The following is a 72,089-nucleotide window of genomic DNA, read 5'->3' as shown; positions in this document are numbered from 1 at the left end:
GTGATTCCTACCCTACTTGCAGGCTTGGAAACACAAGGATCAGCTCAAACCTACAGAAGACTAGGGAGACTTTTGTAGTAATGCCAAAAATGGTGCTATGATCCCCCCCATGATGAGCAGAAGACTCTGACGGAATTAGTGCTTTGCTCAGAAGCTCTTGCTGACTGCCAGTCTTGCCTCACCCTCACCCCACCCTGCCAGCACAGTGGTTAAGTGCTGGGCACAGGAGCCAGTCTGCCTCAGGCACATTAACAGCTTTGCCACTTACTAGCTGTACTTGGGGCAAGTTACTGAGCTTGTTTCTACCTGTCTTCTTGCCTGTAAAGTAGAGATAGTATCGGTACCAATCTCATTAGATTGTTGTGAGGATTACTTTGGATAATGCGAATAAAGATCAGGATTTGGCATATCGTAAGTGTTCAATAAATGTTAATTAGCTCTTTTGATTAGTTGCCTGCAGGCTACCCCACCTGCTTTCTCCTGGAACCAATAAAAATCCAGTTGGTTTGTATATCAAGATACCTCTCCCCTTCTTGCTAAGTGGCAAGAGCGTGTCCTGAATGGTCTGTCAATGCCAGCACATGCCAGGTCACTTCTCACAGAAGAACAAAGCCCAGACTCCCCTTTCTGACACCCAAGTGTCCCCAACACAATCTCTAGTGGCTTTCATCCCACATGCCTAACACCCCATCACATTTGGGCTCTTCCAAGTGACCCACCCAGCCCTGCCTTTCCCTCTTCCTGGGCCTTCGCTCACCCTGTTCCACCAGCCTGGCAGATCTTCCTCACCCCACTCTGCCCTTCTCAAATGCCACCTCTTCTATGAAGCCCCTTTTGATTTATCCAATGAGATGGAACTGCTCTCTCCTTTGTCTCTTCCCACTTTACTTTTAAATGTTTATCTCAACCCTACTTGCTACTCTAGCCACCCAACACTTACTGAGCTGCAAGCTGCCCGGGGGATAAGGTTTTATCTTATTCATTGCTATATCCCTGGCAGAGATCCTAGCACGTAGGTTTTAACACATGGCATTTCCCCCTTTATCATATAGCCATTAAGGAGAATTTATGAGCTCCCAAATTTCCACGCTTTGAGAAAGATCAAGTTGTAGGAGACGGAAACAACCACCTAGCTGATGGTGGGACTTAGGTGTTTGGTTTCTTCCCAAGCAGAGCAAAGATGGGGACTTAGTTTCAAGAGTTGTAAGGAGATGGTTCTGGTAAACAAGGATTGGGGAAACAGTCAATAGAATACATTATTGAGGTTGCCTCTTTGGGCATTAGGGGCCATATTCCACCGGCAGCTTTTTTTTAATGTTTATTTCTTTTTGAAAGATGGGGGGAAGGGGAAGAGAGAGATAGAGGGAGACACAGAATCTGAAGCAGGCTTCAAGCTCCAAGCTCTCAGCACAGAGACTGACCTGGAGCTCGAACTCATGGACCATGAGATCGTGACCTGAACCGAAGTCAGACACTTAACTGACTGAGCCACCCAGGTGACCCTCCACTGGAAGCTTCTGAATAGCATCCAGAACACCTCTCAGGATGATTCATCTGAAGGACAGGTGGCTGGGGAATTTACCTTCTGGCTCACATGTACCCTCAGTTAGGGTCTGCTCCCGTGAGGTCATGAGCTCCTCTGCACTTCCAGGCTCTGCATATGTAAAGGCCAACAGGCTTCTCATGTAGCTGGCAAGGGCCCTGGGGCAGAAAGTGAAAAGATGCACAGCACATGGTTGAGGAGGGACCTGGGTGGTTTGAGGAGAGTCTGAGTTTGCACTAAGTGTCCACTGAAGCTGGGACTCAAGTCTGAGGTGGTCTCAGAGGGTGTGATGTGGGGCACGGTCTTGGGTGGAGATTCCTAGAAACAGAGTGGAGGCGGAAATGGGAAGTATTCGGGACAACAATAACTCTAGAAGAGTAAGGGAGGTGGGATTAGGCAGAAGCAGAAGTGAATGCTAATCACTAAAGCACCAGGGGTCTTCTGCCAGTGCCAGAAGGGTCTCTGAAGCTAGGATGGCCCTTCAGAAATGTTTTGAATCAAGTCAGGGCACCTTGTCCTTGGTAGTGTCACATCAATCAGTTATTGAATGTGTGCTGCTCCAGAGAGAAGGCATAAACTGGGTTTCCCTCCAGTAGATGGCAACTCCAAGGGAGGGTCCCGGCAGAAGCCAATGGCAGGCAATGCTCTTAGCAGCTTGGGAAGGAGAACTTTGACCTTGGAGCAGGCATCCAGGTGGTGCCCCCCGCATCCACTATAAGCACCAAATGCATCTCCAGAGTCTACCCTTGGCACAGCTCAGATCAACTCAGATCAATGGGAGGTGGCTCCCATTACCTCCTCTGTCAACTGAGCCTTTAAAGTGTTTTTTAGCTTCACACTCTGAAAACGCTTAATATAGGAGGCTTGCCTAAATACACTCCAGTCACCACCGGCATTTTTAATTAACTTTTGCCATCTCCCTCCTCTCCCACCTATTCTAGATTCCCGTCTCCTGTAATAAGCATTGCAGCTACTCAGGGCTACATGTCCTTTGCAGTGATGTAGACTTTCCTCTTGAGGGCTGTGGAACTTCAGTAGCCTTGCTCACTGGATGTGCACTTGTTCACTTGCCATTTCCCCTGGGTACAGAAAACTGAAAGACACTCTTTGAATCCTCTGGTTTCTAGCCACATTCCTCCACATTCTTCATTGCTCCCATTTTGTAGCAGCAATACTTGTCCCTCCAAAGAACTCCTTTCTTTTTTTTAACATTTTTTTAAGTCTACTTATTTATTTTGAGAGAGTGAGAGAGAGGGAGAGAGAGAGACAGAGAGAGAGAGAGAGAGAGAGAGAGAGAGAGAGAGAGAGAGAGAGAGAGAGCACAAGCAGGGGAGGGGAAGAGAGAAGGAAAGACAGAAGCCCAAGCAGGTTTTGCATCATCAGCACAGAGCCTGATGTGAGTCTTGAACTCATGAACTGTGAGATCGTGCCCTGAACTGAGATCAAGAGTCACACTTAACTGACTGAGCCACCCAGGTGCCCCAAGAACTCCTTTCTTTACTGGCTGATCCACAAGCATGAGGAGCCCGAAGTGACAAGGTACAGGCGTATCTTCAGTGGCACCCTTATTGTGCTCCCTGTTGGAAATGCTCTTTCCCTTGGAACCAGATCCTCTGACCCAGAAGAACCTAAAGTGTGGAGACAGGAAGCACAAATTCTGCAGGTTGGTCACTGGAAGTAAGAGGATTCAATTCTACTTTTGCCTCCTGGACCCTTACTTTGTGGCCCTTGGAGACCACAGCAGGCTCAATAATGGCCTGCAATGATATCAAGTCCCAATTTCTGGAACCTGTAAATGCTACCTGATAAGGAAAAAGAATATTTACAGATGTAATTAAGTTAAGGGTCTTAGCCAGCTGGGCCCTAAGTGCCATCACATGTGCTCTTATAAGAGAAAGGTAGAGGGGAAGAGATACAGACAGAAGAGAGAGGCAGAGACTGGAAGATGGGGACACAAGCCAAGGACTGCTGGAGGCCACGAGAAGTTTGGAGAGGCAAGAAATAATGTACCCTAGAGTTTCTGTAGGAAGCACAACTCTGCCAATTTGGGCAGATTTGGGCCCATTGATATTGATATCAGACTTCTGGCCTCTAGATCTGTGAGAGAATTAAAATCTGTTATTTTAAGTCATCAACTATATTGGCAATTTGTTACAGCAGCCACAGGAAATAAATACAGGGACATGGTGCTATACGATGTTCTGGTTTATTCTTTTTTTAATGTTTATTTATTTATTTTGAGGGAAAGAGAGAGAAAGAGAGCACGTGCACGAGCAGGGGAGGGGTGGAAAGAGGAGAGTGAGAATCCTGAGCAGGTTCCACCCTTAGCATGGAGCCAGATGTGAGGCTCGATCCCACGATCGTGAGATCATGACCTGAGCCAAAATCAAGAGTTGGAAGCTTAACCAACTGAACCACCCAGGCGCCCCTGGTTTATTCTTATACCACATACTGGAAACAAATAGCTTAACCTCTCAGGGCTTCTCCCCAAAGTGGTACCTAGCTCGGTTTTGATGTACCATTCTATTGTTCCAATAGACATGCATTCTCTGATTCATCAACAATACTTGTCAGGAAATAGATCTTTATAGTAGTTTTGACGATAGCACTTCTGAGCTCAGTAGATCGTAAGTTATGAGAGTCGGTGTGAGTTTACATGAGAACCTCTTCCCCTGGGTGCAGAAGGCCCTCACTAGGCTACCGGTAGACAAAGGGCAAATGAGACATTAAGTCAGAATCGATCTCCTACTTCCTTCCCTTTCTCTGCAGAATGCTCAGATCAAGCAGATTTCTGATTTTTAGCTATAAAAACATGCCTGATGGTAGCAGCTTTAGTTATAGAAGTTTACGCTTTGCATATGTTCTATTTTCTACCCAGGTGTCATGCTGAATTTAGGAAGTATAAACATCTGAACCTCAGCAGGACCTTTTGTTTTCCCCTCTTCTTTCCTTCTTTTTCCCCCTTCAATGTGGAAGGATCATTATAGCTTAAATCTTCCTCTGCAAAGCAAAATAAGTTCATTTATTCTCGTAGCCGACAAGAGCCTGGGTCTGCCTTCCTTTCTGTAGCTCTGAGTGCATGTTCTCCTTGGCAAGGAGAGAAAGAAAGGCTATTGAGTACTTTTTTCCCCGTCTGTTTGATAAAAAAGCATGTTTGTTTTTGTTCATAGATTTAAAGCCCAAAATGGGCCAGTACTGTAAATAAAACATGCGCTCTCATTTGAAAAATTTATTACAAGGAATTTTGTTTATGATTTCATCTTCTCCAGTAATAATTAATTGGAGGTCTTCTGTGGTCCCCACAGACCAACAATCATTCAGACTGTATGAAAGGATCATCCAACACAGCCTCTCTCCTGTCTCTCATCCATAGCCAGAGGAGCAGTGTCTGGGTGTGCTACAACGTTAGCCTGCTTTGGAGAAGTTCAGTTTATGATGTGACTGGCCTGTTCCAGTGTTTGGGGCCTATTTACAAGTCTGTCTGTGACACTGAAGTCAGAGCACCTTTTCAAGGATGCCTCAGATAAGGAAACTCTTCCTTTACACTATCCCCGTAGTTTAGAACGACACCCCATTTTACTTCTCGAGTGCTCAGAATGAAATTACTCAACTGTTTGGTTTAACAAAGGAAACACACATGTATACCCCTATCCACACAATCATATAAATGATAATACCTGAAAATTGGTGAGTATATTCTATGTACTGGACACTCTGCTAAGAGCTTTTTACATGAATGATCTCAGTTTCATAAAACAACTGTTTCAGTCAGGACAGGCTAGGTTATGACATGGTAACAAACAACCCCAAGATTTCCATGGTTTACGATGACAAAGCTTATTTCTCTCTCTTGCTACATGTCCATTTATGTTTGTGGGAACCCTGTTCCACGTCACCCTCACTCTGGGTCCCAGCAGCTAAGCAGCCCATGTCTGGAACATTGGCAGAGGACAGAGAAGTTCCAGAAGATCTTACATCAGCAATTAAGTGACACTTATCACTTCTGCTCACGACTTGTTGACTAGGACTAATCTCATGACCTTTCCCACTAGGGAGTGAGGAGGTACAGTCTGAGTCTATGTCCCACAAGTCGCGATGTGGCAACTGGAAATGTTTACTGAAAATGGTAACCACACAACAACTTTGTAAGGTAGATACTCAAAGTTTTTTTTTTTTTTCCATTTTATAGATTTGCTGATTACAGATTAGGAAACTGAGGAATAGGGAGGATTTGTAACTTATTCTAGTTCTTGCATCTAATAACTGGGGGAGCCAAGATTCAGACTCAGGCAATTTGAAAGCATACTTCCCCCACCCCAACACATGCACTCATACGTGAGCATGCACATGCTTAAATACACACACACACACACACACACACACACACACACACACACACATCCCTAGGTGCTAGTAGTTAAGTGATCCAGGAGCTGTTAGGTCACAGTATCCTGAAAATGCATCCAGGAGTGGAAATACAGTGGTGAGTGTGAGCCAAAGTCCTTAGAAAGAATCGAAGGTCAAAGCAGGGAAACTATGCTTAGTCACTATGTCCAAGAGGCAGGATCAAGGCCAAGAAGGAAAAATAAAGAAACTAAAAGCCAAGGGTCAAGAGCAGGACACACTGAAATGGGAATATGGTTGGCAGCAGACAGGGGATGGTCTAGTGCTAGATGTTAACCACACAGAGGCCTTTGTATTTCTGTAGCGTGGGTGGGCTTGGCTGGGTTCAGGTCTAGGGAGGAAGCAGAGCATGACGAATACTGCCTCAAGGCTGATCCTCTCATCTAATTCCCACTCTCACTGGGGGAGTGTGTCCTCTCCAAATTGGGTGGGAAAGAACTCAAATATGGTGGATAGAATCTTCTTTGGAAGCCAGACTTGGCCATGTTACTGCTTTAGGAGTTTGTCTTAGGGATTAGCCTTTTACCTGGGACTGGTCTGATCCCTTGTCGTAGGGATTTATAGCAGAGACTCGGCTCTTCCATGATTCCCTTTCTCTCTGACTTTACATCCTTGCCTGCTTGCGTCTCATTCTTGTTGCCAGCCAAGGGTTCTTTGATATGTGTTTGGCAAGGTCCTTCCTGAAAAGAATGATTGAGAGTTTAATGAAGGGACTATTGACAAAGGACCAGACAAGGTTAAGGCAACTAACAAGGATGACGAGGTGCCCTGAGTCTAGCAACTGTGGGAGGTGTTACCTAGTAGAGGGAGCAGTTTATCAGACCCAGGGAGAGCTATGGCTGTAAGAGAGACCTCCTGATAGGGGTCAGATCTTAAGTAGAAAAACATGGTAAGAAGGGAGCTGGAGAAGTAAGTGCCCCAATTTCTCCCTTCTTCTACATTCTGATCTACTGATGAACCTGAATTCAACCAAAAACCAAAGGGCAAGGGAATCTAGGTAATGAGTCTGTCAATCTCATATTCCCAGGGTACAGAGGGTAAGGACAGAGAGAGCAAAAAATATCCAGCACATATGCTGGATATGGTTTCTGGTCTTGATGCTTCTGATGAGTCTCATCCCCTCAGCTCCACGACCACCATCCCCCACTGTGGTCACTCCAAGTGACAGCAGCTGTGTGTGGTCCTTTGGCTGCTACTCTTGGGTCTGCTGTTTGTTCATCCATTAAGTCAGCCATTTGAAAAACATTTTTTGAACAAGCTGTTATGAGCCACGTCCTGTTTAAGATTCTCAGAATCCAGTAGTGAGCAGAACCGAGTGCCTGCCTTCATGGAACTTACATTCTAGCAAGGAAAGCTGATGATAAAGAAACTTACACAAGGCTATGTTACAGATACACTAGCTGTGAAAATGAGGCAGGGCAAGAGAGAAAGAGTGATGTGAACCACTCTTTTAGGTAGGGTTATCAGGAAAGTACCCTCAGAAGAAACTGTCATCACACGCCATATGCATAGAAATGCAATGGAGTGTGGTTCGTACACCATCTTTATCGTTTAGGAAATTTCAGTGCCTTTAGGAACAATGCATTACATTAAAAAATTGAAAGGACGAAGCTAACAATTCAAAAGGGGTATTTCACAAAGTAAGAGAACGAGGCACTCTTTGAGAGCTTAGAGCTCATAGGAAGAAGTCCCTGCCCCAGAGAAATCAAGGGAGGCTTTGTGAAGGAGGCAATGCATTCAAGTTCCATTACGGATAGAGACATTGACTAGGCAGGAAGGAGCAGGGAGGACATTGTGGGTGGGGGAAGGGAAGCCAGTGTGAGCAAAGTTGCAGAGGTGACAATGAGTTATTGACAATGGGGGAAGATGGATGCAAGCTAATGAGTTTTGCAGGCTGCAGGCAAGGTTTCTACATATGCTTTGAATTACCCTGCAGCCAACTGGCATCAAAATTATGCTAGGGTAGTAGCTGGCGTAGTGGCAGAGTCAGGGATAGGTTGAAATTTTCTCTCTGCCCATAATGAGCTGTGTAACTCTATGCAAGTTTCTGAGCTTCCTTGAACGTCAGTTTGCTCATCACTAAAGTGGAGAGGAAGTCCTAATTGGGATGTCCATTGCTATGCTTGGATGTGAAATATTTGGCACAGTGGCACATAGTAGGCACTAAAGGACTATTCTTCTTCTTGGCCTGAGAAATGAACAATAAAATGTTCTACTTGTCTGGACAAAAAAGCAATTAAGGTTGAGATAGGAAGCCAGCTTTTATGGTCGTGGAAAGCACAGGCTCTGGAGTCAGATTGACTGGATTCTAAACTGGGCTTCTCCATTTTCCAACGAGTGAACTGGGGTAAAATGGTAAGTAACCTCTTTGGACCTCATTTTTTAATCTCTAAAATAGGATGCTTACAGTGACTATCATGCTTTGTTGTGAGGAGTCCATAGAATGCTAAAGAGCTTAGTGTGGTCCCTGGCACAGGGCAAGTACAGCTATCGTGTGTTTATTGTGATAACTGTCATTATTGACTCAGAACAATCCGTGCAGTGCTGGAATTCCCATCTGCACTGGATGAGAGCTTCCACCCGAGGCTGGGAGATGGTGGCTGTGGTGGGGATGGCAGATGTACCGCTCTCATTGGTGAGATGTGGAAGGATCCATTTCAATGCAGGAGAGAAGAGAGTGTGTGTACAAGAGTGGGGAAAGCCTGTGTCCCAGCCAGTGCACCAGCAGCCCCACTCCTGCCTTAGCTCTTACCAAGCCCATGAATTACAGAGTTGGATACACTCTGGGAAACCACTTATTCACACGATTTTACCACCCTATTTAGAGAGGGACAGCTAAAGTCCAAAGATGAGTAAAGACAGATGATCTCTGATTCCATCCACTGCTTTCTCTTTGCTGGCATTGCAAATGCATGACAAAGTCAGGATCAAAACCAGACCCACTGAAACTCGGGGCTGTTATTTTTTCCATCAGCATCTTCCCTTTGCTCCTTCAAAAACACCATGCCCTTTCAGAAGCATCCTTCCTGAAAGCAGCCACCTTAAATGTTATACTGCCTTCCCTCGCTCTCCATTCCAGTGGAGGGGACTTGACATACCAGGAGGGGTAGGGAGGAAATGGATCAAGGAGAAAGGAGGGACTGGAGTGTCCCCCAGTGGGAACCCCATTCCAAGGTCAGGCTCCAGAAAGGGCCTTGTATACTGTCACTTTGCCAACTCATTCATTCATTCTAGAGTACTAGGAGATCTTTTCTGGTGTATTCTCATGGATTTTTAACATAGATGATAATGTCAGCTGTGAATAAAGACAGCTTTATCTTTTTCTTTTCCAAAGTCTATGCCTCTTATTTACTTTTATTGCCTTATTTCACTGGCTAGGACTTCCAACGTGTTGGACAAGGGTTATGAGAGCAGACATCCTTCCTTTGTTCCTGATCTTAGGGGGAAAATATTCAGTCTTTCACCATTAAGCATGATGGTAACTGTAGGGTTTTTTTGTTTTTGTTTTTGTTTTGCTTTGTTTTGTTTCTGTAAATTCCTTTTATTAGGTTGAGAGAGTTTCCATCTATTTTCAGTTTGCTGAGAGATTGTTTTTTTTTTTCCCCTCTGGAGTTATTTTTTTAATCATGATTGAAAAATTTTGTCAGATTGATAAAACCATATAATCTTTCTTCTTTAGAATATTAATAAGGTGCTTATGTTGATTGATTTTTGAATATCAGACTGGTCCTACACTACCAGGATAAGCTCCATTGATCATGGCTTTACTATTTAATTGAGATTTGATTTGCTAATTATATGTTGAAGATCTGTGTGTCTATGTTCATGAGGGCTATTGGTTTCAAATTTCTCTTCTTGTAATGTCTTTGTCTGGTTTTGGTGCCAGGGTAATGTGTGCCTCATAAATGAACTGAAAGTCTTCCCTTCTGTTCTACTTTCTGGAAGACAGCATGTAGAATTGGTGCTATTTCTTCTTTAAATATTTGCTGGATTTGCAAAAATCATGTGTAACTGAAGATTTCTTTTTCCAACTCAAGCTTTCTAATGTTATAATAAAACTATTTATATGATGGATTTCATTTGTGGTGAATTTATGGTTTTCAAAGAATTGGTCCATTTCACCTAATGTGTCAAATTTATATGTGTAGGGTTGTTTTATAAATATTTACTAGCTTTGCCATGTTTGTGGGGTTTGTCATGATATCCTCCCATTCACTGTTGATATCATAAATTTGTAGGTTTTTTTTATCTTCCTGCCTTTGTTAGTATTGCTAGAGGTGTATTAACTTTATTGATACTTTCAAAGAGCAAGGTTTTTGTTTCACTGAAATTCTCTATTTTTTTCTGGTTTTAATTTTATTTATTTCTGCTCTTTATTTTTTGTTCTTCTGCTTGTTTGGGGTTTATTTTGCTCTTTTTCTAGCTGCTTCATGTGGAAGTTTAGCTTATTGATTTGAGATATTTCTTCCTTGCTTCTATAAGCATCTAGAGCTATAAATATTCCTCTAAGCAATGCCTTAGCTGCATCTCACAAATTTTCATTTGTTGTTTTTTTATTTTTCAGTCAGCTCAAAATATTTTCTCATTTTTCTTGAGAATTCCAATTTGATCCATAGGTGATTTAGAAGTATGTGGTTTAATTTCCAAGTATTTATATTTTCTCATTTTTCTTGAGAATTCCAATTTGATCCATAGGTGATTTAGAAATATGTGGTTTAATTTCCAAGTATTTAGAGACTTTCTTGTTATCTTTGCAGTACTGATTTCAAGTTTAATTCCATTTTAATAGAAAGGCACACTTTATATGATTCAATGCTTTCAAACTTGTGAAGGTTTGCTGTATGACCCAAGATATGGTCTATCTTGGTAACTGATCGTTGTAGATTTTGAAAATGTGGCCTCTGCTGTTGGGTGGAGTATTCTCTAAATGCCCGTTAGATCCGGGCATCCAGTGGTGCTATTTATTTAGTTCTTATACACCCCTGCTGGTTTTCTCTCTACATGTCCTGTCAATTACTGAAAGAGAAGTTTTGAAATTTCTAGCTATAATTGTGGATTTGCCTATATTTTCAGTTTGGACCATTTTTGTTTTGTATGTCTTGAGGTTCTGTTGGTAGATGTATCCACATTTAAAATCATTAAATCTTCCTGGTAAATTGACTCTTATCATAATATCCTTCTATATTGCCTATCATTTTCTTTGCGCTGAAATCAACTTTATCTGATATTTTACAGCTACTGCAGCTTTTCTTTTTGATGAGTATTTGCATGGTATATCTTTTCCCATCGTTTCACTTCTAACCTTCCCATACGGCCGTATATAAAGTGAGTTCTTTGTAGACAGTTTTAGTGAGTCTTTTATAAAAACAAAAAATCCATTCTGAGAATCTCTGACTTTTAATTGGTGTGTTAGGACCATTGGCGTTTAAATGTATTTATTGATATGTGTGGATTTAGGCCTCCCATATTATTATTTGTTTTCTCTTTGTTCCCTGTGATTTATTGCCTTTGTTTCTCCTTTTCTTTTTTTGGATTGTTTGAAAATTTTTAAAAAATCATTCCAAATCAGTTTAATTGTTGTGGTTTTGACTATATATTTTTTGTATATTTATATTTAGTGGTTATTAAGATATTAAAATATACATACTTGTATCCTCACAGTCTATTTGGAATCAATGTTTTCCACTACAAGTGTAACGTAGAAACCTTATCTCCACATAGGTTCCTTTCTCTGTGTATTTTATAGTTTTCTACATGTTATGTCTACATGTATTGGAAACCCCATCAAACAGTGTTATGATCTTTGCTTTCAGCCATCATATATTTAAATAATTCAAGAGAAGATCAATAGTTTATCATATTTAACTACATATTTACTATTACCATTGCTCTTCCCTTATTTGTGATATTCCAAATGTCTCTGTAGTATCATTTCCCTTTGCTTAAAGATTTTCTATGTCAATTATTTTAAGGCAAGTCTACTGGCAACAAATTTCTTTATTTCACCTTTGTTCCTAAAGGATATTTGCATTTCTTTTTTTTTAATTTTTAAAATAAATTTATTTATTTATTTATTTATTTATTTATTTATTTATTTATTTATTTTTGAGAGCGAGAACACAAGCAGGGTAGGGGCAGAGAGAGAGGTAAACACAGAATCTGAAGCAGGCTCCAGGCTCCGAGCTGTCAGCACAGAGCCTGACCCAGGTCTTGAACTCACCAACCACGAGATCATGACTTTAGCTGAAGTCAGACACCCAACCAACTGAGGATATTTGTATTTCTAAGTTGACAGCTCCTTTCTTTCAACAATTTAGAAATGTTGTTCCACTTCCTTCTCCAGTGACCCAAATGTTGACACTTTTGTTATTATATGTTATTATATTGGATCATATGGTAGTTCTATTTTTAATTTTTCGAGGAACCTCCATTCTGTTTTCCGTAGCAACTGCACCAACTTACATTCTCACTAACAGTGCACAAGCGTTCCTTTTTTTCTACATCTTTGCCAACACTTGATATCTGTTGTATTTCTTATTTTAGCCATTATGACAGGTATAAGATTCTATCTCATTGTGGTTTTGATTTGCATTTCCCTGATGATGAGTGATGGTGAGCATCTCATTTACTCTTGAGAACCCATTTAACCTCGTGGAGGAGGGCTGGCATATCAGCAGGTAGAATTTAAGTCCTAGGTTAGCCTGAACTGGATTTTTGGTTGTTGTTGCCTTTTTCTGTCGGTATTGTTAGAAAAACAAGGGGTCTCAGTCTTTCTACTGCCCCTTCTCACCTCAGTCTGAATCATAACCAGAGCCTGAAGGCTTCTAATGTTTTTCAGGGACCAGATTTGTCATCAGATCCAAGAGGCAAACACTGCTTCGCAGACTTACAGTGGGAACTATACTGTGCACTTGCACATGAGATGGCCCTCCACCTGTCTTGGCAACCACAAGACAGACCCTTTATATACAACCCTGGGGAGTCCTCCCTTCAGGACATCTTTCCATTGAAAAACAGAGATGATGACTTCAGCCACTGTGGTGAAGTCTCAATGGAGGCCATTCAGGTAACAAAACTAAAAAATGTGTGAATGACTCAGAGGTTTTCTAAGGTGAGGAACAGCAGGAGGGATAGAAGAGGGAGAAGAAAGAGATGCATGTGTGGTCCCTGTCTTGACTAATAAGTTGGCAGTGACATAGAGAAGTAACTCGATGCGGGCTGAATTTTGTTCCTCTAGTTCCTGAGTCCTGATAACTGAACTATAGACTTAAAGAGTGTTAAAACAGGAGGGTTACTGCCCCAGAGATGGTCTGGGGATAACCTGCCAATCAGACCAGTGTCTGCCTTCCACCACAGGACAGGAGAAAGGCCACACAGTGCCCAGCTTCTGCCCCTCTGAAGAACACCTGGATGGCTACGCCCACCCTCAGGACTGGAGGGACTGTCTGGCCCCTTATCAGACTAGCTGAAGGCCAAGATGGGAATCAGCACAAGTGGGATACCTGGCCTCAAATCCCAGCTTGGCCCCCACTTACTCATCTTTAAATGAGTACTAATATGGGGGCACCTGGGTGGCTCCGTCGGTTAAGCATCCAACTCTTGCTTTTGGCTCAGGTCATGATCTCACATTTCATGAGTTCGAGCCCCATGTCAGCCCTTTGTGCTGGCAGTAGGGAGCCTGCTTGGGATTCTCTCTCTCCCTCTCTTTCTGCCTCTTCCCTGCTTGCTTTCCCTCTCTCTCAAAATAAATAAACACTGAAAAAAAATTAAAAAAAAAAAGAAGGGTAAGAAACAACCTTATTCTATTACTAATCACACATGGTACTCCTCCTTGTCAAGCCTGTCATAACCTCCGAATATTCAACACAGTTACCAGAGAAGAAATGTGTCATCCTTGATCCAAACCAATATTCCAGCAAGAGAGAGGCAAAACTGGGACTAGAATCTAAATCTTCTGCTCTCCCGTCCACTGCTATTTCACTGGTAGCACCTCGTCTTTCTGCTCCAAAACTCAGAAATAGAAATGGTAACCCTACATGTTAGCAGGACTTTATGTCTCCTAAAGGAATTGAGAAACTTCCAGCTGTTTTTCTCAAAGACCTGTAGGGAAGACAAGAACCCCTAACCCAAATGGTAAAAGAAAAACACTGTGCTAGTTTTTGGTCTCAGGAGGGCTTTCTGGAGCATCGAAGAGGATATACACCCTGCTGAGAGATGAATCTTACATGCTGTAGTAACCCTTATGTGACTTTCACGGGCCGGGACATTAGCCTGACTTAATTTTTTGTTTAATTTTTAAAATATTTTTGAGAGAGAAAGAAAGAGAAAGAGAGAGGGAGAGAGAGAGAACCAGCGGGGGAGGGGCAGAGAGAGAGGGAGACACAGAATCCAAAGCAGGCTCCAGGCTCCACGCTGTCAGCACAGAGCCCAATGTGGGACTCGAACTCCCGAACTCCTGAACCGTGCGATCGTGACCTGAGCCGAAGTCAGATGCCAAACGACTGCGCCACCCCAGTGCCCCAGCCTGAGTTAAGTTTTAATATGTCAGTGAATGCTTTGAAATATAAGGCGGGTGAGTGCCCACGAGCGTGTGCAGCCCTGTGTGCATGTTGTGCTCATGACTCCTGACAGCGTGCTATGCGCAGGGACCACGTCAACATGCATGTTTTACATGCTGACCCATGTGCATGCTTCCAGGAGTGTCTGAGGGCTCATGGGTTGGCGTGTAATGCATGTATGTGTGTGAACGTATGTGGAGGTGACCTATCGTGTTTGTCTCAAAAGCTGCAGGTGTCGCAAGTAGTGCTATGGCAGGTGCCACCTCTTTGCTTCTTGGCTGACTCCCCAGCCCTCATTAACACCCACGATTGCTCCACAGCCTTCCCATCACTAAGCTGTCCCAGCATCTGGATGCCTGCCAGTTAGAAGCAGGGACTCCTGACATTATCCAGGGGATGCACCATTCTGTCCCGTCAACCCTGGCTTCACCCCAGGACCGAGGATACTCCCGAGAGCCAGCAAGGAGGAATTCACAAAGTTCAGTTACTCCCACCTGAAATGTCTCTCCTGCCAGCCCCAGGCTCCTGTGCCTGCTACCTCAGCCCTCCACTGAGCCCGTACTAAGGCCAGGCTGGGCCACGGACTTCAACCCAGAGTGTGCCAGACATGGGCCCTCTGGCAGACAGAGATGTGACCCCGCTGAGAGGCATTCTTTGCTTTGGGGAGCAGCAAAGAAGGAATTTCATCGTCCAGGAGGAACTTTCCTCCTACTATAATTCCCAGTGCCTAACACATAATTAGTTCTCAATATATGTTGAGTAAATGACTGACTGACTTACTGACCGAGTGTGGATAATGCATGCTGAGGTAAAAGACTAGGCGCTGTTTGGGGACAGGGTTGTGTACTCTTTGGTCCGCATGTTCTACTTGAGGCTGGTATAGTTGGAGTTAAAATTATGAATGGGCTGTCCCGTTGAGGTTAGCATTTATTGAGCACCTACTGTGTGTCAAGCACTAGGCCAGACCCTCAGGAAGAATGTCACAAAGTTCTGGAGTGACAGCTGTATTTGTTTGCTAGGGCTGCCATAGCAAAGTACCTCAGACTGGGTGGCCTACACAACCTGTCAGCAGGTTCCCTTCTGAGGGCCACGAGGGAACGATCTCTGCTGGGCCTCATTCCTTGGTTGGTAGATGGCCATCTTCTTGTTGTGTCTTCCCATCATCTTCTCTCTGTATGTGTCTGGGTCTAAATTTCCTCTCGTTGGGTAGTCACCGGTCATACTGGATAAGGACTCATCCTAAGGACCTCATTTTAATTTAATTACTTCCTTAAAGACCCTGTCTCCAAATCCAGTTACATTTTGAAATGCTGGAGATTAAGACCTCATGATATAAATTTTGGAGGGTACACAGTTTAGCCCACAATACACATAGATGCAGGTCGTTGAAGTGTCACGTTGTCCATGAAGATTGCTTTGGCTTTCTTCAAGAGAATTTGGTACTGCCGTAATAACCGCTGTGCGAATTTTGTCATGGTCATTATGTGTTTAGGCCGCTATCTTCCTTCTAGTCTGAGGACTCATGAGCTGGGCTTCAAGAGTTCATTCTCTGTGTCTAGTATCTGGCATAACACGTGGTGCCAAGGAGTGCAGTAAATCCTTGTCATATGGAAGGACGGATGGAACTGATGAAAATGGAACGGAAGGAAATCACTAGAAAACGCTTGTGGCGGATCCCATGGTCCTGGTAATAAGTCTAAGGGAGCAGAGAGGTGTTGGACAGGCCTCTCAGAGGGGAAGCCCTGCTCCAGGCTCCGTCCACTGGCAGTTAATCTTGCTTTGCAAAGAGGGCAACAGGAAGAAAGTGTGCCCAAACCAGGAATCTCTCCACCAGGGGAGATTGCATCGTTCCTGGCTTTTCGAGCTGATAGGGCCCATGACTCCTGAGGTCACGCTGGAAGAACAAAGAGACTCTGCACCAAGTCTTGTCCTGTTTCAGTCCTAGCCCATATCCCACTTACCCACCCCTGCCTTGGTTGCCACATTCCTTTCCTGGAATCAGTATGAGGGCATTCAGGCAGGAGTTTTCAAATAAAAAACCCAGAATGGAGGTTGAAAATAGTGAGGGATGCTCTTCCTCCGAGGACTGAAGCCCTGAATGTACTAGGGTCTTCATCGGGTGGTAGCCCCTGTTTCCATGCTGCTGGTCTAGAACACTTCACTGGTACAGCCAGGCTGCCTCCTGCCCCCACCACCCAGCCCCCTGTGTTTCTGGGGTCGCTGTCTTCACCTGTCCCCTCCTCCAAGAAGGCCTGAGTCTAGGGCAGGAAAAGTCATCTTCCCGCCTTTGCCCCCCATCCTGGACCTATTTCCCTTGACTCTCCCCAGCCTTACTACCAGAAGTATAGCCCTCTTTGTGCCTGTTGCCCTACCTCTGTCTGGGATTCCCAGAAAGGCCAGGCTTGGTACACAGTGCCTTTCCATGTCCCCTGCCCTACCCTTCTGAAGCCTCACCTTCATCCCTCCCTCCTTCTCCTGGGTGGTGGGCACGCTCCTCTCTGTGCTACCTGGCCCAGAATGGAATTGGAGCTTCCTCTTTCTGGATGCGAGGTCTCATTTGATTGCTTACGCCCTGCAAAGGTCCCGTTCCTGCTCTTCCTGTTCTGGCTTCCCCTTGACCAGGGACTCTCTGGGCCTGCTGGAGCCTGGGCTCAGGAGAAGGAGAGGACTGGCCTTAGTGGAGTGTGACTTCTGATGGCCCTTAAGTGTAGGCAGCAGGCGCACCCTGGCGCCTCTCTCAGCCCTGCTGGGGGGGGCCTCACTCTAGTAAACAGAACTGTGGCCCAGACAAAAGCCATTAGACATCACGACGACATCCGTGCCATGCCATGTTCCTGGCACCAAGGGCCCGGCTAAATACCTTTGCAAAGCTCTCATTGTGTTGCATCCTGCCCGCCCTCCCGGCCTTCCCCGCACTATCAAATCTTCCTGCGGCCCTTTGTTGTCAAACCAAATATAGCGCTACATTGTCTGGCCTTCCACCCATTCTGGCTGGATAAAGGGGCTCGGTCCCCAGACTGGGGGCGCGCGGCTCCGGCAGCCTCCTCAATGCTATCTCACCACCCCAGCCCACGCCGGGGACCCGCAGCCGCCCCGCCCGCCCGCTCCGCTCCGGGGCCGGCCGCCGCGCCGCTGATACGCTGGGTATTCTTCTCCGGAGGTTCCCACGAGCATGTCACTAACCGTTTCCTGGGCCTTATCACCGGGAGGAAAAAAAGGAGCGCCTTTGAAGAGTGGAAACAAAACATCAGGCCCCATTGTTGTGTGACTTCCCCGGGCACAATCTAGGCTCTCCATCGCTCCGCACGCAGAGACTACAAACGCGGCCTAACACAGATACTCCAATCGGCAATTTGACCAGGACAGTTATTGTTCTGTATCTGCCATCTCTGCTCTGCGTTGTTTGTGGCTTTTAAATCAGCCTTTTCATTCCTCTCTCTTGGCTCGGAGCAAGTCAAAAGCCGCTGCCGGTGGTCGGCACTGTTAGAAGCAAGGGCCCAATCTGCACCCTCACGGGTGCCTTGCCGGTGGCCGCCCTCCTCGGCCTTGCCCTCCTGGCTTCTCTCTGCCCTCGCTCTCATTCCTCTCCTCTGCCTCCGCCTCCTTCCTTTCCCTCCCATTTTCTTTCCCCCCTTCCTCTTTCTTCCAGTCCACGCCAGCCTCTGCCTCTCCCATTCACAAGTCAGCTCAGCCCTGTACCTAAGTGATGAGCGGGAAGCCTGTGCTTCTGGTCGACTTCTTGGGAATGAATGAAGGGGAGTTGGGACTTGATTAGGATCCATTGCTCCGGTAGAGCCTGCATGATTCTAGAGTACTAAATCTTAGGGAACTCCCAAGACGAGTCCATCCCCTTGCTCTTACATGGGAAGAAGCACCAGAGGCTCTGAGACTAGAATGACCTGCCCGATACCACACGGTGAGTTGGTGACCGCCAGGACCGGAAGCCAGGTCTACCCAGCTTCTGGACCCTGGGCGGCAAATGCGGTGTCCTTCCTGGCTGCGACTCAAGATTCCCTCTGAGAAGCCCAGGGACATGTCCCTGTGTTAGGTGGCTGACTGAGATGCGGGCGGGCCTAAAACTCATCTTCCATTTTAGAGAAACCCAGGAAACATTTCCTAGCCTAGGACAAGGCGGCTAAGCACAGACCATGCGTACTGAAAACCCTAGCCAGAATATTGGCTTTGCTATTTATCAGCTGTGTGACCGTGGGCAAGTCACTACACCTCTCTGTCTGATTCCTCATTTTAAATGGGCGCAAAAGCAGAACCTACCTCCTAGTCTTTTTGTGGAGATTTATAGAGAGTCCCAGATGCATAAGAAACATTGTGTAAATATTAGCTATTTATGATTACTGAGAAGAAGCCCGTACTAACCTCCACTTTTACATCAATCACTGGCTCATTTTGCTATCTTGTAAATGTGGACATCTCAGAACTTGTCTTATAGTAGGGTGCTTGCACATGTACACTTTAGTTGGTCCCTCCCTCCACCCCACCCCGCCTTCCAGTCAGTAAACACCTTTCCCTACCCAGCAGCAGGTACTGAGAACATACTAGGTTGCCAGACACCGTGGGTAGCTTGCCCCACGGAGCTTCTGAGGCAAACGAAGGGATTAAGAACATAAACACACAAATATCCAACTACAAACTATAAAGTGAAGGAGGAATACACGGTGTGATGAAAAGTTGTACTGGTGGACCAAATCTAGATTGGGAGTTTAGGGAAAGCATCTCAGAGACAGAGACCTTCCGGTTGAGTTTTAAAAGAATGATGGAAGGTGGCCGGGCCAGGAGCAAGTGAACACTCCTGGCAGAAGCATGATGGGGCCCCTCTGAGGACCTGATCAGAGACTGAAAGTCCGGCATGCCTGGCACAGACAGCTGGACGGAAGGGCATGGAGTCAGCAGAGGGTACACAGATCACTCAAGGTCGCGTGTGAATTTGGAATTTTACCCCCTAAGGCATTACAAAACCTCCAGTAGGTTCTAGTAGTTCATTTGGCTGCTGGACAGAGAATGGATAGAGCAGGGCAATTAAGTGCAGAGCAAAGAGGCTATTTATCTATTCCAGGTGGGAGAAGAGAGGAGCTTGGACCAGCATGGTGGATGTGGAAATGCAGACAGGAACTCACGGGGTATTTGGAATAGAATCTGTAGAACTCGGTGATGGTTGGACTACAGGGTAAGAAGGGAGAACAATGACTGAAAGAAGCGTCTGACCTGAGCATCCAGGCTTCGTACTGAGAAGGGGAGCCTGGAGGAAGCTCTGGACGTCAAGAGCTCTAGTTGTGTCTGGGATGCCCAGCAGATAGCAGGATACTTGGATCTGGAGTTTAGAGTAGCAGTCCAAGCTAGAGATGCACATGTGGGCATTCACAGCACTGTATGGTGGTGAATGCATGCATGAATGAGTAAAGTGTTACTAAGATTGGAACTCAGATTTGTCTAACTGAACAGTTAATATTTTATATACTATTCAGTCACCCTCCAATGAACTAAATTCAGTAAAAGGGTGACTCTTCCAGTATCCAGAGACTAAGTCCAAGGCAAAAGGTGGTACCTCCCAGATCAAGACAACAGCCTGGATTCTCAGAAGTCTTGAGAACAGGCAGAACCCAAGAGTCTCCAGAGTCAGGGACTCTGGCATAAGATCTGGAGGTACATAGGAAGAAGAAGAATCTTGGGGAGTGTAGGATCCCATAACATCCCCACACTGCACTAGACCAAAACTCTCCAGAGTAGACTTTCATAAGTATGTACAGTACTCAGTATATTAGTAAGGCTGGGCTAAACTAGATGGCAAGAACAAACAACGCCTCCATCTCAATGACATAACTCCACCAAGTGCCATAGGGGTCAGGCACCATTGGAGACAGTTTTCCAAGAGCACTTCCTGGATCAGGACTATCTGCCCCCTCCCAACAGTGATATCCTGATGGTCTTGAAAGTGTGGAGAATTCACAGCTGCCCCTGACAACTTTGAACTGGAAGCCACGCAAATGTCTGCCACTCCCAGCCTAAGGACCTGGCGTGTGGCCCCAGCCCAGCTGCAGAGGAGACCCGGTGATGGAGAGGAGTCTGTGGAGGCTTCATGAAGAGTGACTGTCCCTGCCTCGTGAGCAGGTGCACATGGTCTTTCCTTCTCCCAACGGGAGAAGTGATGAGACAGGATTGGAAGATCCAAGTGGGAGACGATTGGAGAGGGTCAAGGCTGGGGATGATGGCATTCAATCAACCTTTGAGAGCTAGGATCAGAAATCTGTGACTGGAACCATGTCTGTTTCTAGTCACGGGGATTCCATTTTCTCCCATTCTCTACGTGTGCTACTCATTGGAAAATGCTGCTACTTCTGTGACCTGGAGGAGGGGTTAAAGTGATTTACTCTGTCATACCATGAGGTCTGTGCCCTCTCGTGCCTGCTACCACCCAGGATCCATGTGGAGGAGAGAGCTGGGAGGGTGGGACAAGACTGCCCTGACTGAGCCGAATCCTGAGAGGCCACATTCAGGGAACTCCCCACAGGCCCAAACCTTCCTAAGCCAGGATCATGGTCTCTGCCAGTGAGTTTCTGTATCCTTCCAGCATAGTGATCTTATCGAGGCAGATTAAAAATGAGAATGGGCCCATAAAACATGCATTATGGTCTCTCAAAGCCTCATAAAGCCAGATGAATGCCTTGCTCCAAAGGTCCTTACACGGAGTTTACACCTCTCTCCCTCTCCATAATGGAATTGTCAACAACAGATTATTGAAGTTAAAAAAAAAAATAGTTAACTTGTAAAGTTCAACCCATTTTGAATCATTTGGCCTCATGGATTCCCTGGAGTAAAGTGGATCATGCCAAAAGATACCTGTTTTTCCTTGGCCCTAAAATAGCTCCTCCACATTTTCCATGAGGCTTGGAGCAAAGGCATAGAAAGAAATCTTAGGGACAGCTCTTCCTTTCTGGGCGGTTCCATCTCCTCATCCCACCTTCCCACTGGTACCTAAGTCTGCAGCCCCAAAACAAAGTGTTTCAATTCAGGCAGATACCAGGCTTCTTATGTGTCTATTCCCAGGATTTCAGATCCTCTCCTGAGAAACAGCCTTGACAGGAAGAAGAGAGAGCTGCTAGACATTGGGCAGATTTTCTGTTCCTCTCTCTCTGACCACCCCCGGCCAAGGGTAAGTTACCCACACATTGCAGCCTTGCCTTTCTGTTCTCAGGCAGGAAGGATTGAAGGTGCTGGAGTGGAGCAACGAACCCGGCTCGTGGCATGCTCTGACTCTGGTCAAGCTGCCACCTCGTGCAAGTGACTCTGTTCCCAGATCCCCTGCACCCAAGTCCTTGTCTTGCTACTATGTCCTCTGAGAGTGGAGATTATCGCGGGGATGGGAATCCTGACTGGGCTGAATCCAAGCCAGCCACGGGGACTTCCTTCCTATCCAACCTCCCCCGGAAACTCAATTTCTTCCTCCTGTTTAAATAAATCCTTCCCTCGACTCCTTTCTCCTGGGTCCCAACCTGACCCACCCCTCAGCCTCCAGAGCTCTGAGGCCACACTGTGGTGGGAATAGTGAGAGGATGAAGCCATGGTCTGGGAGGGGTTTGGGTCCAGGTTTATTGCTTTCCTTTGGACTGGGTGTGATAGTTCAGCCAACATAGATATCAGCCCAAATTTTCCCAACAGGCTAGACTAAAAAGGCACGTTCTTTTGAATGAAGTATTTGGGCCTTCTTTACTACATCTCTGATGGCCTGACTCTAGAGATGGGCTGGCATCTTTTCTCACTAGAGCCTCTGTTCTCTCCTGGACTTAAAGCTCAGACCACATCTGTGCAGAAGATCCTTCATACCCAGCCATACGACCTCAACCACAATCTCCAGATTGGTCCTCAGTCCTATAACACTTCATGCTGACCATTGATTCAACCCCAATTACTCTGTATTATAATTGTTTCTTTGCATGTCTGCACCCTGACTAAACTATGGGAATGTGGCAGGCAAGGGCCAACCAGCTTTGACTTACTGTTGTATCTCCAGAGCCTTACACAATGCCTGGCACATAGTACATGTTCAATAAATGTTTGCAGAATGAGTAAATATATTTAATTGTGTCTTCTTAGTCCGATTCTAAGCAGGCAAGAACTTTTGCAGTGTGTTGAGACTGTTTGCCCGTAAACTGTGTAGGGAAGCTCACTGATTCCGTGACCTCCTGGGATGGGCTCTAAAACACAAGTGAGACAGAATAAATGTCTGGCTGTTCTGTTTTGACTGGTGACAAGAGTTGCAAGCTGATTAATACATTTAAAGTGGTGATCAATTTGTCTTATTCACATCCTCTTATCTTGATTGTAATGAGTAGATCTTTTAACATAATGAAAACTGCATATTTCACTCAAATTCACAGTTTTGCATTCCAGAGGAGATGAAATGCTGTTTTTATTTCACGTTAAAATGAGGTGTAAGCTCTTGTCTTGGGAGGCCAGGGAAGGTGACAGGCAGCGTCTCTCCTTGAATGCCAGAGGTGTGGCATCTCCTAAGACCTTGGGTTTGACTATAAAGATTGTTTCCCAAACTGTGGGATGGGACTGCACCTCTTCGGTCACCTTGTCCATCTTTTCCCCATCAAATGAGTGACCTATAAATCAGCTCTGACTGGAGGCGATCTAGTTTTGGCTTGAATACTCTCTAGTAATGGAAAACTCGCCACTGTCCATTATATTTTTCAAAGCCTCCAAGCATAAGATTAATTCTTATTTTGGTCCAAAATAGACCTCCCTATCATTTTAGAAAAATGATATTTTTTCTATTTCTGTGGTTTTTCCTTTTTCCCTTGATCCCTCTCTCCTTTCCTCCTTTTCTTCCTTTTCTAACTTCTTATCAGTTCTCCCTAAAAATGTCTAATATCATAATAACCTCTTAAAATTGCACAAAGGCTTGGAGCTTTCATTGTGCTCTTCAAACAGCCTTGCAGAGTTGGATAAGTGAGTAGTTTCCTTTTGATTCTTTGCCAGTGCTGTTTCTCCTGGAATGGCCTATCCTCCAAGACAAGGGTGGCCTGTCTGACCCACACCCCTTTCTGCCTCTTTCACTGCCATATCTCCAGCACCCAAAAAGTGCCTGGTACACATTGGGTTCTAGTCAACAGTTCTTGAATGAATGAATGCATGCGTGAATGACTAAATGGTGCCTGGAAGTGTGACCTTCTGTGTGATCCTGTGCCCCTGTCCATGCTCGGTTGTATGACAGGCACCTCTCCACTAAGCAGTGAGGACCACACAGGTGCCAAGTGGAAATGGGGACAAAAAGGGACATTCACATGCTCTTCTATGGCTGCACTCATGTTGGGGATGCTCAGGAGCTGTGAGAAGGCTGGGCTTTTGCTGTGGAGACCAATCAAGGGACAAGAACATTAGGTGCACAGACAAGAGCAGAGGTGAGAAGCAGAGAGTGAGTTGAGAGCTTACCCAGCCTGGCTCCCAGCGATGCCTGTGGCTCAGCCATATCCTCATGCAGGGTGATGACCCATCGGGAGATGACCCATGTCCTTATCCAAATCCCTCTTTATTGCTGAAGCCAACTCAAAATAATTTCCTTTACTTGCAACCAAGCATATCCATCTAAATAAAGGTAGACATAAAGATGTCTGTTTCTTGGTCTCGAAAGGGAGGCTGGGGAGGGTAGGAAATTCTCCCGAGGCCATGCGGAAAGGAATGACGGAGTCGGGACTGAGTGTTCACCCAGTGTCCCCTGATTGAGCTGTTCTGTGCAGTCACTGAAGCTCGTCCCTGTCCCCTGCTGGAGCTCATCCCCAGCACTGCCTCTCGCTTTTAACAAAAGAAAGAGTCACTCCTGGAGCAGCCAGATGTAACTGAGCAGTGGGAACCCAAACCAAGAGGAATTCACTCTCCATAAATTATGCTTTAATAGATGTCAATTATTAATTCCTAAATAAATATTTGTTAATATTCAAAAGAGTTTGCCTACTAAGAAAAACTCAGGCTACACAGAATAATTAGTGCTTCTCACTGTGCAATGGTTGTGGCCCATAATGATTTTTTTTCCCCTTTCTTCATCTTTATTTTTCCTGAAGTGTGAATGCCTGGCTGTGTCAGGTTTCCTGGGGAGGGTTCGGCTGGCCATGTGTTCTTGGGAGAACGCAAAGGGCTAATGCTTCCAGGGAAGCTTGCATACAGGCCAGTGGATCTTTCTCTGTAGAACGGGATTCTGTGAAAAACTGGAGTTGCCCCATGTCTAAGGAGAGGAATTGGAGATCCAGCCAAAACTGGGAAAATTTAACAATGAGTTTGCCAATAGCCTCATAACATATGACCAGTTTTGAGCACCATGCTACAGCTGGGTTAGCAGGCAAGTGTGGGGGTGGATAAGGAACAGAATAGATGAGTCTCCAGGATTCAAGGTGTGTGCAGACTAGTCGGGCAGAGCTTCATGGTAAATTCTTAGCACAAGGGAGAGGGATAGCAGTCCACAAGAATGGGGTCAAAAAAACGCCAGGGGAGCTTGGAGAAGCCAGAAATGTATCCTATTGAGGGCAAGGGAAGGAATCGATTTATGAAGGAAGGAGAACTTGAGACAGTCCACCCAAAATGGATAGGCTTTTGATGGGCAAAGACTGGCTTAGCATTTGAGTTTGAAAGGGCATTCAGGCACTTTCTCTCCTATTTAAGATACATTTACTGTATTTGGAGCAACTGATAGGTGCCAAGTCCTGGTCTAGGTACTAGAAATATAAAGAAACATCAAACTATATCTGTGACACATATAATGACAACTCACGATATCAGATGTAATATAAAAATAGTTGCAATACAGGAAATTATGAATCCAAGAGAATGACTACCTATACTAAGGGGGAGAGAGAAGGCTTCAAGAGGTGGGAACTCTTGATCTAGATCCCCAAGGATACATTCACTCAATTCTTCATTTACAGAAAATATTTACTAAATGCTACACATGTCAGGCACTCACTGCATGTTAAGATAGTGCAGTGAATGAAACAAACTAAGCCTTTTTATATCCTAAGAGTTCAACAAATTAAAGAGGAAGGGCATGCCTACCAGATGCTCAAGGAAGGAGATTGTCAGGAGGTGAGACTGGAGAAGTCAAAGCCACATTTGGAAGGACCTTGCAAGCTAGGCTAAACACAGAACTGTCTCTGGAGGCGATCAATGCAAAACCAAGGAAGGTTGTTAAAGCAGAATTTGAAGAAGGTGACCTTGAAGGCTCTGTGGAAGCAGACTGGAGGAAGATGAAGCTGGAGGCAAAGAGGCTCCTCAGGAGGTAATTGCAATAGCCCAAGATACCCCCGATGAGGGCTTGAAGCCGGCACGGGTGGTAGGGTTGGAGGAAGGATGCGTTTGAATTGGAAGAGCAGTTCTGTGTATATGTAAGTGCATGTGCCCAAGCTCTTTGAGAATCTAATCAAGGCTTCTTGCCCCAGAAAAATTCTCATACTCACCTACATGTATTATTTTGCAAACAACTTCAAGGGGCATGAATTCCAGATTAAGAAGTGCTGAGTTATGGAAACAGTGAGGGTGCATGGGGGCCAGGAGGGGAACACATAAAATAGGAGGTTGCCACAATGATTTGGGTGTGGAACTGTCAGGACCTGCCCTCTTGAGCCCTTCCTCTGACTGCCTAGTACCCCATGCCTTTGGTGGGCCTGGGCCCACAGGACCCCGCAGCTACCCTGCAGATGTTCGTGTCCCTTATTTCCACCTGCCATTCAGACATCCACCTGAGCCACGAGCCAAGGGGGAAAGTTCCTTCCTGCCTTTTCTATTCTGAGGGAGAGTTTAAGGATTTCCCCAGTGACACTAACACCTCAGGGTCCAGACCCAAGAACACCTCCTCACAGATGCCAGAGGGCTGGACTGGGAAGGCTGGAAGACATCAACAAACCTCATTCCCTCACTGCACAGTGGGGAAAGTTAAGGAGCAGAGAGGGGGAGGAGTTTTTCCAAGGCCACCTGGAACAGGTGGCCAAGCTGGAACTAGAACCCCCACCTGCTAATATCTCTCATCCTCTGCCCTTCATAGGAGGCACTGGCCCCCTTCTTCGTGCTTCGGGAGTGCAGCACCTGTCTTGCTAATGGCACCGATCATGCCCGGTCCCTGTACCAAAATCACTGGACACAAGCTCTGTGAGTATGTCCACACCCAATGCAGGGACTCCAGGAGGTCAGGATATAGACCTGAGGGAGGAGGCACTTTGGTTGTCCCTGAACACTCACTAGTTTGTTCTGATGTCTCACCGTCCCACACCAGGGAAACAGCAGCCCTTACGGTTAACCCACAGAGCCCTGAGATTCCCCAGCAGTAGAATAATGGTAACGATACCCAATTCCCAAGGGTGTCCTGTGTATTGAAGGGAAAGAGTATGTAAATGGACTCCCACTGCTAACACTCAGGAAGTGCTCCTTCCTGCCTTTCTTCTTGGCACTTCTTCCCACACTCAAACTGAAGGGGGCTGTGGGAAGAGCTGGGGATGCGGAAGGCTGAGTTTCTGGTCAGAGAAGAAGGCAGAAGCTGAGTTTTGCCTTTGTTGTGGCCTAGAGCTACATAATTTTTCTGTATATTGTATTTCCTCATAAACTGGCACAGATACCTTTGACTCAGAACCAAAGTCAAAAAAGGGCAATAAGCAGGAGAAGATGGTGCTGGGATGCCCTTGGCATAAACCATATCTCTGCTGGCTTGGGTGGGTGATCTCCAGGTGCTTGACCCTGGCCCCTTCTGAGGGATCTTTCAGGTTCATGGGTGGCCATGCATGCTGGTGGGAAGGAACAAGAATAGGGGCCAGTGGGAAAAGGTAGGGGCCAGAGAGGCAGGATCTGGACCCAAATCAAAGGGAGTTAGTTGTACCTTCCTGTTGTCCCGGGTGATCCCGATTCCTTAGATTCTGGAGCATGGACAGGAATGAGGGCTTGGAGAGACAGTCCTGGGGGCAGATTCTGGCTCATCCCTTAATAGCTGTGTGAATTTGGGAGGGTTATTTAGAGTCCTTAAGCATCCGTTTCCCCAGTGTCTCCATCCATTGGATAGGGATAATAATAGGAGCCACCTCAGTGCTGAGTCGTAGATTGAGTGAGATAAAGCATGGGAAGTAGCTGGCACAGAGCCCGTATTACCTAATGGTCAAAAAATCTACCAAGACACAAACAAGAGCAAGAGGGCAGTGCTGGCCCTCCTGGAACCAGCTGCTGTTGTCTCTGCCCCAACAGCTGCCTGAGTCCTTCTGCGGCCCTCTTTTTTTTTTTCTTTTTCTTTTTCTTTTTCCTTTTTCTTTTTCTTTTCTTTTTTCTTTCTTGCTAAACTTTTTAAGAAAGGAAAACACACATACAGAAAAATATGCAACTCATAAGTTGTAACTGGATGAATTTTCTCAAAATGTACACTCACCCATGAAACTGGTCCCCAGATCAAGAAAGAGCCCCTCGTGTGCCTTTTGAGTCAATACGTAGTCCCCTTTGACTAGGGTAACTCCTTTCTGACTTCTCACACTGTGGATGAATAAGGTTTGTGCTTGAATTTTATAAAAATGGAATCATACAATACATACCTTTTTGTGTTTGGCTTCTTTCAATCAGCAATGTGTTGGGTATAGTTGTATTTTCCTTGCATGCCCTTTTCTATTATATGAACAAACCAGAGCTTACTTGTCCATTCTATGGTCGGTGGGCTTTTGCACAGTGTCCAGTATCTGATTATTATGAGCAGACCATCCTTATACATGACCTTTGATGAGCAAGTGTATGCATTTCTGTTACACATTAGGTTGAATCAAATCAAGTTGCCATTTTTGTAGGTCAAAAACAATAAAAAGTTGGCAACTTCATGTGGTTCAATCTGCTACTTTTGAGTAGAAATGTTGGGTCATAAGACGTTATGTTCAACTTTAGTAGATACTGCCAAACAGTTTTCTAAAGTGGTTGTGCCACAGCTTATATTCCCACCACTACTGTGTAAGTTTCCAATTTCCACAGCCTTTTAAACAAAGGCTACCCAGATCCTTCGGCTGAGTCTTAGCTACTGACATCTTCTGTTCCTGTGGGCCCTTTCATATCATCAATTTACAGTATGCTATGTGTTTACTTTCCCCTTGGGAAGGTCTTTCTGACAGTTCTAACCCTAACTGAGCCATGTTTTAGTATGTGAAGAATGTGGCTCGGTAAGATAGGGGGCAGAAGGAATCAAACCAAGAGGACAAGGAGCAAAGGCCGTCCCCCCCTTTCAATGATAAACTTGGAGAGCCTGAGTTTGATTGGTATTAAGGGCATTTTCTTACACCCCAACAATTTTTAATCTGTCCCCAGACAGGAAATGGGAAATAAGAGGACAGGAGGTAAAACTCTTCCTTCTTGTCCAGATCCAAAGAAGCTAGATATTTTCAGAGCGTTTGGGTTGATAGTTGGGGCCCATTCACCAAACGGAGGCAGAATGGGTGGCTCTCTTCTCCCTGAGCTGACGCCCCTCGGCCTGGCAGGCAGGGCCAATATATCTATTAGCCATAGTAGGCTCAGTTCCCAGGACCCACAATACCTTTAGGGACTCATGAAAACATTTTAAATTCTTTTAAAATCAGAAAAAAAAAATGAACTTTTGGGTAGAAGAAAATGTTTTATTCTATTATATTAATATATTATTATTATATTAATATTCTTTATGTCAATAAACTCATAAATATAATTTTGTTTTTAATTTAAAAAAAATTTTTTTAATGGAGGAAGGAACCCTTGAAGGCAAAAGTGCCCAGGGCTTATGGAAGTTATAATAAGGCCCAGCAGCCTGAATCAGAGAACCAGCTAAAAGGTGCAAGATGGATATCCAGATTCATGGTGCTGTGTTTAGTTCCCCTTGGGAATGACTGATAGTTCTAGCCCGGTTTCAGTCATGCCCCACGTTTAAGGAAGAGAGAAGCACGTCCACATTTGAGCCAAACACTAAAAGGGGTACACTGGGAAATTTTTTCATTGCACTTTATGGCCAAGAGTAAGGTAGAGTCTGATGGTCCTTTAGACCTGCCTTCTGGGTTGAGGTGAAATCTGAATCTTTAGACACCATGGACACAACTCCCAAGAGGCACATGGGCTGGGAGCTCTGGCAAGGACAGAATCATGTCCTCTGGCTCCCAAAAGGATCCCAACATGGGCATCCAGCCGGTCTTGGTGGCTGCTTTAATTCCTATTTGTTCTTTCTTTTTTCTTCCTCTCCACAGCATACACATACCCAGAGACTAATTTAAGGGCTGGAGTCTGAGACATCCAGATAGAATTCCTTCCAAACATGTCTTTGTTGAGCTGGCCTTCAAGGAAATATCGAATGATGAATAGCTGTTTGCTGACTGGAGGAATTTGGAAAGGACAAGTTATTTAAAGCTCCAGGAAGAACAACCAGGTTGGGAATATGTCTTGTGTTATATGGGGAGGTTTAAAAAAGTCATTTTGCAAAATACTAATTATTAAAATAGGTCCAGGACGGACCTGATCTACTTTCTTTTTTTTTAAGTTTATTTATTTATTTTGAGAGACAGAGGGGGGTTGGGCAGAGGCAGAGGAAGAGGGAGAGACAGCATCCCAAGAATGCTCTGCACTGTCAGCGAGGAGCCTGATGAGGGGCTGGATTCCACAGACCTTGAGAACATGACCTGAGCTGAAATCAAGAGTCAGACGCTCAACTGACTGAGCCACCCAAGCACCCCCTGATCTATTTTATTTCTGTATTTTTATCCGAGTCAAAGAAGAAAGGAGACAGAGAAACCAATTCAGGAGAGTGAAGAGGAGAGAGCAGAAGGGTGGATGCAGTCAGGAACTCAGCGTTCTCCTTGCATCTCTGCCACAAATTTGCCGTGTGTGATCCAGGAAAAATCACCCAGCCTCTCAGAACTTTGGCTCCTACATCTGCAAAAAGAGGTGACTAGATAACCCTGAAGGTCTTCTCCAGCTTTCAAATACTAGCCCATAGTAGGTGTTCCCTCAGTAATTATGAAGCAGCGAGAGAGTGAGCGGTTGTGGACCAATGTCACACATTTGGATGAAAGCCGGAAATGGAGAGGGTAAGTGCATTAACAATAAGAACGATGCCGAGAAGCTGAGCCCATCTGTAGACAGCATTTGTATTGCCATAAAAATAGCATAACAAGATTATATTGAAATACCCCACTATTTAACTTAATAATTTAAATGTTTGCCTAATGAGGTGGACTTGATTGGATTAGGGCATTCACAATTAATTTTGATAGATCATTTTACACATTGGAGGTGCATTCTTCTGAACCAGGAGGTGGAACGGAAGTGCAAAATGTTTACGTTCAAACGAGCATGTGATTTTGCAGGAAACATTAATCCCAGATCATGCACACTAAGTCAATTTCAGAAATGGCTTCTCGATGTATTATTAGAAATTGCTCTTCAAATATAAAAAGCTTGTAATAGAGTTCTGTCCATTTTTCCTTTGGCTGATGGAAGTTGTTTTATAAATATGCCTATGATATGATGTTTTCTTCATCCAAGCCTTTTGGTACTAATTGCAACTTTTTAAACAGTTTAAGTAGTGGCTGTCATGAACACTTTGAATCCTAGTACAAATACTTTCTGAACAATTTCACATTTCAGGGTGCGTTCTTTCTTCAAATGTTTTTAACTATGTTTTTCCCCATTTTTTTTTTCCTGAAAAGCACTCTAATTGGAAATGGTGGACCCCTCCCCACCTTTTTGATTAAGGGAATGATTTTATTATGTCATAGGAAGAGGTGTCCATTCCCTGTCTCTACCCATTCAAACATCAAAGAGCCAGGAGTGGCCACATATGCCCTTGAAGGCAGGAATGAGCAAAGGCAAATGGCTTCTGGAAAGGCGGATTGGAATCAGGCCATCAATTCTGTCCCAGAGTTCCAGGAAAACACGTTCCTCAGCACCATAGCTATCAGTTAAGAGCTGCAGCTCTGTTTTTTATCAGAAAGTTATCTGATAGAAGGTGCCCATGGGCAAGATGCTTCTTGGAGAATTCTCTGGGTCTCAGGATCCTCCTCTGAAAAATAGAGATAAATTGCCCATACCTCAAATCAGTGAAGGTTGGAGGTCCGAGATGTGACAACTTTTTGTGAGAGAGCGTGCAGTGGTGGTGGCACTGCCTTGGGACCAGCTGACTAAGCATCGAATGTGAATGCTCGTATTAGCTGTCCGTTTCTGGGACTTAAATGCATTGTTTGGTAAATGGGGACAGTGACCCCTCATTGAGAGTGCGAGCAGAATTAAATGCCACATCCCGGAAGCATGAGAGCAGCTCAGTGAGTACAGTTTCCCTCTCCTTCTCTGGGAGAAAAGCAGTTTCAGTTCAAGGCACCATCACAGTTTTTGTTTCCTGATGCGCTCCCCGGACGACCATGGCATTTAGCACACAGGGCTCTGGGCTTCCTGCTCTTGGTGGACAGATGAGGTTCACGCTGTATAGTCTCCAGGCTCCAAGCCACCTTTGTTGGCAGAAGCACTTGAATCTGCTTTTCCCCTCCGAGGTCCATGTTCTATAATGGTATTTTATCAGACTCATCTTTGGTGAGGTTTCAGTGACCTTCGTAATAAAACCCAAATGCTTTGCATGGCATTCAGGGACCTTAAAACCTGCTCTCTGCTTGCCCTTCTGGCTTTCTTTCCCTCTCTGATTATGCCATACCCTTTATTCACCCACAAACTACTTCCCTCTGCTCACTGTATTCTGAACACACCAACTTTCTCCAACCCCGGTCCCTTTGCTTATGCTGCCTGCTCCTTTATCCCAGGATGCTCTTTCCTTTATTCTTCAACTGAAGATGATCTCCTATTTCCAGTCTAGCTAAAATATCACCTCCTCCCTTGTGTCTTCTAGGATTGCATGGCTGAATCAGGTCCACTTCAGATTTGTCATTTGTCCTTGGTGTATTATTCTGTGGACACTAAGATATGACAGGATCCCTCAGAAAACTGTCGTGCCTCCTCATCTCTGTGGCCCCAGGATATTGAGAAACCAAGCTGAATATAAAATCCTTAAAATCCTCCCAGCAACCTGTTGAAGTAGGTACTATTACTGATTCATTTTTCCACACAAAGACATCAGGTCTCAGAGATGCTATGTAACTTGTCTAGAGTCACACAGCTAGTGAGTCATAGAACAGAGATTTGGACCTACAGACTTCCACTCAACGTCTGTGCTCTTTCCACTCCTCTGTTCACTAAGCCTCTCCACAACCTCCTTTAATCTTCCGAACAACTCAGTGAAATGGGCAGGGAAGGCATCATCATGGCTTCTCTACAGATGAGGAAACCGAGGCTTGAACGAGGACAGTCCCTTCCCCAGCCTATGTGACTAGACATTGGTGGAGCTGATGAGAGAGTTCCCAGCTTTGGATTCTGGATGCGAGCCTCTGCACAGCCACAGGCTGCCTGCCCCCAGTTGGTGACCGGCCGGTGTCTCACCTGCTGGAGGGGACAACCTTAATAAAGGAGGTGGGGCCCCGGGCTGTTGCAACACTTGAGGAATTCATGTGCCTCTCAGGCCCCGTCTGAGCCCCTCACCACAGAGGTGAGGAGTGACAAGGGACATCTCGGCTCCCAAGGGATTCCAGTCACGCGAACTCCTCCAATTAAGGCTGGAACGATGTCATCTCCTGAAATAGCATTTTAATGAGTGATGGCTCTGGGATAAATTGTCATCTCGTGATCTCTCGTTAGAGAGCTTAATTAGACCCATCATAAAACATATTGATCGATGGCACGGAGCAGGTCCACAGGACATCCACCACCCGCTGGAACATTCCTGCCCACTGCTTGGTGGAGCCAGTGTGGGACCTGTCCCAGGCCCTGACAGCTGCTGGGGCACGGTTTCTTTTTGAGCACTTGGGCACCATTTGCCAGGTTCTTTCCTCCCTCCCTTCTTTCCTTTTACAAATATTTATTTAGCACCAACTGTATACCAGGCACTGTCCTGCCCTCTTATGCTTTAACCCATTTTGTCTTCACAAAACACTGTTCTTTCCTTATTTTGCAAATGGTAAAACCAAAGCTTGGAACCCCGAGCTCTACTAGGTGCAGCCCCGGCCTACTGAGTTCTCTTTCTAGCAATTTCTGGTGGAGTGGCTCACATAAGAACAAAAGGAGAAATTGAAGGAAAAAGTGGTCTTTATTAAACTCCTAATGCGTGCCTGCCACTCTACGAGGCACATTATTTTATAATCATGTCCCCTTTAACCTTTATATCAATCCCACAAGGTGAGAGAATTTTCATTATTTTATAGGTGAGGAAACTGAGTCTCAGATATGTTACTTGCTCAAAGTCACTCAGCCAGTGACTCTCAGTGCTGGGACTGGAACACAGCTTTGAGGGATTACCAGTCCAGACAGACGATCGTTCAAATCCAAGCCCTGTCGTATATTAGCTGTATAATTTGGGGCACATTACCCAAGTCTTCTGAATATCATACTGGATGTAATAACTGGACCCCTCTCAGAGTTATTGTGAGTATTAAATGACATACTGCCTGTAAAGCATTTAGATACTCTCTGACCCATGGAAAGTTTTCAGTAAAAATTAGTTTTCAATGAATACCCCAACTATTTTCTCTTGGAAAGAAACTACCTGTTTCTTCATCCATAAAATGGGGGTAGAACCCCTGTCCTAAAACAATTCATAGGGAATGCTTTATACAAGATAAAGTAGCCCAACTGCCCTTATGTTTTATAATGCTTATTTATTCATTTTGAGAGAGAAAGAGAGAGAGAGAGATTGAGGGAGGGAGAGAGAGAAAATGGAAAGGACAAAGAGAGAGGGAAACAGAGTATTCCAAGCAGATTCCTCACTGTCAGCACAAAGTCCTATGTGGGGCTCAAACCCATGAACCGTGAGATCATGACCTGAACCGAAGTCAACCACTGAGCCACCCAGGCACCCCCAACTGCCCTTGTTGATCACTTTTCTTTATATTTGTGTGTTGGCAAAAAGCTTGAAGTGACCACCTACTTGATGGGCTTCCAGAGAGAGTAGGAAATGCTCTTGGGAAAATTTTATCTTAAGTATTATTATTATTATTATTAAAATAAGACATTAGCACAAAATGGTGGCAGGAGTGGGAGGTGGATGGATCAGATGAGACGACCTGGGGAGGTTTAATAAGATCAGAGTATTGAAACTTCAAGGGAATATGGTAGCTACCGTGGCAGTTCAGAAAGTCTCAGCAATGTGGCATGCGTGCCTGGATGCAATGGCCCCGGGCTCAGCAGGGTGTGTGTGCCTTTGTGGTATGTCTGTCGTTGCATATCTGCAGTGAGTGTGTGTGTGTGTGTGTGTGTGTGTGTGTACACGCGTGATGGGCCTGGTGCACATGGGGTCATAGAACTTTTCATCAGAAAGGAGTCTTGTGTGTGTATGCGTGTGTATGTTTAGGTGTGGACATCTCTGTGTGTGTTTTGAGTCCTGTTTCCATGAGAGGGTGACTTCCTTCACCTGTGTGCACTTGGAGATTTTTTTTTTCCTTTTTTTTTATTCCAGTAAATGTAGCTTGAAAGCTGAGGATAGCACAGCTTTTCCCCAAACACAGATCACATCACAATTTTTCTTTCAGAGAAAAATGCTACAAAATAACCTGCAGATGGTGAGTCTCCCCCTTTTTTTTCTCTCTTTCTGTCTTGCTCTTTCTCTGTGGCTTTCTGTCTGTGTCTCTGTCTCTGTGTTGGTATCTCTGCCTCTATCTCTAAGGCCCTATTTATAGCTTAAAATGCTCTCATATTTTCACACTTAGCATATGAAATGTCCCCATGTTACATAAAATAACACACATTTGAGTTTGTAATTAGATCAGTGTCTCATCCCGCGTTTCACCTAGGAAAACCCTGGACATTGTTCCTTGCCCCTGCCCCTACCCACAAGCATCGCCGGGCCTGAGGATCCTGCCCTAACCCTTTTCTGGGGTCTGTTTTCCCACCTCCTGATGACAACCCTTCCATCTGCCTCCTCCCTGCTCCCTTGCTGACCCTCTCTGCTGCCTCTGACAGGGGTTCAGTGTTCCAGGGGCAGCTTGAATCATCAGAGACCTCCTCTCCCCAGAGCCAGAAAAATTGCCCCGTTCCTTGTCCTCGGAGTCTCTGAGCACAGTCACAAAATTCAGTCCCCCAAACTGGCCCAATGCAAACACTGCCCAGAGGAAAGGAAAGCTCCGACCGGCTCTTTTTCGTGAAATAAGGAGAAGCTTTTTTTTTTTTTTTTTTTTTTTTTTAAAGGAGGAAGAAGCCGAGATTCATCTCTAACCAATCTGGACATGTGTTCGGGAATATTGTTGAGAACAATTAGGGATGTATGAGTGAGGGGTTTATTTCTCACTTGCTTGTCAGGTCAGAAGACAATCTGTTTATTTTCCTGCTACAATTTTATTCAATAAATTGAGAGGATGTGCGCCGGGGAAGAGGGTATGAACACGATGTGTGCTATCAATTTGTCAAATAAATAATCGAGCTTGGAAACAACAGATTTTATTAATTAGACAGGATGGTGTATTATTACCATTAAAGTGTTATATTGCATTGATTTTTATATTTTACTCGGCTACTAATTACTGTAAAAGATTTCGGGAATGAAGCAAAATAAAATCATGCAGCATTATACATAATGTAAAGATAGCGTGAATTAATTTGTCCGCTGCTCCCCGCCTGCCTGCCGCGGGAGTGGAAGAGGCCAGAAGTGGCCTCCCCTGCGGGAGACCCGCACCCCCTGCCCTGCCTTGACTGGGGGTAGTCGGGTAGGGGGACAACTGGGAGGACTGGGGTTCCAGACCAGGCTCAGCCATGCCCTAGCTTTGCACCCTTTGGCGGATCACCTCTTCCGGAAGCCCGAGTTTTCTCTTTTGTAAATGCAAGCCCCTCTTTGCCTGCCTCCCGGAGGGGTAGTAAAGATGTAACGAATTCCCAAGAGTAAAAGCGCTTGGGAGAGCCAGTCTGACTTAGAAGAGGAGGCAGACAGGAGGGGGCGGCTCGGGCCAGGCCCCCTCTGCGGGAGACGGGCCCCTGCCGCTGGGCTTGGCAGCGCAGGAGAGGCCATCGCAGCCACTCCCCTCCGGGGACAGTGCCCCAGAACCGACGCACACCAGGCCGGGGCCACAGCACCGCTGAGCAGAGCCCGCCACCGGAAAGGCCACGGAGGCCGTCCGCAGGACAGCGGGCGCTCCTCTCGCCGGAGGCCCCGCGGGTGCTGCTCAGCGGGTGGAAGCGCGGGTTCCGGGCACGCGGAGCAGGGTTCGAATCCTGCCCGGCCACGGTCGCGCGCTGTGGCCACAGCCAGACCCCTTAACCTCTCTGAACGGCTGTTTCTCCTTCACTTAAAAAACAAAACAACAAAGCTATTCGCTCAGGAAGTAAATTCCCACGCTAGGCACTCGTTCTGGGTAAGGAGCCAGTGGGCAGGGCCCTCCCCAGGGGGCCAGGGTCCCCAGGGCGCCCCAGGACCGCGCAGCCTACGGGGGCCAGGAGTCCCGGGGAGCCCTTTCAGGTCCCAGTCCCGCGCTACCTCCCAGGTCCTCGCAGACTCGGCTCGGCCGAAGCCGACGGCCCGGGGCGGCCCCCACGCCCCACCCCGGGGCGCGTTTCTCTCGGCGCCGCGGCCCAAGCCCAGCCGCGTTTTTCTCCGGGTTGGGTCTCCGCGCCCTGCCCGGCGACGACCGAGATTTCTCACGACCCACTGCCACCTACTGTCCGCATCGGGGAACTGCACGGCCGGGCCCGGCCGGCCTCGGAAGCGGCCATGGGGCGGGCCGACCGACCCCCAGACCAGCTCAGGTCCCAATGCCTGGAACCCCGTTCCCGGGGAGTATTGCGTGGCGGTTGTGTGGGAGCAACTCAGCCAGGCCACCCGAAGCCCTGGTCCTCTGGCGTGCGCCCTTATGGGGGTGACTGGGGCCCTGCCCTTACAGAGACTGGAGTAACAGGCAAGCCCCTTGCTCCCCATCCCAGACTTGACTATGGCTCCCTTTAGAGCTCTGAAAATCCTGCTTCTGGGCCTAAAGGGCCCTCTCTGGCCGCCCAAACTGGACTGGACGTGGGTCTTCCAAGAACGGCTGCTGTCTCCGTTCTAGCTTCCTAAGGGTTAGAACTTCACTGTCCTGGAGGTCTGACCTCCTTCTGAGTCAGGCATGCTCTCAGCCTTTTCTATACGCTCTGGATCCCTTTATGTCACCCTTTCTTAGAGCATGAATCCTGAGCTCTAGTGTGGCCTTACTGGCCGTGTCATCTTAGACAAGTCATTGTACTGTCGTGAACATTGTTTGTAGTTGTAAAGTGGGACTAATATGCTGGAAGCCCATCAAAGAGGGCTGTGGTCAAGTCGGACTGTGAAAGCAGCCGAACCCTTGGAGATACGTGTACAGGTTTTTCTTGGGCATTCAAAAGATTGTTCATTGTCCCTGGGCTGATGTTTGTGTCCACCCCCCCCCCCCACCCCTAACAGGCTCTCCTGTTGAAATTCTAACCCCTGAGGTGACCATATTCAGTGGTGAGACCTTTGGGAGGTCATGGGGGTGGAACCCTCATGAATGGGATTAGTGTCCTCAGAAAAGACAGTCCTTGCCCCTTCTGCCACTCAAGGTTACAGTGCAGAGAGACTGCCATCAGTGAGGAAGCGGGGCCCCACATGAATCTGCCAGCCCTCTGATCTTGGACTTGCCAGCCTCTAGAGATGTGAAAACTAAAGGTTTGTTGTTTATAAGTCACCTCGCTTTGGGGATTTTGTTATAATAGCAGCCTGAGCAAACTAAGTAAGATACGCACTGAATCAAGAAAATATAAACCTGTATAGGCAGAGGCCTATGATCTTTTGAAAAGCAGTTGGTGGGTGGCAGGAGATGGGGTCGTCTGGGAGGCACGGGGGGTACTAGAGAGGGGAGAATGGGGGAGGTAGGGTATTGAGTCCTCCAATGCTGTCTTTCCTCTCCTATAGAAAACATGTCACAGTTTAAAATAATGCATTTAGATGCTGTATGCATTTGTTCTGTGTCCGACTTTGAGTAGACCGTAAGCTTCATGAGGATCTGGGTTATGTCTGTTCTGTAAACCACTCCACCCCATTGTCTAGCATTGTGGCCGGCACATGGGAGATACTCAATAAATATTTATTGAACGAATAAATGACTACAACCATCCATTTAACCAGAGACCATTAACTATCCCCTGGGCTCTTCCAAAATGATCCATCCTCTTACCCTTACCCACAGAGAGATCATCTCCAGAGTCTTCCTTCCTTTTTGGGTTCTCGGTCATCCTTATCTCAAACTCAGGCACCCCGCAGAGTTCCCTTCTTCCTTTTTTAACAAACATCTATACAAAAAAAGCAGAGGAAGGTTGATGGCTATTTGATTTCTCTTTGGTTCTGCCTTTTGGTATGATAAACTACTTTTACCTCAGTTTACTCCTCTGATGCACACACAATCGGGTAGAATTGACTATTGTTGCCCTTATCCAGATGAGACAAATTGGGATGAATTGACTCATCCTATATGATAGCTAGTGAGTGGCAGAGCTAAGTTCCAGCTAAGTTCCAGCTCTCAGGGCTCTAAACCACATGACCCACAGCCCCAAGTGCAGTGCAGTCCCCCCCTTCATGCCCTGGAGCAAACCACGTGAGGATTATTCTCCAAAAAACAACTAAGGAGAAATATGATAAAAGACTCATGGGAACACCTGTCCCTCCTGTCCCCCCGGAGGCATTCACCTCCAGTGGCCATCAGGCACTTGGAGGACATATCAACACAGATATCTCCATAGGTCCTCACCGCCTTCCAACTCTCTGACCTTGGGCAATTTGTCTAAGGTTTCTGAGCCACACGTGCCTCATCTGTAAAATGGGAATAATAATAGTGACTGCATCACAAGGTTTCTGCGTGATTTAAATAACCTAGTACATGTAAAATGCTTAGAGCAGTGCCTCATTAAATATCTGCTGAGCCAATAAAGAGCTGAATGAAGTAAAAGAGAAGAGGAAGGCTAATAAAGGGAGAAAGATGTGAAGAAGTGAAGGCAGAGTGAGAAAGATAACCTTTTTTCTTAATGTTTGTTTTTATCTTAATGTAAGAACCGTATGATGAGAGCCGAAAATCTAACATGGAGCCCAGCCCTCCCGCTCTCAATGCTGTGTTACCTCGAGCAAGTCAGGCAACCTCTCTGGGCCTCCATTTTAGTATCTGTAAGACAGCAGCATTGAACTAGATCATCCGGGATGTTTTCTCTGTGTTTTCTCTGACACTGAGTGTACAAAGTCCACCAGTATGAAGCGTGATGTTGACTCTCCCTAACATCTGAGAAAGGCGAGGTGGGGGAGGGGAAAAACCAAATGTGCATTTCCCTATGGGACCCCGTTTACCGGTGACACCGGAAAGAAGCTTTGCACTTGAATGCTGCTCTCATCTCCCACTGATGTTCAGTCTGTCTCCGGCTCTGCCTTTTCATGGCAGCGGGACTTTGAGCCAGATGCTCAGCATCTCTCCGGCCCCCCTTTCCTCATCAGTAGGATGGGACTAAATGAAATGATAGAGGCAAAATGCTTGGCACAGTGATGGGCACAGTAAATGCCCACTACATTGTGACTGGTGTGCATTATTAAAGTGTGTGTAATATCACAGCCCTTAACAAAACCTTCTCCGAGGCCAAATGGCAATGAGTTTCCCATTAGCTGGTATTTTGGCCACTTTCTCCAGGAGTCATTCATTGAAAATCCACTATGTATTAGAATTTGAACCAGGTATAGGGTTAGAAAAATGCATGGGCCATGAGCTCTGATGCCAAGTTTCAAAGGATTTCATGCACTTTTTCAGGTCCTAATAGATTCCTGGTACTGCGCTATATTCTCCTCTTTAACCTTCCTAACAACCTACAGGAGGTTAGTTTGTTTTATGTGTATTTATTTATTTACTTATTTTTGAGAAAGAGAGACAGAGAGCACAAGCAGGGGAGGGGCAGAGAGAAAGAAGGAGACACAGAATCCGAAGCAGGCTCCAGGCTCTGAGCTGTCAGCACAGAGGCCAACACGGGGCTCGAACTCACCAACCGTGAGATTATGACCTGAGCCGAATTCAGAAGCCTAACTCACGGAGCCACCCAGGCGGCCCAACACTGCAGGAGGTTTAGTTGGGGCCACGGGAATGAGTGAACTAGAAGAAGCTGCAGGTGGTGGCCGGAAGGAATGGGGAGTGATGGGGAATTCACAGGGCTTAGCCTGGACCACACCAGCTCCTTCCCCTCTGCACACCTCCATCAGCCAATGGTCATGGAGTTTCCAGTATGCAAGCAAGGTGGAGACTCTCAGCAGCCCTCCAGGGTGGAAATAAATATGAGGGCCTCCAGTAATTTCTTTCAGCCCTCTCTTCTGGCCTCCTGTCCCTTCCTTTCCGGTACTTTCTTCAGGAAAGGCTGGGGCATAAGTGATCTGTACCTGAGCATGCATGAATATCCGTGGCCCCTTCCGTCTTCCAGGGAAAGTCTTGCTTTTGCAGCTTAATCTCTCATATCTTTTGGAACCAAACACCAAACCTCCACATTCCTACCTGTTAGAATCCAGGGGCCTTAACCCAGCACATGAGTGCCTTCACGGCCTGCCTGCCGCTCCCATTTCCACTCCAGGCAGCTTCCCTGCAATTGCCCTTGCCGAATTCCAGCCCAAAGTCCCTGGACCACTTGTACACACCCATACTCCCCACCTCAGTGAGTCTACTAACACTGCTCCCTCTGCTGGAATATACTTCACACACCCAAACACTGCTTCTACTTTAGGGCCGCGTTCGGAGATCACCTCCTCCAAGAAGGCCTCCTTAATCTCACGGCTGGAAATAATATTTCTCTCGGAGAAAAAATGAGAGCCACACTTCACAAACTTTATTTTAAATGCAATTTCTTCATGTGAACCAGCCCAGAGATTTTGTCATTTATTTTTTTAATTTTTAAAAATTTTAAATCCAAGTTAGTTAACATATAGTGTAGTTATAATTTCAGAAATAGAATCTAGTGATTTGTCACTTACCTATAATACCAGTGCTCCTCTCAACAAGTGTCCTCCTTAATGCCCCTCACCCATCTAGCCCATCCCCCTACCCAATACCCTTGCAACAACCCTCAGTTTGTTCTCTGTATTTAAGAGTCTTTTATGGTTTGTCTCCCTCTCTGTTTTTATCTTCTTTTTGTTTCCCTTCCCCTATGTGCATCTGTTTTGTTTCTTAAATTCGACATATGAGTGAAATCATACGGTATTTGTCTTTCTCTGACATTTCGCTTAGGATAATACCCTCTAGTTCCATCCACGTTGTTGCAAATGGCAAGATTTCATTATTTTTATTGCTGAGTAATATTCCATTACACACACACACACACACACACACACCACATCTTCTTTATCCATTCATCTGTCAATGGACATTTGTCAGCCCAGAGATTTTGTAAAAATATGAACTCAGATATAATGGGTCTTAAGTGAATCTTGAGACTCTAAATTCCTAAGACACTCACCCGTGAAGCTGATGCTTCTGGTCTGTAAATTGAGTAGCAAGTGATCTCCAACCCTGGCTGTGTACCAGAATCACTTAGCAAGTTATTAAAACTCCAGATCCTGGGGCCAGATGTGGTCCAGGTTTTATGGAGCCTGAGCTCATTCTGTATGGAGGGACCTTTTTAAAGAAACATAACATTATAGAGGCATCGGGGTGGCTCAATTGGTTGAGCATCCAACTCTTGGTTTCGGTCCAAGTCATGATCTCACGGTTTGTGAGATTGAGCCCTGCATCAGGCTCTGTGCTGACAGCATGGAGCCTGCTTGGGATTCTCTCTCTCCCTCTGTCTCTGCCCTTCTGCCTGGGCTCTCTCTCCTTAAATAAATAAACTTTTAGAAAAATAAAAAAACAAAAAAATTATCAACAAGAAATGCACCTCGCCAGGTGCTGGAATGGTGTGCGAGTGAAGGTTCCTAAAGTATAAGCTTCATTAGCTTCTAGGTAAATCCATTTTTACCTGGGTCCACACATCAGCAATCCTAGGAAGACATAATATATGTGTGCTTTGTTTTGTTTTGTTTTCAGAATTTTTCCAGGTGAGCCTTAGTAGCCCATCCCTGGACTCACCCCCCACCTCTGGGAACCACTGTCAAGAATTTCTTGATCTTTTCCTGCCTCTCTGCTTACCTCTCTTCCATCACTAAACGCCCCCATGTCAGGCACTGGGCCAGACCCCTCCATGACGGAGAGGCTCCTAAGTCAGGAAGCCCGTGGTCTACTGGAAAACCGGTCACAAAAAGAACACTGTGTCAACTGTCCAAATGCTGTGGGGACAAGAGGAGAGAACAAAACTCTGCCTGGACAGGAGGACAAGACCGGGGGTCTTCTAGAGGGGCTGCTATTCAGCTGGGTCTTGTAAATGACTGGGGCTTTTCCAAGTAGAGGGAACAGCCTGGACAAAGGTGGGGATGCCCGAAAGAACACTGTCTCTTCAGGAGCCAGCCAAGAGAACCCACACGTGGCGAAAGAGTGGGGGCTAGGGTTGGGGTTGTGAGAGATGGGTCTGGAGGGTGGCCAGGGCCTCAGGAATTTGGGCTCCTGCGGAATGGTGTGGCAGACACGGAGGGTGTTTGAGAAGGGGCTAGCAGAATCCAGTCTGTGTTTTGCACATGCATGCAAAACATGCATGTGTTTCTTCCAACTGCTAACTATAATTAGTTCTTTCTATGGCTTATCCCACTATTATATCCAGAGATCTTTCTTTCTTTCTTTCTTTCTTTCTTTCTTTCTTTCTTTCCTTTTAATCTTCAATTCTTTACTATTTCTTTTAAAGTAATCGCTCTAGGTCAGAGAGTGTGCTAAGCATTTTAACCTAATTCAATCATTCTACTAACTTTGGAAGGCATGTAAAAAAGGATGTCAGTTCTCCAAATAAACTGAGGATCAGAACCTTTGAGGGACTTGCCCAAGGTCACAGAGATACAAAATAAGAAAAGCCTGGAGACCCAAGGATTAGCACAGTGCCAGGCACACAGCAGAAATTGAAAATATTCCGTGAATCGATAGCTGAATGTTGAGATAAAAACCTTCACTTTTTAAGCCAATCTTGGAAAGCATGTTTCAAGGAGTTGAACGGAGATGGGGACTTCCTGTTTCCTGGAAGTCCCAGGTTCCTTCCCCCTGGGTGTCCAAGGACGCATTCCTACGACCCTTTCTAGCAGCCAGGCTCTTTCCTCTTGTTCTCTGCTTCAGTTAAGGAAAAGGTAGAGAGGTGGGGCAGACCGCAGAACTTCATGAAGACAGTTGATTTGGTGATTTTATTTGTGTGTTTGGGGGTGGGTGGGTTGTAATTAAGTTTCAACCCTATTTCCTTTAATTCAATCCAACTCTTTTATCACAATTAAGACAAATGAGCTACATTTGAAAAACATTTAGGGAGTGTCTAATATTGCCACTGGGAGGCAAGTGATTGAGTGAGAACCCTCAGGATGATATAGGCTTCTGGAAACATAGGATTTGAATCTGATATAGATCCTTGATTTTAGTTCTTCTCCTGGAAATCCATTATAATCCACAATGAAATGTGGCTCCCCCTTCATGTTTCAAACCTCTAACCATTTCCTCCAGTGAGTTCAACCTCATCTGCCTGTTCTCACTGTCAAAAAGTGATGATGGTCATGACATTTCATACAGCACGTGACAGTGCTTACTGTATTTTGGGAGATCCTCACAACCATGCAAAGAGAAAAGCAGAGTGAGATCATTATGACTCTTCCCTGACAGAAGCTCAGAGAGGCTCAAACACTTGCCTGGGGGCACCTGGGTGGCTCACTCAGTTGAGCACCTGACACTGACTCTTGATTTCAGCTCAGGTCATGATCTCATGGTTCGTGAGATGGGGCCCTGCACTGGACTCTGTGCTGACAGTGCAGAGCCTGCTTGGGATTCTCTCTCTCCCTCTCTCTCCCTACCTCCCTCTCTCTGTTTCTATCTCTCAAAATAAAGAAATAAACCTAAAAAAAAAAAAAGTGACTGGGCTGGACAGCTAGGAAATTGGAGCACTGGGTCCGGAACCCAATTTCTTTTTCTTTCTTTTTTTTTTTAAATTTTTTTAACGTTTTATTTATTTTTGAGGCAGAAAGTGACAGAGCATGAGCAGGGGAGGGGCAGAGAGAGAGAGGGAGACACAGAATCTGAAGCAGGCTCCAGGCTCCGAGCTGTCAGCTCAGAGTCCGACACGGGGCTTGAACTCACAAACTGCGAGATCATGACCTGCGCCGAGGTCGGGCGCTTAACCGACTGAGCCACCCAGGCGCCCCACCGGAACCCAATTTCTAATACATGGCAAGGTACGCTTCCAATATGACATTATTGATGAGCCTAGTCAATATTCTTATAACAGAATGTTCACTGGAGTGGGTCTCTCCTCTGCTTATGTGGATTAGTCTTCTTTTCCCAAATATGCCACAAACAATTTATAGGAAGGACACTTCTCTTATTTTTTTTTTTTTACTTCCCATGCATTAATGACTAGTATATGGCCAACACTCTAAGAGCTACTATGTGGAAGGTCTGAGGGATGCAATTATGAATAAAATAGATACCTTCCTGCTCTCCGAGAGTGTATAGTCTAATGGAACAATAATCTTTCATGACTTTTTGAGTTCTTACTATGTCCTAAGGCTTGCATTCTCCATTTTTCAGGTGAACATACTGAGATGCAGAGAAGGACAAGTTGCTGTCTGGGTTGGGAAAGCTAGGTTCCCACGGATTCCCCAAAGAAGCCAGCCCAGGACCAAGCTAACATAGAGTGATAGAGCAGAGGTGAACATGGCTTTGGAAGGCAGGCAGAGTCCATCTCAGCTCAACCAATTGTTCGAGTGATCTTAGGAAGGGTATTTACCGATGAATCTCAGTTTCTGCACCTTTAAAATAGGGTAACCACAACCACCTCCCAGTCTTGCTCTATGAATCAGTTGACAAAATGAATGTAAAGCCCTCGAGTAAATACCTGACTCACAACAAGGGCGCATTACGTGGTAGACGTTGCCACTATTACTGTGACTCAGTGGCAGACAAGGCCCGGCTGTGCGTTACTTACGTGCGCGATAGTCTGGTTGTGTCTTCTGCCCGAGACGGTTCCTGAGACCAAAATGTTCAAAGTTCTCCACACCCAGCTGTGCACATTGCCGGGAACCGAGACCACTCACAACAGGGCCTATTTCCGTGACCAGTGGATGCCAACGGCCCCTCGCTGGAAACGTTGACGAGCGCGGCTCAGGACACAGAAGCCGCCAACAGGCTTCCAAACCCTGCCAAGCCCTCCTGCCCACTCGAGCACCAAGGGGAGGGGGTGACTGTGGCAGAAACACACGTTTGCTTTCATTTGGCTTAGCTGACTGTGTGTTTTGTTAAACACATTTAGGTTTGGAAAAGATTATTTTTGGTACACTGCTGCGTAATTAGATGAATTTTCATGAGTTTATTCTTGAAATAAACTTTGAAATTGTCCATGTTTTACTGTTTTTTAATCATCTGCAGATACTGTTTTTTGAGACTTCGCATGAAAAAAAAAAACCTTGTTACATATCAGTTTAATTTAGATTCAAATAAAATAATTTTTTGAATTTGCAGCAACAACAAGTCTGCGAAAGTGGTTGTAACTGGCGCTGAGTTGTTTGAGGATCAAGATAATTACAGTATAAAGGATAAGAGAGAATATAATATCCTGGCATCCACTGCCTATTCAACTAATCCCCAGCCCTTGACAGATGTTCAAACACAGTATTTTTAAAAGCTGACTTTTAAAAAAACAGGGCGAGTCACTTATTAGATATAAACAACATGATAAGAAATTCAAAGTCTGACATCCATTAGAACCGTCCATGCCTTGCAAGAAGCGTAAGAGACAAGGTAAAGAGTCAAAGGCGCGCCGCGTTCATTGCTTTCATGGGTATCCGAGGCAGGGCTGGGGCTGCGGCCACACCGAGCCCCCGCTTTGCCAGGGGCTCAGGTTCTACCTGCACCAGCCCCCACGAGGCAGATTGCCAAAGGCGGCTTCCGCGATGCTGTCACCTGCACGACAGTAACGGCACCTCTTTGGTGGCTGTTTGGAGGCAAGGAGGCCGGCAGCCAGCACCAGGACGGGTTGGCTGGCTTTGAGCAGATAGTGACAGTAGCCCAGAAAGATGGCCAGGCAGATGGAGGGGTGATGAGCGGTGTGTTTGTTGGCTCACAGGTCGCTCTCGCCTTTGGCCCCTGCCACTCGTGTACGCACACGTCTCACAGCTATTCTACAGAGCCTGAAGAGCTGTTGGGTATCGAGGCCATCTACTGACCTCTAGGGTTCAGAGACGGATAAGCCCTCGTCCCTGCCCCGTCTCCACAATCTCACAGTACAACAAAGGAGAGAAGTCACATCCGCCAGTAACAGCAACGACAACGATTATTATTACCGAGCTTCGTCGATATGCTAAGCTTCATTTTAAGCGTTCTTACTGATCGCCACAATTGCATGGAGCAGGCACTATTGTGATGCCCATTTCACGGATGAGGAAACTACGGCACGGAACGAATTAGTATGTGATGAAATCGTTCTGACTGGGTAGTGGTGGTGGCGGCAGAGAGGGGGATCCCAGAAGTCTTCATGGATGGAGAGGGTGGGACCTGAGCTGGGGCTGTAAGGACTGATGGAGTTTGCAAATGTGGACATGCTGGAGAAGAGCATTCAGGGCAGAGAACCATGCAGGGAGAACAGAAAAAATGAAATTAATACCCCAAGCTGCTTCAAGGATGGCACAGAATTACCTTTTCTTTTCTTTTTTCTTTTTTTTTCTTTTTTTTTTTTTTTGGCTTTTCTATTTAAATGGCATTACATACGAAAAGCCCTTAGCACACTGGAAAGCACAAACCAGACTGAATGCTGAAGTTGTCTTCCCCTGAGACTTTTATCTGGGGTCCTTGCAACTGCTTCTGTAACAGCAATGGCTCCAAGGTGGCAAAGCATTCTGGAATGAAAGGCTTCCTTCAGGGGACCCTCTGGGCCTGAGCTTGGAGCTGTAGGTCTGGGCTACAGAGTCAGGCGTCAACATCAGGAGGTGCTAGCGGACCTGGAGGCAGGGCTGGGCCAGTGGGAGCACATTCGAAGGTGAACCACCTGTGCTGTTTCCATCTCATGTTTCAGTTACGTAAGTCTTCCGGCTACCTCTAATCTCTTTTCAACACTGCCAAGAATTGCCTTATCGGCATGTTCCTTTAAAACAACTGCAGAAAAGGATCTTTTTCTAGAGAATATTCAGTCCTTCCCCCCCACCCCCACCTGGCCTCACCCCTGTTCAGAGAGCATATTCTTGCATGCATATCTGCATCCAGGGCAAGGGAGAGGACTTCCAGGAGACCCCGCAAAAAGCCTGATACAAGTCTCCTGCTGTGTTGTGGCCAGGCTATGGCATGCTTTTGCCCTATGATGGACCCACGCGGGACCTGGCTATCTGTCACGTCCTCAGAGTGAAGGAGAAGGTGGCCAGCTGCTGGGTGTGACCAGCACTCCAGGAGTTTGCCAGGGCAAGCCTTTCTTGAGCGTTTTCTGGAGACCAGATGTTGGCCCCTTGTGAGTTGTGTGGTCTTAGGTCTTGCCCAAGAGGGCTATCGGGAGGGGCTGTGGGAGCACAGAGCAGGGAGACAACGAACTCCTTCATCTCATGTTTACCCTGGGCATCACCTCAAGAGAACAGACGTCTCCAGTGTGGTCTCGGCGGTATGCTCTCTGGCAATCTCCAGAAAGGCACCATGCTTCCAAAGAACAGCCCTTTCAAGGAACTTCTCGGTCCTGGCTTGCGCTGTGGGAGGAGGAGAGCACACAGGGCTGCGCTCCTGCCCCGCCGGCTCCCCCTGGAGGTGTCCACTGCTTAGAGTGTCCTTCATTCTCCTCAGGGTTCCTGCAGCAACCACGGGATTCAAGGGCCCAGGGCTCTGGTCATCGTCCTCTAACCCTTTGTAAATGTTTCCTTCTGAACACACATCTCAGATTCTCTGAGCTCAGGCTCAGTGTCAAAAGCTTCCTATCATTTCCCCTAAAATACTACTAGCCAGCCTTCAGGGAGTGTTTTCTAGTCACCAGGTACCGCTTGAGTTTACATGTATTATCGAATGTCATTCACACCCAAATCTTAAGGTGTGGAACATGAGGTTCACACACGCTCTAGGAATAATGAATGGCTGTCTTTCCTAACACATAGAAATTTCACAAAGCGTGAACTCCAGATAAGGAACAGACTGAACGAATGAACGAATGATAGAAGGGAAGGAGGGAAGAAAACAGATCACCAGGAACATAGGGAAAGAACTACTCAGACACTTCCTAGTTGGGAATGACTTTTAGCAAATGTTCTCACCTCTCTGAGTTTTTGTTCCCTTTGTAAAAAAAAGTTACGGGTACTCAAAGAGTCGAAATGTAAGATGTAAAAGCATCTCGATTTACTTACAGTAAATGCTCATTTGTCCTTATTGCTGAGTGAATCTAATCTAACATTTTACCTGATGCAAGGACTAATCCCACTTCTCCGTGTGGTCTGCTTTGGGGTGAGCATCAGAATCGCTAGGAGCAACAGGAAAATTCTGATGTCCCTTCATACACCTACCATAAAAACCACAACTTCACATGATTAAAACAAAACAAAACAAAACAAAACAAACAAATAAACAGCTATCCAGTCTGTGCTTGATCACCTTCAATAAACAGAATTCACTATTTCCTGAGGCATTTTAATCTATGGTCACTCAATCCTAACAGTTGACCAGTTGCTTCTGGTTGAAATTTCCTGTCTACTTCATCAGACGAGAAAACAGAGCTTTCCTGGGCTAGGTTTTAGCTATTCTTTAATTGGAATAGAAAAGTATTGATTCACAGAATGTCAGAGTTTAAAGAGAATTTAGAAACCTCCTATTCTGGCGCCCTAATTCACAGATTAAGGAAATCTATGTGCAAAAGTCAACCTTTCAATTGGTTGGGAAGAGAATTTTATCATTCAAACTGTCCAGACTACTGGACTGAATGATTTCTCCTTGGGATTCATTAAGAGGAAAGTCACTTTGGCCTCATGTGTACAAAGTGCCTGTTTCAGAACGACTTCTCCCAGAGCGGGTTCCATGGTGCTTATGGTAGATTGTTGCAGTAATGGCTCCTGATAGGTTCACACCACCCTGCATCCATGCCTTTGGGGAGCTCCCCCACATACTTACTCTGGGTTTGGTTGTGTGATTTGCTTTGGCTTCTGTGGTACAAATGGAGATTTGAAAAGTGCTATGCATTGGGACCTAACTCTCTCTTGATTCCCTTGCAACCCCACGACTACCCCCATGTAATCGAGCCAGAGCTGGCGTGCTGAATGATGAGACATATAGCCCATATTGCTTCCATCATCCCACCCAACAGCCAGCTAACTCCCAGAAACAGAGTCACCTAGCTGGCTGGCAGTCAACTGTAAGCAGGTGAGTGAACCCATTTGCAATCAACAGAAGAACTGTCCAACTGAGCCTAAACCAAATTGGCAAGCCTCAGAATAATCAGCTAAGTGAATGGTTGCTGTTCTAAGCTGCTAAGGTTTGGGATGGTTTATTAGGCTGAGGTCCTCCAATTAAAGTGCACGGGCCATTCCTCTAACTAACCTGTCCATCCAGTCTTAATAGTGAGCAGGGCACTAGATACAAGGCTTAAAACTCACAAGAGGAAGAGTTATTAACTACACTTTTTAATTAGCAAAAGTTCACAGGCACCCATAGATAAACATGTGTATTCCTAGCTCCTGAGATCTTGCTTAAGGTCACAGAGACAACAGGTTGTCAGAAAATTAAGGATCGAAACCCATATTTTAAGCCCTATTTTAAAACCCATATTTTAAACCCAAATTTTAAGCCCTAATATTTTAACAGAAGCCAACCAAGGGCCTTCCCTGGTCTACCTCTGTGCTGGGCTCCTGATTTTCTTAGGAAGCCTGATTAGCCACCACCACATGAGAGTGAGAACAACGATTATGGGGCTGTCACGGAAGGAAGGGGAGGAAGAAAATCATGGCAGACCATGCACTGATAACTCTAATCACTGACACTGACCATGAGTTATTGACCCTTAACTGTGTGCTAGATATTCTAACACTTTATGCGTATTATCCGATTGAACCCTCACTGCAGCCAACTGTGGGGGTTATTACTCTCTCCATTTTGCAAACATCTAACTAACTTGGCCAAGTAGGTGAAGAGCAAGGATTCAAACCCAAGACAATACATGCTGTGCTGCCTCTTGATATTTGATCAGGTGGGCTTCTAAAAGGTAGCCAGGTAGCCAGAAAGCCTGCAAAATTACTTGCAGCTACTGGGGCTAATGCTTTCTGCTCTCTGCCTGGGTTGTTAAGGGCATCAATCCTGGAGGGAGAATTTATTGCTTTTTCTCCACTCACTATTTTTAAAATTGTTTTTGTATCATCTATAGATTGCTTCCCAAAAGCTGGGAGAGGGAACATGGTGGCCAGCTCTAGGTCCTAGAGCTCCATAAAAGATGTATTTTCTCTTCTGTGGTAGTTACTGTGCTAAGTCACCTCTGCATGGCATACTCGAGTATTCCTTACCTCCACCCTGGCACATCTGTGTGATTATCCCCTTATTACAGATACCAATTAATAGCAAGTCCCAATCAACAGAACCCTGGATAAACCATATTTTACTGTAATTGGGTACTTTCCTGGTGCCACAAAACGATTTGTTCTCTTTTGCTCGCTAAACAGTTCTCCTCCAATTTATTTGCTTCCTTTGTTTGCTTGGCAAACTCTTTTCCACAAAGGTAAAATCCTGTTAAGAGAAAACTCCAGGAACATCCAAATTGTTTCACTGGAAGAAATTCTAGTATAATGAATATGTGATTGCCATTCTCATCCCCAAGCTATGGGATCTGGGAATGCAAACAGGTTAAATGTCCTGGACAGAGTCCCAACTCCGGTCGGGTGAGTGGGCCCTCTGACATTCGTGATTTACTGTACAGATTCTCTAACCCCATGCACACAGCGTCTTCTTCATTTTCTTGTTGCCCTTCAAGTTCTGTTGGTTTTGTTCAGATGTTTTTAATGAGTTTGTCCTGCGGCAGCCAGGGAATGGCTAACAAGTCTTCTGGGCCCTTAAAAACCCATTAGAATGTTATTTCTTACAAAGTGAAAAACTAACCTCATGCCAGATGCAAATAGGGCTCAAGCCATCAGAAATAAAGTTTGATTCTCAAGGAAAATTCCACTGAGACATGAAAGTTCTTCAGCTTAGAAAAATAGTCTTTGATGTTAAGTCCAACTCGGCTGTCTGATATAATTATTAGGAGTATAAGTCGGCTTGAGTTCAAATCCACACTCTTGTTACTTACTAGCTCAGTGATCCAGGGCCAGTCACTTAACCTCTCTGAGTTTCTGTTACATCACCTGAAAAACAAGAATGTTGCCTACCTCATAGAACTGTTGGAGGATTGACCAATGTATTATAGGTGTATAAGTTAGGATTCTGTTTATCTGGGATAACAAAAAATAAAGGGACTTCAATGAGTAGAGGTGTATTTTTTTTCATTTAAAAGAAATTCAAAACTTGCTCATCTAGTATTGGCATGGCAGCTCCATAGTTGTCAGGGGCCCAGGCTTCCTCTAGCTTTCTGCTCTCCCGCCTTTGGCACTATCTTCCATTCTCAAGGTCGCCTCATGAACCTCATGGTTCAAAATGACTGCCAGGCACCAACTCTCAGCCTATATTCTAGACGGGAAGCAGAAGGAAAGGTAGAGGGAGCAGAGGACATAGAACTGTGTGTGTCAAGGATGTTGGTAATCTGTTTAGGAAATTTCCTGGTAGTTACAACCAACAACCTCTTGGGTCTTTTGGGCTTCCTTAGCTGCAAAGGAAACTGGGAAATGATCTGCAGATGGCCATATTGGTATTTAGAATAAAAACTTAGGATTCCATGAGTAAAGAAGGGGAGAATACAATTGGATAGCTAACTAGCAGTGTGGTTGTAACATTTAAAGTACTTAAAAATGGAGCCTGTTACTCAGTTGGCTGTCAATTTGGTGGAGGCAGGCTGCATGGTGAATTGAACATAGCCTTTGGAGTCTAGTGGACTTGAGTCGAACCCAGCTCCATCCCTTACTGGGAATGACGTCTTGAGCATTACTGAATTTCTTCGAGCCTCAACATTCTTGGTTGTTCAATGCAGTTACAAGTTTTGACCTTTTGGGATTTCTGGGTGAATAAAGTAAGAATAAGTGTTTAAAGGGCCTGATACATAGTAGATGTTCAGTAAATGTGAAGTCCCCTCTCTACTCTGTCCCACTAAGGTTCCAGCTCTTCAGTGCAAAACAAGAATCCAAGGAATCATCACCTCCCAGCAGGGCCCTGAGAAGTGGTCAGAAACCTCCCAGAAAACAAAGCTGCTTTGCCCCCAGGCTGCCTGCTCTCTGCCCACAAAGTGCTGAAGTGAGTGAAGCCAACCCTGTAATCAAACAATACCAGATACTTTAATTATAGTTTTTTGCCACGATCTGAATCACTGTTTTCATGTGCATTGCCGTGAATTAATCTCATAACAGTGGTGTTAATTCCTTGATGGATAAAGGAGTATTTCAGCTACCAAGGTATTCCACAGAGAAAGGGAATGGAGTTCACATTTAATTAGCTCCTACTCTCTGCCAGGCACTGTGCTACGTGCATTATAAACCTTGTCTTGTTTTTCTCTCACAATAACTCTGTTGGTGATTATTACCACCTCATTTTACAAGTGAGGGCACAGAGACTGAGAGATGTTAAGTAATGTGCCCAATGTTATAGTTTGTACAAATCCCAGAACTGGAATATGAATCCACATTTGTCCGATTCCAATATATCTGGCTATCTCCCTGCTTTCCCAGCCCCTAGAACAACCGGTTTTCAGAAGAGGACTGTTGAGGCATCTGGCAGAAAGGACAGGGAGACTGTGCTGGAAGTTGCCTCACTGCCTCTGAGTCCTGGATCTGATTTCCCAGCTCTGGGACCTCGGTAAGACATTGTCCCTCTAGGGCCTCATTTTCCTTTCTGTAAGGGAAGTAATGGGGTGGGGGGGCGGAGATTAACAGGATGATCTGAGATCTCCCTTGCAGTTCCCAGAATCTATAACTGGAGAGTGAAATTGCACACCCTCATTTCTGTATGTTCCAATATTAGGTGCACCTGCTACGAACTAAACTTCACTCTGGGAAAAATAAAGCACAAACAAGATGTAGTGATGGTCTGAAGAAAGTTAAACTGAAATCTGGAGAAAGGGAAGCAGATTTTATCTAAATATGTGGAGATACATGGAAGAACTTTCTAGAAATTGCATTTATCCAAAAAGGCAATGTCAAAGGGGAGTAGGCTTCCTGTCCCTGGAGGAGGTCTTCCACACAGGGCTGGACCATTGTACGATAATGGTGCAGTTATAATATTGAGTGCTTGGACAAAAGGGTATCTGAGACCAAATGCAGACCTAATGCATCGTCATTAGAAGAGGACTAAAGATACAATCATGGCCAAATTGAAAGTCCCCATCCTCACTTCCCCTCTCCCAATTCCAATCTCTAGGAAAAACAAAAAAGAGTGGTTTTCCTTCTAAATCCCCTTTCAAGATATTATCTTACCAATCATGCGTTCTGAAATTTCTATTCATCGTGAACATCCTTACATGGCTCACAAATGATTGCCCTCATTCCTTTTATCAGAGGCATGATGTGCCGCAGATGACAGGGATGAGAATCATCACTGCGCATGTATTTTACACATTCTGTCCTTCTTTGCATAGTCCTACCTCTCGACACCAACTCTGCTAAAGAGAGTTTGTTCGTTATTGGTTCAGATGAATTTTGCAAGCTTATTTATGGTATTGTCGCCTTAAAAATCCATACGTAGCTTTAGGAATGTACGTGGTTGAATCTGTCAGTATCATCTCTTTCGATGTCTGCATTTCCTATCTTGCTTTAGAAAATCTTTATTATCGCCTTAGCTATGGTCGCAATAAAACTGTATAACAAACCACCCCAAAATGTAGTGGCTTAAGAGTGTAATCATTCCTCCATCTATGGATTAAGTGATCTAAATAGGGTGTGTGGGGTGCCTGGGGGGCTCAGTTAGTTGAGCGTATGACTCTTGATTTTGGCTCAGGTCATGACCTCATGGTTCATGGATTTGACCCTGAGTAGGGCTCTGCATTGACAGTGTGGAGTCTGCTTGGGATTCTCTCTCTCCCCCCCCTTCTCTGCCCCTCCCCTGCTCATGCTGTCTCTCTCTCTCTCTCAAAATAAATACATAAACATTAAAATAATAATAACAATAATGGTGCTTGGCTTTAAGCTGTACCTTGGTTCAGTTCTGCTCCATGTGTCCTCCACCCTCCTTGGATCAGTGGGCTGGCTAAGACATGTAATTTTCATGGTCATGGTAGACACACAAGCTAGTTCATGCCTTTGCTCGTGCCACATCCACTCACATCTTATTGGAAAGCAAGTAGGGCGGCCAAGTCCAATCCTGACCGGGGAGAAGAAGAATATTTAGAAGTATATATCACACTGGGAGATTCCACTAGATTACACCCCTAAAATTTAAAAGAAAGATAATCTCGTTTTATTGACCTGTTTTACAGCTCTGGGGTTTTTTGTTCCGTTCTTTCTCTATTTGTATTGAATGATGGGTGTATGTGTGTGTGGATGTGCATGTTAGAGGTGTGGCATTAAACAAGGGAGTGATCCTAGAATGTAGTATCAGGAGGTCGGTGACTGCATTAGCAAGGGTATGTAAATTATGAAGGATAATGGAATCGCCAGACCTCTACTTTCCAATCTGGAAGGCTGGTGCTCCATGTGGAGGGGTTTATGTAGAAATTCATCCCAGTTGGAGAGTTGGTCACAGAATATGTAATGTGGGTCTCGGTCCCAGAGAGCTTGTCAAATGGAGGGATTTATACGACATTGGTTTTAGGGCTTTGGTTGATGGTGGGGAATTCTGCTCAGGTTTTAGCCCCATCAAAATACAATCATTTTCACAGAAAGCCCCCAAGAGGCAGTGCTAATGGACCAGGGGCAATTTGAGTTCAAAAACTGGAAATATAAAAGCAATAAAGAGACAGCCTATAGGCTGAAATCTGGAGCAGTTTTCTTCATCGTGTTTGTCCTGGGAGGGGTGACTCTCCGCCCCACCCTCCCTGCCATGCCAACCTCAGGAAGCAGGGGGGCTGCCCAGTGTCCTTGAGCAGGACAGAACCGTAATACACACTTCCTTAGGCAGGTAAGAATGTGGCTTTCGTTTGTTCAATACCTATTTGCCAGAGAAGCTGAGCACAAGGATGAGGGGTGTGGGAGTGAAGACCACGGGGGCTGGGCTGGCTTCTCCTCTACCATAAGGCACTACAGTAAAACCTTGGTTCGTGAGCATAATTCGTTCCCCAAATGTGCTTGTAATCCAAAGCACTTGTATATCAAAGCGAATTTCAAGAACCATTGACTCAGTTATGGTCATGTGACATTCGGCATCCCATCCGACTCGTATTGCAAGACATGGCTCGTTTATCAAGTTAAAATTTATTAAAAATGTTTGCTCGTCTTGCGCAACACTCGCAGAACAAGTTGCTCACAGTCCGAGGTTTTACTATATTCTGCTTGGCCCCAAACATGCGTACTTCCCTTAACAAAACAAAAGCCCCTCAGTTAAGCAGATTCATCACCTGCAGGACACTGCTTAGCACAGGTTTGGGGGATCTTATGCTGTACTAAGAGGCTGATGAAATATCTCTTTGTTTTGAACGGTGTCCTAAGGTCGATGGCTCTGTTTTGCTGGTGCCACTGCGGGTTGCCATCCAATTTAATAGCTCCCTATAGCTCACTGCAATCCCTGACCCATCACCAGAGAGAAAGAGCAGCCTCAGGAGTACAAGAAATCAACTACAATAGCCTTGTAACTTGGGCTAATGCTAGGATTTGCTCTATTTATCCAACACAGGGGCTGTTTGTGACAGGAGCCTAACCGAATGTTAGCAATATATCCTGGCTCTTACCTCCAGCTTGGAGACCTGGTTTACATACTTTCCCTGTGCAATTCTAGGTGTCCTATTCCTGATCAGTGCCTCCGGGTGGGAGTCAGACCCGGCAGAAAATCTTTTGGGGGTGCCGTTTCTCTTTTTCTCGTAGCTTATCTTTGGGGCAATGCAAAAAGGGGGCAGGAATAAGGCGCACGTGGGATTTCATGAAGTGGGGCTTGGCAGCCCAAGGCTTAAGGGGTTTAGGCATTTACTTCCCAAAGTGCATGCGAGACCTCACATTTGCTCTGGACAGCCTAGTACCTTTCAATCACATACGGTATTCTCTTTGAGAGGAGCACCCTTAAATAAAATCTTTTCCATCTTCTTCCATTTCTCTAAACCTTTTGGCGCCCGTTGGACATTGGCATCTCACCGAACTATCCCTCCCCTGCTTGAGGTAGGACCGTGCAGGCTCATCAGAGCCTGTAGGAGCCACAGCTTCAACCCTTTCAGCATCCTTCTGTAGACGCGATTCGGATCACGGAGGACAGGGAAATAAGAGAGGGCTCAGCATTCGACCACGTGTGCTGAGTTCTGTCTGTGTGCCACGCTGGGAGAGGAGCCCCCGAGGACAGAAAGCTGGGCGATGCAGGGCCGTGTGATGAATATACAGAGCAGCCCCACCGCCGATCTGTTCCCTTTATTAAGAACAGTGAGTGATCTAATACTTTTCATTTGGCTGTGGAAGTGCTTAACGCTGACACTTTGTAAACACACTAACATCGGCTGAAATGAGAGAAGTGAAGGATTATTTCTAGTTTCGCAAGAGACTGTCTTTGGCATTGTGGATTTATTGATAAAGGCACTGCCGTAATATTCTGTCTTCTGGATTCCATTTAAATCGTCTTTCTCTGGCCCACAATTATTTGCTTGGATGAAGTGTTGGTCAGGATTCTTTTAGTTGCAAGGGACGGAAACCCGGCCCCCACCAGCTTGAAACAAAACAAAAAACAAAAAACAAAAAACATTTCAGTGGGGACTTCCACGACATCGCCAGTGTTTTTCTGACTTCTCCCTGCCATGCCCGCCCTCCCTCTTGAAATGGCTCAACTTCTCTGTGAGTTGATCCTTGTCTTTCCTCCCACAACTGGGTTTCCTCCTTGTAGCCAGGGATGATGGCAGAGTCCTGGCTGATGTGGCTGCAGACAGTTCCAGGCTTATGGCACCTCCACTTAACGCCAGAAATCAAGAGAAATCACTCTCCTGAGTTTAGATACAACATCCCGGGGAAAGTTCCTAAATTGCCTTGCTTGAGATGGGCACTTACCTTTCAAATGGGTGGCTTACAACTCCAGATGCACATTTGTCTGGGATGCTTTTCAAAGTGTCAGCCCTACACCCAGAGATTCTGATTCATTTGGTCTGGTGGGACCTGGATGCCAGTATTTTTAACAGTTTTCTGCAGATGACAATAGCCAAGCCTGACTACTGCTTGAGACTCCTTCATTTATTCTTCAAAAGTCAATCTGGAGTGCCCGCTCTGTGCCACGCAGTATATTACATGCTGATAGAGACGTGAACCAGCAGATAAAATCGTTCTCGTGAAGCTCACACTCCATGGAGGAAGGCAGGCAATAAAACCATTAATAAATGAATAAATAAATAGTGCTAATAAATAAATAAGCACTATCCAGAGAATAAAAACAAGACCAGAGTATGGGTAATGAGAAGAAGCAAGCCATCAGCATCTCGGGAGGAAGAACATTTGAGGCAGAGGGGACAGCTAATGCAAAGGCTAAGAGGCAGGAACAGATTGACCTATTCCAGAAAGAGAAAGAAGGCCAATGTGGCTGAGATTTGGTGAATGAAGAAGAGAGCAACATGGAGGAGGTCAGAGAGACAGGCAGCAGGGAGCCGTCATGGAACTTTGCTGTCAAATGTTCTACCACTTGTCATGGAGCTTTGTAAACAAGGCCACGGAATATGGATTTTATTGTACAAGCAATAGGATGTCAACAGACATGGAGGAATGATGGGCTCTGATTTACATTTTCAAGTGCTAACTCTGGCTGCTGGTTGGAGAAAGAACTAGATGGGGCAAAGAATAGGAATGGAAAGACCAAGTAGGAGACAAAAGCAATTGTCCAGGTGACCAGTGATGTTGGCTTGGTCTAAGTTGGTTTTGGGGAGAGGTAAATGGATGTAAGCTGAGTTTTGGAGCTTGACAGGACACCACACAGTAACCCTTTAATTGTTCCTTCCACATCCTCAGTGTCCAGCGTGGGGAGTGGGGGTAACATACTCCAGCCAATAGGTGCTCAAGAAATATTTGTTGAATTGCCAGAGTCCAGAGGCATGAAGATGTAGGAGAAGGGATGGAAATAAAACTGAACTTGCAGAGCCACAGAACAAACCTCTCTAATGAAGCCTGGAGTTGGTCACAGTGCTTCACACACGAAGAAGGAGAGCAGACGGAGACTCCAAACGTTACCGGAGGACAGACAATTTAGTGACTCTGAAACCTGTGCAGGACACAAAAATCCACATCAGAGACATGCAAAGTGGGCATTCTGCTCCCGGGCAAGAGGCTTGATATGGGAAGACACTGCACCACTATCATGGTAAAGAGGAGTTGAGCCTATACTGGTCCCTGTCTAGCTAGCACAGCACCAAAAGAATCAAATACTCACTGGTGACATTAAGTAGGGATATATAGCCTGGGACCCAGCAATCCTAGCCTCGATGTGTTTTGCAGAGAAATGCTTACATAGGTCCACAGTGACCCAAGCAAGGATGTCTGTCATGACATTGTGTGGAGTGGGTAATGGCGGGCTAGGAGTCACTCATGGAAGAGTGGATGAGTAAACCAAGGCCAATGCAAACTATGAAACCGGCATGCAGTCATTAGCAGCCTCAAACTCAGTGCATCCAGAACGACGCGGGAGACCTTAAAAATGTGGTGTCCATGGGGCGCTTGGGTGGCTCAGTTGGTTTACCTCCTGACTCTTGATTTCAGCTTAGATCATTATCTCATGGTCAGATGTGGAGGCTGCTTGAGAGTCTCTCTCTCTACCTCTCTGTCTGCCCCTCCCCCACTTGTGCACGCACACTCCTGTGCTCTCTCTCTGTCTCTCTCTAAAAATAAATTGTGTTCAGTGACAAATGGAAGAACAATACCACACACAGAACATAGAACAATACCATATATGCCAATTAAAAACATGTACATAGGGACGCCTGGGTGGCTCAGTTGGTTGAACTTCTGACTTTTGATTTCGGCTCAGGTTGTGAGATCGAGTCCCATGATTAGCTCTAAGTTGAGCATGGATCCTACTTGGGATTCTCTCTCTCTCTCTCTCTCTCTCTCTCTCTCTCTCTCAAAAAACTACACTGATGGTATGCTTACAAGGAAACGTGTGTTTCAGGGCACGTATTAAATACATGTGCACATTAGAGTAGATGCCGACAAGGACAAGGAACGGGAGTAAGATTGGGGATTGTGGAAGGCAGAATAATGCCCCCACCCCCAGAAATGTCCACAACTTAATCCCCAGAACTGTGGATCTGTTTTGTTTTGTGACAAGGGGGAATTAAGGTTGCAGATGGAATTTACATTGCTAATCAGCATGTAGGGAGATTAGCCTAGATTATCCAGGTGAGCCCCGTGTAACCTCCAGGGTCCCTAAGAGTGGAAGAGGGAGGCAGGAATGTGGGTCGGAGAAAGATGTGACTATTTATGAGTGATGGCAGCATAAGTAAGGATTAGGCCCAAAGTTGCCAGCGTTGAAGATGGAGAGAGGGGACCAAGAGCTGATGGAGGTGGAAGGCCTCTAGAAGCTAGAAAAGGGGAGGAAACAGATTCTCTTCTAGACAGTTCCAGAAGGGAAGGCACCCTGTCAACACCTTCATCTTATCCGGGGAGATCCAAGTCAGACTTCTAGTGTGCAGAACTATAAAACAGTATATGTGTGTTGCTTTAAGCCTGATTGTAGCAATTTTTTATGGCAGCCTTAGGAAATGAACCCAAGGGTAAAGGGGCTTGCATGGGCTTGTGATGATACGCAACATCCATTGAACTGTGGAGTCTGAAAAAAGTCTGCCCTCCTCGTCCAAGGTCTAAGACAACGCTGTTAAAATTGAAGGGAAAGAAGAATAAAAGAAATCCCCTCAATACATAACACCAGATGTGACAGGAACAGCAGATCTGGGAATGAGCTCTCATCATGTCCCAAAGACTGAACTAGAACTTCATAGGCCTGAACCCATGTTTGATTCCTGGAGGGTACCTGCTAGAGGTACTGGGAATGGCCAATCAGGCTCACTGGTCTGTACTATCCCATGAAGCCTGTCTGTCCCTCCTTCTCCAGGGAACATCATTGTCCACCTCTTTAAACCTTCCCAATCTCTTCTCTTCCACCCGCAGCCCCCACCCTGCAGCACCTGTCTCCGGGACCACAGTCAGCCTCAAGGACAGTGTCTAGGGCACAGCAAATCCTGTGCATGGGGAGCTGATCTTGTTGACGCTTAGGGAATGTCCTGACTACCCCGTTGCCCACACCATCCCAGAGCTTTTGCATCAGCGGGACCATTCATAAAAGAGCCCTGGGACTTCCATGAGCTATTTATTCTCAACAACTCAGAGCAACCCTTGGGGACCCAGTGTGATGTTTGCGCGTCTAATTTCCGTGAGCTATTGATAAGAGCCCACTCCAACCAGCTAGTTGTCAGCCTTGACTCCAAGGGCCTGGAAAATGTACTATTTGCAATTACTTGAAAAGAAACTAATTAGCTTTAAGGAGGAAACCATAGGTAGAAATGACTGAAATCAGCTGTTCAACTGTGCTTGGCAAAAAATTAAAAGGAGTAGGCGAGCGTACCTCGCATTGGTCTCACTTGAACGAAGAGTGGGAAGAAGGGCTAGCCTTGCAGAGGGGGTTTTCTGCGGCATTTTCTCTGCCAGGAGAGGCCTCTGAGCAGAAACAGTGTCAGTGAAGCTTTTGGGTGGCTGAGAGGTTACGAAGTGACCTTGAAAGCTACATGCGGACTTTGTTCAGTGGCAGTGATGAAAGGTATTTCAGAGAGTGATGATAAACTCGGGACTTTAGAAATGTGTACTGATGTTCATGGAAGTGTTAGATTTCTGCATTCGGTATGTAAGTTTTGTGTTCTCCTTCAGAAGTGGTCATCCTGAGTCATTTCTCAAAACAGATTTAAAAACACTACATTACACTTTCTCAGAGCCTAGCACTCTGCCTGGAATACAGCAGGTAGTGATGAAAAGGGGAACAGCACCCTGGCGTGGCCTCGAGGCCACCTTGAATGCGAGAGGAGCAGGTGTCCTCGCGGGGGAGTGTTGCAACAATCCACAGGAGGAACAAGAGGCAATGGCAGCATTGGAAGTAAAGATGCTTCCAGATGTGAACCAGAGCAGTGACCTGTTTTCTCACCGTTTACAGTCACAAGAGAACTGTGCATTTTCCTCTGTTGAGTGCTTGCCATGTCCTATGATTTACATGTGTCACCAATTGTTATTTCCAGTTTATTCTTTAAAAAAATTTTTTTTTATTATTTACTTTTGAGAGAGAGATACAGGTAGAGCACAAGTGGGGGAAGGGGCAGAGAGAGAAACACACAGAATCTGAAGCAGGGTCCAAGCTCTGAGCTGTCAGCACAGAACCCGACGCGGGGGTTTAACTCACAAACCACGAGATCATGACCTGAGCCGAAGTTGGACGCTTAACCAACTGAGCCACCCAGGCGCCCCTATTTCCAGTTTATTCTTGAGGAAACAGAAACAGTGACCGTTTCTGAGCTCAGAAGAAGACTCTGGGGAAGGGATATGGGGGATACGTAACTCATTCGGGAGCTGATTCCAGGAAGTGACCGGCAAAGATGTGAAACATAAAATAGCGAAGGGAAGGAAGACAACAACATTTAAGTTCTAACTGGTTTATGATGGTGGAAGCCGGAGTTCAGCCCTGCGGGGGAACTCTGGAAAACTGAGCAGAACATTTTCAGAGTGATTATTCCGGTCAAGAAGGCCAGGATGCTGGGGCATTTATCCACAGCCTCCTTATCTGTCATTGGTTGATGCTGCTTTGGGGACATCAACTCTACTGTTCCTGCTTGTCCAGTGCTCGAGGCTGGTCCTGCTCCACAGGTGCTCGCTGTCACAGAACCTCAGCACCGGAGGCGAGAACCAAGGGAGGGGGGTAGGGCACAGCAGTGCCCCATGCCCAGTCTGCCTGGGAATCCCACCTTGTGCTTGTTGTCTGGAAATAATTATAAGCATTCCCCCTTTTACTCTTAAAGGTGTCCTGCTCTAGAGGATTTATATGGCCAGTCTTGTAAGGAAAGGAACAGCTGCAAAGCCGAGAGCCTATGCTTTCTGCCTCTGTCTAGTCCTCTATAAGCGCAGTGTGGCTTTTCTCATCAAGCTAGGAGATGCAGATACATCGCTCCTCACCAGAACCTTCTCCGGGGAGGTCCTGGGCCACTGCACCAGCATGGCGGATGGAGATTAGTAACACCCAGGCTCCTGTTTCTGGTCCTTAACATACCGAATCAGAATCTCTGGGGCTTGGGGCTGAGGATCAGCATTTTTAACACCTTCTCTGGCTAATCCACACAACAAAGTTTCAAAACTGAAGGCCCAGCAAAAGGAGACAATGAGTGTTAACGTTTTCTGAGAAGCAGCAAAGTGGGGTGGGTAGTTAATAGCTGGGCCTCTGCCCTGGCCTGAGTCAAATCCCAGCTCTGTCACTCAGTGATTTCCAGCACATTACCCAACTTCTGTGTTCCTCACTGGGGAAAAAAAAAAAAATGGGGATAATAATAGCATCTACTTTATCAGGGCTGTTATGAGGATTAAACAAGTTAATCCATATAAAGCCCTTAGAACAGTGCTGGGCACGTAGCAAACACTCGAAATGCTAGTTAGTGTTATTACTGACTTTTAGCATTATGCCAGGGATCTTACCTAGGCTGTGATATTAATCCTTAGAACAACCACACAAGGAAGGTATTATTGAGGATTTGGGGCAAATAACTTATCAGGCTCAGAGGTTAAACAACAAACAACAGAGTGTGTGGGGTGGGGAGGGGGTGGGTGGCTGGAATTCTATCCCATATCTGTTACATCTGCCTCCCTGTCCTTGTCAGGCCCATTCCCCGCCTCCACGGTGGCATCCTGGTTTTCACCTGGCCCTTGGGCCCACCAGAGACTTCTGGGAATGGAGAGGAGGGAAGCCAGCACATCAGTACCACTTACCTGCAGCATCCCGTCTGCCTTGGCCGGCTGGGCTGGAGCTGCTCTCTGGGATCTGGTTAGCAGCTAATGATCAGTGGGCTCTAGCTATAATGATCGGATTAGCTGCGCTTTAATCACTGTCTATTGTTTCAGCAGGGAGAGAATTTCACAGCTCATTGACTGCTCTGACTCCTAATCTACACGGAGGAAACAATGTTGCAGCTCATCAAATGCAATCAGCTGCTAATTGAAAGGAAATGGAATTTTACAATTACAGGCCACCTTGCAGTGCTCAGGATTTCTAAGCACTTCTCCCCACCCTCCTTTGCCAGCTCAGCACTGGCAGGAGCACTTGACAACCTGCTAGAGACTTCCCTGAGAGCTGCATTTAGGCCCTGGCCCATTTCTCCCTGGCCCCAGAGCAGCAGAAAAGGGAAGCAGCGTCCTCGCCAATTCCTAGGCTGTCCTTCAAGGCTCAGTGCAAAGGAAAAAGGCCTGGGCTGGGTGTCCGCAGAACTGAGTCTGCGTCCTGGCTCACCTTCCCCCTACACCTTGTGACTGTGTGACCTTGGGCGTGTCCTCATTTCTCTCTGAGCCCCACTTTCTTCCTTTCCAAAATCAAGATTTGAGGATCTCCAAGGTTCTCATCAGTTCTGATGATTCTGTTTGCCCCATTCCTGTTATTATCCCCGTCCAGTGGCGAACATCTAAATCGACACCCTCTTTCTTGCCCAGATATCTGCTTTTCCAAATGCTTCCGGGGGGACTGTCTTAGGTCTCCCAAAGGGTTTGTCCTGATGAGATTTTAATGGGACAGAAAGCAAAGTTGGGAAATATCCTACGCAGGCTTGTGGTCAGACATCTCTCTCCCTGTCCTGGATCCAGTCACTAGCTTGGATGAGCATCAATCACGATTAATTCTAAAGATAGTCACATAGATTTTTCTGGGGTCTGTCTTTTTCCCAGTGAAATTCTGTGGAGACAAGGCTTGGATGAGAGGGCTACCAGCCAGAAAGAGCATTGCTGCTTTTGACCCTGTCTCAAAGATCGATTTCCAGCCGGCATTTTCTCTGAGAACAGGACAAACCAGCATCTGCTTTGAGCTCTGGTCTGTGTCATCCCACAGTAACACTTGCTGTGTCCGGGAATGCATCCGAGGCTCACGTAACCCCGCAGTGCCATTTTCTCTTGGTTCCCATGATCCGTGGGCTTGTCTGATGTGCTTATCAAACAGATGCTGGAATATCACCCCTTTCCTTCAGGCAGACGAGTGATGGTGTGCCTCAAAAAAAAAAAAAAAGGCACAATCAAAAATAGTTTTTGTTTGGCCTGAGTTCATTCTCAGTCCCATTTCCTTCTCCGTGTCAGAGCGATGCTGTAGCAGGGTCTTAGGGTCTTAGGCTGACCTGTTGCCTAAGGATGTGGGCTGCAAACGAAGAGAAGGAAGGCAGAACAGGGCCGGCTGCACCTTCCTTCTAGCAACACCGCAGTGGGCTGGGAAGGGCCTGCTGCAGGTAACGCCTGATGTCCTTCCAGAACTCTGGCTCTGGGGAAGGCTGAGGAGAAAGAGAACAAAGGCTGGGGGAGCCGATTTAGGATTTGGGGGAGGGCGTGTGAAGGAAACTCCAGAGCTCCCGGGTCTGCTCTGCAATATGAATAGGAAAGAAGCCGGAAGCCAGTTTAAGTTGGGAACAGAAACAAGATCACTCAGAAAGATTCCAGCTATGGGTCTACTGGCCAAAGGGGTCGGAGTTCAGAAAACCAATGTGGAGAGGAGAAAGAATGTCCAAGACGAGAGTAAAATGGCCTAAAAGGGAGATGAAGAACATAAGAGATGCCAGAGGGTTGAGCAATACGGCCATGTTGACACTGGCCAGCCCTCAGATGCCTGTCCCTGCTGACAGAAAGGCGCTGGCTGGTAGGAGGCCTGGCCCTGGCTACCCGCGGGCAGTCATGTGAGCACTAGGAAAAATTTCACGTGGTGGGCAGCATGTGGCATCCAGAGACTATGAAAATAGGCACCCTACGGTATTTTAGAGATGTCATTGGCATTGGAGTCCTAACCTAGATCTCCATGATGTTTTGACCTGTAGATGGGACAAAATGATGGAGGTTCAGAAGGAAAACTTGACCGGAAAGGCAACTCTGGGACGTCTAAAGACGCTTTCGTAAAATCTCTTAGTTTTTCCAGAGTAACCAAAGCATCCTATCTTTTATAGGGCTTTTAATCTTTTCATGTCTTGATCAAAATTCTGTTAAAAGTAAAACTTAGCATTAATGCTGATGAAGTTTTGGGGTGGTAGAGGGTTCAGGGGGTTCAGAGCCGACAGCCAAGAAAGAATTCTTGAAGATGTCTTTGGTGCAAAATTGTGTTTTTATTAAAGCACAGGGGACAGGACCCACGGGGTGGGGTGGGGGGCAGGAAGAGCTGTCCTGGAGTTGTGTAGAATGGCTGGTTATATACCTTGGACTTGGGGGAGGTAAAGTCAATAGGGTATTTCCAAAGAGACTTTCACATGCTAAAAACTTACTGGAGCCCTAGCCATTGTGAAGCTAAGGTTGTTTTTCCCTTTAGCAAGGCATTAACATTAACAAGGTAGGGAGTTCCTGGACTTTAGGCTATTGATGGGATTGCCTTTTTCTGGTAAACTGGTGGAGACTCTTATCAGTTTAACCATTTGGTTTTTTTTTTTTTTTTGTCCTTTCCTGTTTTGGGGTAGCCAGGAGTGTCCAAGGAATATCACACACGTCCTGCCAGGGCTGGGGGATGGGGGGCGGCGGTGCTAGTTTGTGCTTTGTCCCTCAGCCTGCCTCACGCTTCCTCATCCAAAATCTTGGTATGTCAAGTGATTTGGAGATGCATTGAATTTTGAAGAATTTTTGTTTCATCATTTTTTAAAAATATAACTGGAATACTTTGCAGGGCTACCACATTTTTTGAGATGTACTAGACAAGGCCCATGGATAAAGTTTCATGTCTGCCTTCAGATTTATGCGCCTTCATTCATTCGACAAACGTCAAATACCTACCATGTATTGGATGCACATCAGTGAAAAAAAAAAAAAAAACACAACAGGCAATATATGTCCCCGCCCTCTGGAACTTGTATGCTAGATCTAATAAAAGTATTTATTTAAATTAATCATTTTATTTAGTAAGCTGTTTACTATTTTAAATCCCCTATTAAGAAATAAATGAATTAAATAGGTGATGTATAAAAAAGAATAAATACGTGATGTAAAATTTTAGATGTCTAAAAACAGTCAACTAGGTACATAGTTATCAAAATCAACAAACGACTTTGCAGTTGACTGTGGTGGTCCACTGTCTGTCATGCGTGTCTCCCATATTGTTGCCTAACTTCTACTCAGTGTCTTTCGACACCGAAGCACCACATTCCATTCCACAGGGCTCTGAGCAGGTAGAGGATTCCTTAGCTAGAACTTTTATCTTTTAACTTCCTCCACTGGGTTCTGGCTCTTCCCTCTGGGATCACATAGAGCCTTGCTACTCAAAATGTGGTCCTCAGACCAGCAGCAGCTGGGTCCCCTGGAGGCTTGTTAGAAGGGAGGAATCTTAGGCCCCACCCCATTCCAGCAGAATTAGAATCTGAATTTCAACAGGTTTTCCAGGTGATTTGAATGTCCATTAAAGCTTGGGAAGTACTCATATAATGATTGTCTGCTCTTTACCTGATAAAGAGTAGCTTTTCATCTATTCAAATAGTTCCACAGCTCTTTGAAGTCAATCTTTTTTCCTCCAGGCATGTGATGATGAGGTGAACCTCCAGGTAGAAATCAATGTCTACACATCTAAGTAGTTCTGCATGAGTGAGGCTCAAACCAGGACTGGGCACCAGGTTTCCCTACACACCATGAGTTTCATCCCTGACCATCCCTGTTTAGCTCTGAGGTCAACTATTGACCATACAGGGGTCTGGTCTTTGAATTCCACCTGCACTATTTATGAAACCATGTACTTTGCATTTTAAATTAGACCATCCCGAATAGACCCTCTCAATTTAGCAGAAACACATTCAGGATTTGTTTTGCTTTTGGTTTTTGTTTTCTTGTTTTGTGTGCATGTGTGTGTGTGTGTGTATGTGTGTTGGTATGATTAACAATGTAGCTAGAATATAATGTGGATACCAAAACATTGTTCAGGATCCAAGATAGTTCTAGAGCTAATCTCTCAGAGACCAGAGTTGATTGCTTCTCCCTACTTCCTTATCAACCAATTACCCTATTCTCTACTCCATGTAAATGTCATCCTTGTCTTGCTTATAATTCCTGTTTACTCGTAGCTTCTAATATCTCGTGGTAACCAAGTTGACATTCTCCTTGTATTTTCTACCTTCTGCTTCTGCTAACTGACTATCTGTATCTCAAGTTCAGATAGTTGAGAGACAAGACATGGTTGATTGGTTTGTGACCATTTCCCCTGCTTATCAGAGTTCTCCTGATAGGGCAGTTCATAAGGTACTACCCAGCTTACAGGATGGATACCTTAGGTCTCTACACTGCCTAGATCCAGTTGGATCCTAGGATGATGACTTATGAAAAAGGGGCCCCATAGAAAGGGCTGTATATAAATCTGGCCAATTTAGTACATTCTCCATCTCATTTATTTGTTCTTCAAATATTTACCGAGCACGTATCTTATCCCAAACACGGTGCAGGATAAATACAAAGGTATATATGTGAAACATGGTCTCCAGTTTTACAAAGTTCATGGTCTAGTGATGGAGATAAATAAGCAAGATAATATAGCATTTTTACACAGGAAAAATGCTATAATAGATATCTATATAGGGTGACGTGGAGATAAAAAAAGATGGGATCAATTCTACTTGAAGAAGGTGAGGGAAGACTTCACAGAGGTGGCAATAAGTGCATTGGGTACTAAAGATGAATATATTTTAAGGCAGGATGTGTTTGGGGAGGAAGCTGGCTGTGTTCTCTTGGTGTGTCTTCGCAAGTTTGAGGGTATTGACCCAGAGCGACTTAACCAGGTGAGAACCAAGTTACTGAGGGCTTTGTAGGCCTTGCTGAGGAGTTTGGTTACATTCCATGGAACAAGAAGAAAATTCTCAAATGACTTTCATGGGGGAATGTCACAGTTCAACGTATGTGTTGGGAAGAGACTACTTTGGTGGCAGAGGGAAAGATGGACTGGGGTTGAATGACAACAGAAGATGAAGACCAATTAGGAAGCTATTGCACTGAATGAGGAAATAAGGGTCTGGGCGAAAGTGGCCAAATATATGCCATGCATGCTGTTATTCTCCAACCCAGGTCTGTGGCCCACATTACTAAGTGATCAGGGCATTCCTCCACTGAGTCCCAGGGAAATTTCATCGTCTTACTCAACTGAGTATACAGGGCAGACATTACCAAGGGACCAGCAGTTGAAAGTCTTTGCAAATCGGGCTCAACCCACATCACTGATAGTGGGGGAGGAGGCAAAAGAGGCTGTAAGAGTTGATGAACCTCCCAAACCCTCAAGAGTCTTTTCTTTGAGTCGTCCCCCTTACTGCTGGCTAGATATGTGATCATCAGGTTCATTGCAATCACTGACAACTGGGTAGTGCTTTACAGCTTATAATGTAATTTTCAATTTTTAATTTCTTACTCTAAACATGCAAGAAAGACAGGGAAAGGAAGTCCCACTTTCCTTTCTTCATAGCCCAGAAACCTGAGGCTCGGAGAACCTAGACTCCTTTGGCTCTCTGAGCTCTAAGGGCACTTTATCCCTTTGACGGTCAGCGACCCAGTAACTATTATCCCCAACTTTTTGCCACACACTGAGCATACAGTTAAGCATGACTTGGTCCTTGTATTTCTTTTTATTGCCCCATATCGGATTTATCTGAGCGTATTTCTTTTATACCTTCTTCCAGATTATCAGTTCCCTGAGGGCAAAGCCTCTGGAAAATATTACTGTTCCTCATCACAGCCTGGATGCCGCACACGAGAACACCCCAAAGAGACCGGCGTGTGGCCTGGATTTGCCTAACCTTGGCTGCGACATCAGAGCTCAGGGATCCAGTTACAGATCAGCCCAGAGGTCTGTTTCTGATCAGCTCGGCAGCCATCTGTAATGCCTGCTAGTCATTTAACCTGGCAGAGAGTAAGGGCCTCTCCCCCAAATAGAGTGTAAAACCACAACCACAGCCCGCAAGACCTTGAGACGTGCAAATCCAGCGATTACCCAATGGCAAGTATGGGTGTGCTGGAAGGCAGACATTTCCAAGTCTTCTAAGTCCAGAATCACTTGGATCACATCACACTTGCCCAAGATGGACACAACGGGGTGCGTGACCTTCCGACTTCAACAACCCCCACCATTTCAGAGTCCAGAGGATGACTTTGAATCTGGATGCTTCTGAGGCCTCAAATGCTCACATCACCTGGAGACTCTGCAAGACCAAGAAGCTGTGGGACTGGCTGGCAATGATGTCACAGCCACGCCAGCACTGCCTTCTGAGGAGCTGTCTGCCCCCTTGACTATCTCATACCCCATCTTGATTTATACATGATATCTTATAATATCCAAAGCAGCGCTCAAGGAATCTTCCTTAGCCTCAGCCTCCTACCGCCACCCCAGGCATGTAATAATGTCCCAGAAATACACAGGCTGCCATATCTTATTACATAAATATAGGCCTGAGAAGCTTCTCCATGTGACAGTAGGAAGCAAGTGCCACCCAGGAATGGCCCGGGGGAAGAGGGAGACAGAGCACTATCATCTCAGAGTTCTTAAGTGGAAATATTATCTCCCAGCATCGTTCCAATTAAAATTGGAAAATATGGAGCCCCACCTCCCCTTTCCTATATGTTGGGGCAGGAACACAGGGAAGGATATGCACCCAGAAGTCCTGCTTTGTTCCCTGGCTCTGCTGGGCATTTCAGTGTGTTGAGAAGGTCACTGTCTTCTGAGTTGTGGTTTCCTCCTCTCTAGAATGAGGGGAAATGGTACAACCTGCCAGGTGAATTTTTGACAGAATGAAAGGACACCACAGGTGTGAAAATGTGAAAATACAAACTACAGCTACACAAATTTTATTTCATAATCATCATAACAACAGTGATAATAATGATAAATTTCCATGCCTCTTGACCTCAGTGAAACATCTACTTTGTATGGGATGGTAATATCAACAGGAAGTACATAATATTTGACAGTTTTACAGAGGATGTTGATCCCCACTCTCCCATGTTTTATTACTTACTCCCCATTCATGGAAGAGACAAGTGTCCCTCACACAGTTGTATGAGCTGCCCAAGTCACACAGGCAGCTTAGGGTACGTCCCTGAGGACCCCAGCTCATCTCTGGTTCCCCCAGCCCAAACCCCATGCTCTCCCTCATATGTTCTCCACAGGTAAGAGTGGGAGCAGCAGGGTGGGGGGGTCGTGTGTATGTGTGTTTGTGTGTGTGTGTGTGTATGTGTGTGTGTGTGTGTGTGGTGGTGCAGGGGGAGAGAGCTGGAAACCTTGGCTCTGGTTCTTCCATGCAAAGGAAACTCTAGGCTTTGGCTCATTTATATAGAGGCAGCTTCTTTACTTGAAGCTTCTTCTGTCAAAAGTAATTGTATTTCTTGGTCTCCCTCTGCTCAAGCCCTTCATCCCCTGTGCCATTTATGGTAACTGTGCCATCTGAACTAATTTCACCGCTGGTTCTTTGGTGCTAAAAACAACATTGTGTCAAGCAGACCCTTTGTGCTGAGGTAGCTCTGCTCCCTGGTCACTCTGTGCTCAGGCAACTGGGTCACCTTGTTCCTCTGCGCTAAAGTGTCTCTGGCTCTGTTCGTTCCCTTTGTTCTCGGGAATCCATATGCTCTAGTTTCGTCCATGTCCATTTGGGAGGGGTGAGGGCAGGCTGGGAATTTTCTGAGCTTAATCCTCTAGGCTGTGGGTAATTCCTGAGTTCACCTGGAAACAGCATCTAAGGCAGAGGCTGTTCTGTGCAGGTAGTTTATTTGGTCAGGGAGGGCTCTGGAGAGAGGCCCGCTGGAGGGAGACAGCACAGGAGGGGAAGGCAATACGAGGATGTGCTACAGGTGACCGATGCTTCTCCCATGCCTTGGAGGAGACTCAGAAAATGAGAAGTCAGAGCACGAAGGAAAAACATATTTACCCATCAGCCTCTCTCCTCCATTGGTTCAGGTGGTCCTCTGGCCATTTACTTGCCTGTGTTCCCAGTTACACGCGCACAGGGCTAGCAGGTTGCGTGGTTGCTCTCACTTTCATGTCAGAGATGTCCCAGGACAGGAAGGGAGGCGGATATGTGATGTGCACCTGGGC

The 72,089-nt window shown here is 45.8% G+C and overlaps 2 long non-coding RNA genes across 2 annotated transcripts; both read left to right on the top strand.

Moving 5' to 3' along the window:
- The first annotated feature begins 26,567 nt into the window (after nt 1-26,567).
- Nucleotides 26,568-30,304, top strand: LOC122231457. The gene is made up of 3 exons (XR_006208713.1): nt 26,568-26,655; nt 29,730-29,908; nt 30,255-30,304. It is a non-coding gene; the product is annotated as an uncharacterized LOC122231457 (long non-coding RNA).
- A 6,519-nt stretch (nt 30,305-36,823) lies between these two features.
- On the top strand, nt 36,824-52,973 carry LOC122231277. The gene is made up of 3 exons (XR_006208466.1): nt 36,824-36,914; nt 38,110-38,215; nt 52,853-52,973. It is a non-coding gene; the product is annotated as an uncharacterized LOC122231277 (long non-coding RNA).
- The last annotated feature ends 19,116 nt before the right edge of the window (nt 52,974-72,089 follow it).

This window comes from Panthera tigris, chromosome D1 (genome assembly GCF_018350195.1).
Source record: "Panthera tigris isolate Pti1 chromosome D1, P.tigris_Pti1_mat1.1, whole genome shotgun sequence".
NCBI lineage: Eukaryota > Metazoa > Chordata > Mammalia > Carnivora > Felidae > Panthera > Panthera tigris.
The sequence above is the reverse complement of the archived record's forward strand: the minus strand, read 5'-3'. Positions and strand labels throughout refer to the sequence as shown.